The sequence below is a fragment of the Asterias amurensis genome, chromosome 22, assembly GCF_032118995.1.
Source record: "Asterias amurensis chromosome 22, ASM3211899v1".
NCBI lineage: Eukaryota > Metazoa > Echinodermata > Asteroidea > Forcipulatida > Asteriidae > Asterias > Asterias amurensis.
Genome location: NC_092669.1, coordinates 7,302,270 through 7,374,358, shown reverse-complemented (window position 1 = coordinate 7,374,358; position 72,089 = coordinate 7,302,270).

Below are 72,089 nucleotides of genomic sequence, written 5' to 3'. Positions count from 1 at the left end.
GAGTGTGCCGGTGCAAATTTGAACCCAATCAATGTTTTACTTTGGTGGTAATGGACGATTTTTGGTTAAATTATGACGTCACTTTTGCACCAAAAAGTTGTAATTCCCAAGGTTTTGCGAATTTTGCATGACTCCACACAGGAAAGTTGTTCAGGATGCTCAACTTGGTCGATTTGCACCGTCAAAACGCGATTTCCAGAGTTGACTATTAGAAAAACAAGATAGCCGCTCTTCCCTTTTCCCTGCCCGGGGAATAAACTTTTTAATTTTCGAGCTCCCGAAAAGCCGAATTAGCGTGATTACTTCTTGCGGATACCCCACCCGAGTGTGCCGGTGCAAATTTGAACCCAATCAATGTTTTACTTTGATGGTAATCGACGATTTTCGGTTAAATTATGACGTCACTTTTGCACAAAAAAGTTGTAATTCCCAAGGTTTTGCGAATTTTGCATGACTCCACACAGGAAAGTTGTTCAGGATGCTCAACATGGTCGATTTGCACCGTCAAAACGCGATTTCCAGAGTTGACTATTAGAAAAACAAGATGGCCGCTCTTCCCTTTTCCCTGCCAGGGGAATAACCTTTTTAATTTTCGAGACACCCCGAAAAGCCGAATTAGCGTGATTACTTCTTGCGGATACCCCACCCGAGTGTGCCGGTGCAAATTTGAACCCAGTCAATGTTTTACTTTGGCGGTAATCGACGATTTTCGGTTAAATTATGACGTCACTTTTGCACCAAAAAGTTGTAATTCCCTAGGTTTTGCGAATTTTGCATGACTCCACACAGGAAAGTTGTTCAGGATGCTCAACTTGGTCGATTTGCACCGTCAAAACGCGATTTCCAGAGTTGACTATTAGAAAAACAAGATGGCCGCTCTTCCCTATTCCCTGCCCGGGGAATACCCTTTTTAATTTTCGAGTCACCCCGAAAAGCCGAGTTAGCGTGATTACTTCTTGCGGATACCCCACCCGAGTGTGCCGGTGCAAACTTGAACCCAATCAATGTTTTACTTTGGTGGTAATCGACGATTTTTGGTTAAATTATGACGTCACTTTTGCACCAAAAAGTTGTAATTCCCAAGGTTTTGCGAATTTTGCATGACTCCACACAGGAAAGTTGTTCAGAATGCTCAACTTGGTCGATTTGCACCGTCAAAACGCGATTTCCAGAGTTGACTATTAGAAAAACAAGATGGCCGCTCTTCCCTTTTCCCTGCCCGGGGAATAACCTTTTTAATTTTCGAGACACCCCGAAAAGCCGAATTAGCGTGATTACTTCTTGCGGATACCCCACCCGAGTGTGCCGGTGCAAATTTGAACCCAGTCAATGTTTTACTTTGGCGGTAATCGACGATTTTCGGTTAAATTATGACGTCACTTTTGCACCAAAAAGTTGTAATTCCCTAGGTTTTGCGAATTTTGCATGACTCCACACAGGAAAGTTGTTCAGGATGCTCAACTTGGTCGATTTGCACCGTCAAAACGCGATTTCCAGAGTTGACTATTAGAAAAACAAGATGGCCGCTCTTCCCTTTTCCCTGCCCGGGGAATAAACTTTTTAATTTTCAAGCTCCCGAAAAGCCGAATTAGCGTGATTACTTCTTGCGTATACCCCACCCGAGTGTGCCGGTGCAAATTTGAACCCCGTCAATGTTTTACTTTGGCGGTAATCGACGATTTTTTGTCAAATTATGACGTCACTTTTGCACAAAAAAGTTGTAATTCCCAAGGTTTTGCGAATTTTGCATGACTCCACACAGGAAAGTTGTTCAGGATGCTCAACTTGGTCGATTTGCACCGTCAAAACGCGATTTCCAGAGTTGAATATTAAAAAAACAAGATGGCCGCTTTTCCATTTTCCCTGACCAGAGAATAACTTTTTAATTTTCGAGCCACCCCGAAAAGCCGAATTAGCGTGATTACTTCTTGCGGATACCCCACCCGAGTGTGCCGGTGCAAATTTGAACCCAATCAATGTTTTACTTTGGTGGTAATCGACGATTTTTGGTTAAATTATGACGTCACTTTTGCACCAAAAAGTTGTAATTCCCAAGGTTTTGCGAATTTTGCATGACTCCACACAGGAAAGTTGTTCAGGATGCTCAACTTGGTCGATTTGCACCGTCAAAACGCGATTTCCAGAGTTGACTATTAGAAAAACAAGATGGCCGCTCTTCCCTTTTCCCTGGCCGGGGAATACCCTTTTTAATTTTCGAGTCACCCCGAAAAGCCGAATTAGCGTGATTACTTCTTGCGGATACCCCACCCGAGTGTGCCGGTGCAAATTTGAACCCAATCAATGTTTTACTTTGGTGGTAATCGACGATTTTTGGTTAAATTATGACGTCACTTTTGCACCAAAAAGTTGTAATTCCCAAGGTTTTGCGAATTTTGCATGACTCCACACAGGAAAGTTGTTCAGGATGCTCAACTTGGTCGATTTGCACCGTCAAAACGCGATTTCCAGAGTTGAATATTAAAAAAACAAGATGGCCGCTTTTCCATTTTCCCTGACCAGAGAATAACTTTTTAATTTTCGAGCCACCCCGAAAAGCCGAATTAGCGTGATTACTTCTTGCGGATACCCCACCCGAGTGTGCCGGTGCAAATTTGAACCCAATCAATGTTTTACTTTGGTGGTAATCGACGATTTTTGGTTAAATTATGACGTCACTTTTGCACCAAAAAGTTGTAATTCCCAAGGTTTTGCGAATTTTGCATGACTCCACACAGGAAAGTTGTTCAGGATGCTCAACTTGGTCGATTTGCACCGTCAAAACGCGATTTCCAGAGTTGACTATTAGAAAAACAAGATGGCCGCTCTTCCCTTTTCCCTGGCCGGGGAATACCCTTTTTAATTTTCGAGTCACCCCGAAAAGCCGAATTAGCGTGATTACTTCTTGCGGATACCCCACCCGAGTGTGCCGGTGCAAATTTGAACCCAATCAATGTTTTACTTTGGTGGTAATCGACGATTTTTGGTTAAATTAGACGTCACTTTTGCACCAAAAAGTTGTAATTCCCAAGGTTTTGCGAATTTTGCATGACTCCACACAGGAAAGTTGTTCAGGATGCTCAACTTGGTCGATTTGCACCGTCAAAACGCGATTTCCAGAGTTGACTATTAGAAAAACAAGATGGCCGCTCTTCCCTTTTCCCTGCCCGGGGAATAAACTTTTTAATTTTCGAGCTCCCGAAAAGCCGAATTAGCGTGATTACTTCTTGCGGATACCCCACCCGAGTGTGCCGGTGCAAATTTGAACCCAATCAATGTTTTACTTTGGTGGTAATCGACGATTTTTGGTTAAATTATGACGTCACTTTTGCACCAAAAAGTTGTAATTTCCAAGGTTTTGCGACTTTTGCATGACTCCACACAGGAAAGTTGTTCAGGATGCTCAACTTGGTCGATTTGCACCGTCAAAACGCGATTTCCAGAGTTGACTATTAGAAAAACAAGATGGCCGCTCTTCCCTTTTCCCTGCCCGGGGAATACCCTTTTTAATTTTCGAGTCACCCCGAAAAGCCGAATTAGCGTGATTACTTCTTGCGGATACCCCACCCGAGTGTGCCGGTGCAAATTTGAACCCAATCAATGTTTTACTTTGGTGGTAATCGACGATTTTTGGTTAAATTATGACGTCACTTTTGCACCCAAAAGTTGTAATTCCCAAGGTTTTGCGAATTTTGCATGACTCCACACAGGAAAGTTGTTCAGGATGCTCAACTTGGTCGATTTGCACCGTCAAAACGCGATTTCCAGAGTTGACTATTAGAAAAACAAGATGGCCGCTCTTCCCTTTTCCCTGCCCGGGGAATAAACTTTTTAATTTTCGAGCTCCCGAAAAGCCGAATTAGCGTGATTACTTCTTGCGTATACCCCACCCGAGTGTGCCGGTGCAAATTTGAACCCAGTCAATGTTTTACTTTGGCGGTAATCGACGATTTTCGGTTAAATTATGACGTCACTTTTGCACCAAAAAGTTGTAATTCCCTAGGTTTTGCGAATTTTGCAAGACTCCACACAGGAAAGTTGTTCAGGATGCTCAACTTGGTCGATTTGCACCGTCAAAACGCGATTTCCAGAGTTGACTATTAGAAAAACAAGATGGCCGCTCTTCCCTTTTCCCTGCCCGGGGAATACCCTTTTTAATTTTCGAGTCACCCCGAAAAGCCGAATTAGCGTGATTACTTCTTGCGGATACCCCACCCGAGTGTGCCGGTGCAGAATTGAACCCAATCAATGTTTTACTTTGGTGGTAATCGACGATTTTTGGTTAAATTATGACGTCACTTTTGCACCAAAAAGTTGTAATTCCCAAGGTTTTGCGAATTTTGCATGACTCCACACAGGAAAGTTGTTCAGGATGCTCAACTTGGTCGATTTGCACCGTCAAAACGCGATTTCCAGAGTTGACTATTAGAAAAACAAGATGGCCGCTCTTCCCTTTTCCCTGCCCGGGGAATAAACTTTTTAATTTTCGAGCTCCCGAAAAGCCGAATTAGCTTGATTACTTCTTGCGGATACCCAACCCGAGTGTGCCGGTGCAAATTTGAACCCCGTCAATGTTTTACTTTGGCGGTAATCGACGATTTTTTGTCAAATTATGACGTCACTTTTGCACAAAAAAGTTGTAATTCCCAAGGTTTTGCGAATTTTGCATGACTCCACACAGGAAAGTTGTTCAGGATGCTCAACTTGGTCGATTTGCACCGTCAAAACGCGATTTCCAGAGTTGAATATTAAAAAAACAAGATGGCCGCTCTTCCATTTTCCCTGACCAGAGAATAACTTTTTAATTTTCGAGCCACCCCGAAAAGCCGAATTAGCGTGATTACTTCTTGCGGATACCCCACCCGAGTGTGCCGGTGCAGATTTGAACCCAATCAATGTTTTACTTTGGTGGTAATCGACGATTTTTGGTTAAATTATGACGTCACTTTTGCACCAAAAAGTTGTAATTCCCAAGGTTTTGCGAATTTTGCATGACTCCACACAGGAAAGTTGTTCAGGATGCTCAACTTGGTCGATTTGCACCGTCAAAACGCGATTTCCAGAGTTGACTATTAGAAAAACAAGATGGCCGCTCTTCCCTTTTCCCTGCCCGGGGAATACCCTTTTTAATTTTCGAGTCACCCCGAAAAGCCGAATTAGCGTGATTACTTCTTGCGGATACCCCACCCGAGTGTGCCGGTGCAAATTTGAACCCAATCAATGTTTTACTTTGGTGGTAATCGACGATTTTTGGTTAAATTATGACGTCACTTTTGCACCAAAAAGTTGTAATTCCCAAGGTTTTGCGAATTTTGCATGACTCCACACAGGAAAGTTGTTCAGGATGCTCAACTTGGTCGATTTGCACCGTCAAAACGCGATTTCCAGAGTTGACTATTAGAAAAACAAGATGGCCGCTCTTCCCTTTTCCCTGCCCGGGGAATAAACTTTTTAATTTTCGAGCTCCCGAAAAGCCGAATTAGCGTGATTACTTCTTGCGGATACCCCACCCGAGTGTGCCGGTGCAAATTTGAACCCCGTCAATGTTTTACTTTGGCGGTAATCGACGATTTTTTGTCAAATTATGACGTCACTTTTGCACAAAAAAGTTGTAATTCCCAAGGTTTTGCGAATTTTGCATGACTCCACACAGGAAAGTTGTTCAGGATGCTCAACTTGGTCGATTTGCACCGTCAAAACGCGATTTCCAGAGTTGAATATTAAAAAAGCAAGATGGCCGCTCTTCCATTTTCCCTGACCAGAGAATAACTTTTTAATTTTCGAGCCACCCCGAAAAGCCGAATTAGCGTGATTACTTCTTGCGGATACCCCACCCGAGTGTGCCGGTGCAGATTTGAACCCAATCAATGTTTTACTTTGGTGGTAATCGACGATTTTTGGTTAAATTATGACGTCACTTTTGCACCAAAAAGTTGTAATTCCAAGGTTTTGCGAATTTTGCATGACTCCACACAGGAAAGTTGTTCAGGATGCTCAACTTGGTCGATTTGCACCGTCAAAACGCGATTTCCAGAGTTGACTATTAGAAAAACAAGATGGCCGCTCTTCCCTTTTCCCTGCCCGGGGAATACCCTTTTTAATTTTCGAGTCACCCCGAAAAGCCGAATTAGCGTGATTACTTCTTGCGGATACCCCACCCGAGTGTGCCGGTGCAAATTTGAACCCAATCAATGTTTTACTTTGGTGGTAATCGACGATTTTTGGTTAAATTATGACGTCACTTTTGCACCAAAAAGTTGTAATTCCCAAGGTTTTGCGAATTTTGCATGACTCCACACAGGAAAGTTGTTCAGGATGCTCAACTTGGTCGATTTGCACCGTCAAAACGCGATTTCCAGAGTTGACTATTAGAAAAACAAGATGGCCGCTCTTCCCTTTTCCCTGCCCGGGGAATAAACTTTTTAATTTTCGAGCTCCCGAAAAGCCGAATTAGCTTGATTACTTCTTGCGGATACCCAACCCGAGTGTGCCGGTGCAAATTTGAACCCAATCAATGTTTTACTTTGGTGGTAATCGACGATTTTCGGTTAAATTATGACGTCACTTTTGCACCAAAAAGTTGTAATTCCCAAGGTTTTGCGAATTTTGCATGACTCCACACAGGAAAGTTGTTCAGGATGCTCAACTTGGTCGATTTGCACCGTCAAAACGCGATTTCCAGAGTTGACTATTAGAAAAACAAGATGGCCGCTCTTCCCTTTTCCCTGCCCGGGGAATAACCTTTTTAATTTTCGAGACACCCCGACAAGCCGAATTAGCGTGATTACTTCTTGCGGATACCCCACCCGAGTGTGCCGGTGCAAATTTGAACCCAGTCAATGTTTTACTTTGGCGGTAATCGACGTTTTTTTGTCAAATTATGACGTCACTTTTGCACAAAAAAGTTGTAATTCCCAAGGTTTTGCGAATTTTGCATGACTCCACACAGGAAAGTTGTTCAGGATGCTCAACTTGGTCGATTTGCACCGTCAAAACGCGATTTCCAGAGTTGACTATTAGAAAAACAAGATGGCCGCTCTTCCCTTTTCCCTGCCCGGGGAATAAACTTTTTAATTTTCGAGCTCCCGAAAAGCCGAATTAGCGTGATTACTTCTTGCGGATACCCCACCCGAGTGTGCCGGTGCAAATTTGAACCCCGTCAATGTTTTACTTTGGCGGTAATCGACGATTTTTTGTCAAATTATGACGTCACTTTTGCACCAAAAAGTTGTAATTCCCAAGGTTTTGCGAATTTTGCATGACTCCACACAGGAAAGTTGTTCAGGATGCTCAACTTGGTCGATTTGCACCGTCAAAACGCGATTTCCAGAGTTGACTATTAGAAAAACAAGATGGCCGCTCTTCCCTTTTCCCTGCCCGGGGAATAACCTTTTTAATTTTCGAGACACCCCGACAAGCCGAATTAGCGTGATTACTTCTTGCGGATACCCCACCCGAGTGTGCCGGTGCAAATTTGAACCCAGTCAATGTTTTACTTTGGCGGTAATCGACGTTTTTTTGTCAAATTATGACGTCACTTTTGCACAAAAAAGTTGTAATTCCCAAGGTTTTGCGAATTTTGCATGACTCCACACAGGAAAGTTGTTCAGGATGCTCAACTTGGTCGATTTGCACCGTCAAAACGCGATTTCCAGAGTTGACTATTAGAAAAACAAGATGGCCGCTCTTCCCTTTTCCCTGCCCGGGGAATAAACTTTTTAATTTTCGAGCTCCCGAAAAGCCGAATTAGCGTGATTACTTCTTGCGGATACCCCACCCGAGTGTGCCGGTGCAAATTTGAACCCCGTCAATGTTTTACTTTGGCGGTAATCGACGATTTTTTGTCAAATTATGACGTCACTTTTGCACCAAAAAGTTGTAATTCCCAAGGTTTTGCGAATTTTGCATGACTCCACACAGGAAAGTTGTTCAGGATGCTCAACTTGGTCGATTTGCACCGTCAAAACGCGATTTCCAGAGTTGAATATTAGAAAAACAAGATGGCCGCTCTTCCATTTTCCCTGACCGGAGAATAACTTTTTAATTTTCGAGCCACCCCGAAAAGCCGAATTAGCGTGATTACTTCTTGCGGGGATACCCCACCCGAGTGTGCCGGTGCAAATTTGAACCCAATCAATGTTTTACTTTGGTGGTAATCGACAATTTTTGGTTAAATTATGACGTCACTTTTGCACCAAAAAGTTGTAATTCCCAAGGTTTTGCGAATTTTGCATGACTCCACACAGGAAAGTTGTTCAGGATGCTCAACTTGGTCGATTTGCACCGTCAAAACGCGATTTCCAGAGTTGACTATTAGAAAAACAAGATGGCCGCTCTTCCCTTTTCCCTGCCCGGGGAATAAACTTTTTAATTTTCGAGCTCCCGAAAAGCCGAATTAGCGTGATTACTTCTTGCGGATACCCCACCCGAGTGTGCTGGTGCAAATTTGAACCCAATCAATGTTTTACTTATGTGGTAATCGACGATTTTCGGTTAAATTATGACGTCACTTTTGCACCAAAAAGTTGTAATTCCCAAGGTTTTGCGAATTTTGCATGACTCCACACAGGAAAGTTGTTCAGGATGCTCAACTTGGTCGATTTGCACCGTCAAAACGCGATTTCCAGAGTTGACTATTAGAAAAACAAGATGGCCGCTCTTCCCTTTTCCCTGCCCGGGGAATACCCTTTTTAATTTTCGAGTCACCCCGAAAAGCCGAATTAGCGTGATTACTTCTTGCGGATACCCCACCCGAGTGTGCCGGTGCAAATTTGAACCCAATCAATGTTTTACTTTGGTGGTAATCGACGATTTTTGGTTAAATTATGACGTCACTTTTGCACCAAAAAGTTATAATTCCCAAGGTTTTGCGAATTTTGCATGACTCCACACAGGAAAGTTGTTCAGGATGCTCAACTTGGTCGATTTGCACCGTCAAAACGCGATTTCCAGAGTTGACTATTAGAAAAACAAGATGGCCGCTCTTCCCTTTTCCCTGCCCGGGGAATACCCTTTTTAATTTTCGAGTCACCCCGAAAAGCCGAATTAGCGTGATTACTTCTTGCGGATACCCCACCCGAGTGTGCCGGTGCAAATTTGAACCCAATCAATGTTTTACTTTGGTGGTAATCGACGATTTTTGGTTAAATTATGACGTCACTTTTGCACCAAAAAGTTGTAATTGCCTAGGTTTTGCGAATTTTGCATGACTCCACACAGGAAAGTTGTTCAGGATGCTCAACTTGGTCGATTTGCACCGTCAAAACGCGATTTCCAGAGTTGACTATTAGAAAAACAAGATGGCCGCTCTTCCCTTTTCCCTGCCAGGGGAATAACCTTTTTAATTTTCGAGACACCCCGAAAAGCCGAATTAGCGTGATTACTTCTTGCGGATACCCCACCCGAGTGTGCCGGTGCAAATTTGAACCCAGTCAATGTTTTACTTTGGCGGTAATCGACTATTTTCGGTTAAATTATGACGTCACTTTTGCACCAAAAAGTTGTAATTCCCTAGGTTTTGCGAATTTTGCATGACTCCACACAGGAAAGTTGTTCAGGATGCTCAACTTGGTCGATTTGCACCGTCAAAACGCGATTTCCAGAGTTGACTATTAGAAAAACAAGATGGCCGCTCTTCCCTTTTCCCTGCCCGGGGAATAAACTTTTTAATTTTCGAGCTCCCGAAAAGCCGAATTAGCGTGATTACTTCTTGCGGATACCCCACCCGAGTGTGCCGGTGCAAATTTGAACCCCGTCAATGTTTTACTTTGGCGGTAATCGACTATTTTTTGTCAAATTATGACGTCACTTTTGCACAAAAAAGTTGTAATTCCCAAGGTTTTGCGAATTTTGCATGACTCCACACAGGAAAGTTGTTCAGGATGCTCAACTTGGTCGATTTGCACCGTCAAAACGCGATTTCCAGAGTTGAATATTAGAAAAACAAGATGGCAGCTCTTCCATTTTCCCTGACCGGAGAATAACTTTTTAATTTTCGAGCCACCCCGAAAAGCCGAATTAGCGTGATTACTTCTTGCGGATACCCCACCCGAGTGTGCCGGTGCAAATTTGAACCCAATCAATGTTTTACTTTGGTGGTAATCGACGATTTTTGGTTAAATTATGACGTCACTTTTGCACCAAAAAGTTGTAAATCCCAAGGTTTTGCGAATTTTGCATGACTCCACACAGGAAAGTTGTTCAGGATGCTCAACTTGGTCGATTTGCACCGTCAAAACGCGATTTCCAGAGTTGACTATTAGAAAAACAAGATGGCCGCTCTTCCCTTTTCCCTGCCCGGGGAATACCCTTTTTAATTTTCGAGACACCCCGAAAAGCCGAATTAGCGTGATTACTTCTTGCGGATACCCCACCCGAGTGTGCCGGTGCAAATTTGAACCCAATCAATGTTTTACTTTGGTGGTAATCGACGATTTTTGGTTAAATTATGACGTCACTTTTGCACCAAAAAGTTGTAATTCCCAAGGTTTTGCGAATTTTGCATGACTCCACACAGGAAAGTTGTTCAGGATGCTCAACTTGGTCGATTTGCAACGTCAAAACGCGATTTCCAGAGTTGACTATTAGAAAAACAAGATAGCCGCTCTTCCCTTTTCCCTGCCCGAGGAATAAACTTTTAATTTTCGAGCTCCCGAAAAGCCGAATTAGCGTGATTACTTCTTGCGGATACCCCACCCGAGTGTGCCGGTGCAAATTTGAACCCCGTCAATGTTTTACTTTGGCGGTAATCGACGATTTTTTGTCAAATTATGACGTCACTTTTGCACAAAAAAGTTGTAATTCCCAAGGTTTTGCGAATTTTGCATGACTCCACACAGGAAAGTTGTTCAGGATGCTCAACTTGGTCGATTTGCACCGTCAAAACGCGATTTCCAGAGTTGAATATTAAAAAAGCAAGATGGCCGCTCTTCCATTTTCCCTGACCAGAGAATAACTTTTTAATTTTCGAGCCACCCCGAAAAGCCGAATTAGCGTGATTACTTCTTGCGGATACCCCACCCGAGTGTGCCGGTGCAGATTTGAACCCAATCAATGTTTTACTTTGGTGGTAATCGACGATTTTTGGTTAAATTATGACGTCACTTTTGCACCAAAAAGTTGTAATTCCCAAGGTTTTGCGAATTTTGCATGACTCCACACAGGAAAGTTGTTCAGGATGCTCAACTTGGTCGATTTGCACCGTCAAAACGCGATTTCCAGAGTTGACTATTAGAAAAACAAGATGGCCGCTCTTCCCTTTTCCCTGCCCGGGGAATACCCTTTTTAATTTTCGAGTCACCCCGAAAAGCCGAATTAGCGTGATTACTTCTTGCGGATACCCCACCCGAGTGTGCCGGTGCAAATTTGAACCCAATCAATGTTTTACTTTGGTGGTAATCGACGATTTTTGGTTAAATTATGACGTCACTTTTGCACCAAAAAGTTGTAATTCCCAAGGTTTTGCGAATTTTGCATGACTCCACACAGGAAAGTTGTTCAGGATGCTCAACTTGGTCGATTTGCACCGTCAAAACGCGATTTCCAGAGTTGACTATTAGAAAAACAAGATGGCCGCTCTTCCCTTTTCCCTGCCCGGGGAATAAACTTTTTAATTTTCGAGCTCCCGAAAAGCCGAATTAGCGTGATTACTTCTTGCGTATACCCCACCCGAGTGTGCCGGTGCAAATTTGAACCCAGTCAATGTTTTACTTTGGCGGTAATCGACGATTTTCGGTTAAATTATGACGTCACTTTTGCACCAAAAAGTTGTAATTCCCTAGGTTTTGCGAATTTTGCATGACTCCACACAGGAAAGTTGTTCAGGATGCTCAACTTGGTCGATTTGCACCGTCAAAACGCGATTTCCAGAGTTGACTATTAGAAAAACAAGATGGCCGCTCTTCCCTTTTCCCTGCCCGGGGAATAAACTTTTTAATTTTCGAGCTCCCGAAAAGCCGAATTAGCTTGATTACTTCTTGCGGATACCCAACCCGAGTGTGCCGGTGCAAATTTGAACCCAATCAATGTTTTACTTTGGTGGTAATCGACGATTTTCGGTTAAATTATGACGTCACTTTTGCACCAAAAAGTTGTAATTCCCAAGGTTTTGCGAATTTTGCATGACTCCACACAGGAAAGTTGTTCAGGATGCTCAACTTGGTCGATTTGCACCGTCAAAACGCGATTTCCAGAGTTGACTATTAGAAAAACAAGATGGCCGCTCTTCCCTTTTCCCTGCCCGGGGAATAACCTTTTTAATTTTCGAGACACCCCGACAAGCCGAATTAGCGTGATTACTTCTTGCGGATACCCCACCCGAGTGTGCCGGTGCAAATTTGAACCCAGTCAATGTTTTACTTTGGCGGTAATCGACGTTTTTTTGTCAAATTATGACGTCACTTTTGCACAAAAAAGTTGTAATTCCCAAGGTTTTGCGAATTTTGCATGACTCCACACAGGAAAGTTGTTCAGGATGCTCAACTTGGTCGATTTGCACCGTCAAAACGCGATTTCCAGAGTTGACTATTAGAAAAACAAGATGGCCGCTCTTCCCTTTTCCCTGCCCGGGGAATAAACTTTTTAATTTTCGAGCTCCCGAAAAGCCGAATTAGCGTGATTACTTCTTGCGGATACCCCACCCGAGTGTGCCGGTGCAAATTTGAACCCCGTCAATGTTTTACTTTGGCGGTAATCGACGATTTTTTGTCAAATTATGACGTCACTTTTGCACCAAAAAGTTGTAATTCCCAAGGTTTTGCGAATTTTGCATGACTCCACACAGGAAAGTTGTTCAGGATGCTCAACTTGGTCGATTTGCACCGTCAAAACGCGATTTCCAGAGTTGACTATTAGAAAAACAAGATGGCCGCTCTTCCCTTTTCCCTGCCCGGGGAATAACCTTTTTAATTTTCGAGACACCCCGACAAGCCGAATTAGCGTGATTACTTCTTGCGGATACCCCACCCGAGTGTGCCGGTGCAAATTTGAACCCAGTCAATGTTTTACTTTGGCGGTAATCGACGTTTTTTTGTCAAATTATGACGTCACTTTTGCACAAAAAAGTTGTAATTCCCAAGGTTTTGCGAATTTTGCATGACTCCACACAGGAAAGTTGTTCAGGATGCTCAACTTGGTCGATTTGCACCGTCAAAACGCGATTTCCAGAGTTGACTATTAGAAAAACAAGATGGCCGCTCTTCCCTTTTCCCTGCCCGGGGAATAAACTTTTTAATTTTCGAGCTCCCGAAAAGCCGAATTAGCGTGATTACTTCTTGCGGATACCCCACCCGAGTGTGCCGGTGCAAATTTGAACCCCGTCAATGTTTTACTTTGGCGGTAATCGACGATTTTTTGTCAAATTATGACGTCACTTTTGCACCAAAAAGTTGTAATTCCCAAGGTTTTGCGAATTTTGCATGACTCCACACAGGAAAGTTGTTCAGGATGCTCAACTTGGTCGATTTGCACCGTCAAAACGCGATTTCCAGAGTTGAATATTAGAAAAACAAGATGGCCGCTCTTCCATTTTCCCTGACCGGAGAATAACTTTTTAATTTTCGAGCCACCCCGAAAAGCCGAATTAGTGTGATTACTTCTTGCGGGGATACCCCACCCGAGTGTGCCGGTGCAAATTTGAACCCAATCAATGTTTTACTTTGGTGGTAATCGACGATTTTTGGTTAAATTATGACGTCACTTTTGCACCAAAAAGTTGTAATTCCCAAGGTTTTGCGAATTTTGCATGACTCCACACAGGAAAGTTGTTCAGGATGCTCAACTTGGTCGATTTGCACCGTCAAAACGCGATTTCCAGAGTTGACTATTAGAAAAACAAGATGGCCGCTCTTCCCTTTTCCCTGCCCGGGGAATAAACTTTTTAATTTTCGAGCTCCCGAAAAGCCGAATTAGCGTGATTACTTCTTGCGGATACCCCACCCGAGTGTGCCGGTGCAAATTTGAACCCCGTCAATGTTTTACTTTGGCGGTAATCGACGATTTTTTGTCAAATTATGACGTCACTTTTGCACCAAAAAGTTGTAATTCCCAAGGTTTTGCGAATTTTGCATGACTCCACACAGGAAAGTTGTTCAGGATGCTCAACTTGGTCGATTTGCACCGTCAAAACGCGATTTCCAGAGTTGACTATTAGAAAAACAAGATGGCCGCTCTTCCCTTTTCCCTGCCCGGGGAATAAACTTTTTAATTTTCGAGCTCCCGAAAAGCCGAATTAGCTTGATTACTTCTTGCGGATACCCAACCCGAGTGTGCCGGTGCAAATTTGAACCCAATCAATGTTTTACTTTGGTGGTAATCGACGATTTTCGGTTAAATTATGACGTCACTTTTGCACCAAAAAGTTGTAATTCCCAAGGTTTTGCGAATTTTGCATGACTCCACACAGGAAAGTTGTTCAGGATGCTCAACTTGGTCGATTTGCACCGTCAAAACGCGATTTCCAGAGTTGACTATTAGAAAAACAAGATGGCCGCTCTTCCCTTTTCCCTGCCCGGGGAATAACCTTTTTAATTTTCGAGACACCCCGACAAGCCGAATTAGCGTGATTACTTCTTGCGGATACCCCACCCGAGTGTGCCGGTGCAAATTTGAACCCAGTCAATGTTTTACTTTGGCGGTAATCGACGTTTTTTTGTCAAATTATGACGTCACTTTTGCACAAAAAAGTTGTAATTCCCAAGGTTTTGCGAATTTTGCATGACTCCACACAGGAAAGTTGTTCAGGATGCTCAACTTGGTCGATTTGCACCGTCAAAACGCGATTTCCAGAGTTGACTATTAGAAAAACAAGATGGCCGCTCTTCCCTTTTCCCTGCCCGGGGAATAAACTTTTTAATTTTCGAGCTCCCGAAAAGCCGAATTAGCGTGATTACTTCTTGCGGATACCCCACCCGAGTGTGCCGGTGCAAATTTGAACCCCGTCAATGTTTTACTTTGGCGGTAATCGACGATTTTTTGTCAAATTATGACGTCACTTTTGCACCAAAAAGTTGTAATTCCCAAGGTTTTGCGAATTTTGCATGACTCCACACAGGAAAGTTGTTCAGGATGCTCAACTTGGTCGATTTGCACCGTCAAAACGCGATTTCCAGAGTTGACTATTAGAAAAACAAGATGGCCGCTCTTCCCTTTTCCCTGCCCGGGGAATAACCTTTTTAATTTTCGAGACACCCCGACAAGCCGAATTAGCGTGATTACTTCTTGCGGATACCCCACCCGAGTGTGCCGGTGCAAATTTGAACCCAGTCAATGTTTTACTTTGGCGGTAATCGACGTTTTTTTGTCAAATTATGACGTCACTTTTGCACAAAAAAGTTGTAATTCCCAAGGTTTTGCGAATTTTGCATGACTCCACACAGGAAAGTTGTTCAGGATGCTCAACTTGGTCGATTTGCACCGTCAAAACGCGATTTCCAGAGTTGACTATTAGAAAAACAAGATGGCCGCTCTTCCCTTTTCCCTGCCCGGGGAATAAACTTTTTAATTTTCGAGCTCCCGAAAAGCCGAATTAGCGTGATTACTTCTTGCGGATACCCCACCCGAGTGTGCCGGTGCAAATTTGAACCCCGTCAATGTTTTACTTTGGCGGTAATCGACGATTTTTTGTCAAATTATGACGTCACTTTTGCACCAAAAAGTTGTAATTCCCAAGGTTTTGCGAATTTTGCATGACTCCACACAGGAAAGTTGTTCAGGATGCTCAACTTGGTCGATTTGCACCGTCAAAACGCGATTTCCAGAGTTGAATATTAGAAAAACAAGATGGCCGCTCTTCCATTTTCCCTGACCGGAGAATAACTTTTTAATTTTCGAGCCACCCCGAAAAGCCGAATTAGCGTGATTACTTCTTGCGGGGATACCCCACCCGAGTGTGCCGGTGCAAATTTGAACCCAATCAATGTTTTACTTTGGTGGTAATCGACGATTTTTGGTTAAATTATGACGTCACTTTTGCACCAAAAAGTTGTAATTCCCAAGGTTTTGCGAATTTTGCATGACTCCACACAGGAAAGTTGTTCAGGATGCTCAACTTGGTCGATTTGCACCGTCAAAACGCGATTTCCAGAGTTGACTATTAGAAAAACAAGATGGCCGCTCTTCCCTTTTCCCTGCCCGGGGAATAAACTTTTTAATTTTCGAGCTCCCGAAAAGCCGAATTAGCGTGATTACTTCTTGCGGATACCCCACCCGAGTGTGCTGGTGCAAATTTGAACCCAATCAATGTTTTACTTATGTGGTAATCGACGATTTTCGGTTAAATTATGACGTCACTTTTGCACCAAAAAGTTGTAATTCCCAAGGTTTTGCGAATTTTGCATGACTCCACACAGGAAAGTTGTTCAGGATGCTCAACTTGGTCGATTTGCACCGTCAAAACGCGATTTCCAGAGTTGACTATTAGAAAAACAAGATGGCCGCTCTTCCCTTTTCCCTGCCCGGGGAATACCCTTTTTAATTTTCGAGTCACCCCGAAAAGCCGAATTAGCGTGATTACTTCTTGCGGATACCCCACCCGAGTGTGCCGGTGCAAATTTGAACCCAATCAATGTTTTACTTTGGTGGTAATCGACGATTTTTGGTTAAATTATGACGTCACTTTTGCACCAAAAAGTTATAATTCCCAAGGTTTTGCGAATTTTGCATGACTCCACACAGGAAAGTTGTTCAGGATGCTCAACTTGGTCGATTTGCACCGTCAAAACGCGATTTCCAGAGTTGACTATTAGAAAAACAAGATGGCCGCTCTTCCCTTTTCCCTGCCCGGGGAATACCCTTTTTAATTTTCGAGTCACCCCGAAAAGCCGAATTAGCGTGATTACTTCTTGCGGATACCCCACCCGAGTGTGCCGGTGCAAATTTGAACCCAATCAATGTTTTACTTTGGTGGTAATCGACGATTTTTGGTTAAATTATGACGTCACTTTTGCACCAAAAAGTTGTAATTGCCTAGGTTTTGCGAATTTTGCATGACTCCACACAGGAAAGTTGTTCAGGATGCTCAACTTGGTCGATTTGCACCGTCAAAACGCGATTTCCAGAGTTGACTATTAGAAAAACAAGATGGCCGCTCTTCCCTTTTCCCTGCCAGGGGAATAACCTTTTTAATTTTCGAGACACCCCGAAAAGCCGAATTAGCGTGATTACTTCTTGCGGATACCCCACCCGAGTGTGCCGGTGCAAATTTGAACCCAGTCAATGTTTTACTTTGGCGGTAATCGACTATTTTCGGTTAAATTATGACGTCACTTTTGCACCAAAAAGTTGTAATTCCCTAGGTTTTGCGAATTTTGCATGACTCCACACAGGAAAGTTGTTCAGGATGCTCAACTTGGTCGATTTGCACCGTCAAAACGCGATTTCCAGAGTTGACTATTAGAAAAACAAGATGGCCGCTCTTCCCTTTTCCCTGCCCGGGGAATAAACTTTTTAATTTTCGAGCTCCCGAAAAGCCGAATTAGCGTGATTACTTCTTGCGGATACACCACCCGAGTGTGCCGGTGCAAATTTGAACCCCGTCAATGTTTTACTTTGGCGGTAATCGACTATTTTTTGTCAAATTATGACGTCACTTTTGCACAAAAAAGTTGTAATTCCCAAGGTTTTGCGAATTTTGCATGACTCCACACAGGAAAGTTGTTCAGGATGCTCAACTTGGTCGATTTGCACCGTCAAAACGCGATTTCCAGAGTTGAATATTAGAAAAACAAGATGGCCGCTCTTCCATTTTCCCTGACCGGAGAATAACTTTTTAATTTTCGAGCCACCCCGAAAAGCCGAATTAGCGTGATTACTTCTTGCGGATACCCCACCCGAGTGTGCCGGTGCAAATTTGAACCCAATCAATGTTTTACTTTGGTGGTAATCGACGATTTTTGGTTAAATTATGACGTCACTTTTGCACCAAAAAGTTGTAAATCCCAAGGTTTTGCGAATTTTGCATGACTCCACACAGGAAAGTTGTTCAGGATGCTCAACTTGGTCGATTTGCACCGTCAAAACGCGATTTCCAGAGTTGACTATTAGAAAAACAAGATGGCCGCTCTTCCCTTTTCCCTGCCCGGGGAATACCCTTTTTAATTTTCGAGACACCCCGAAAAGCCGAATTAGCGTGATTACTTCTTGCGGATACCCCACCCGAGTGTGCCGGTGCAAATTTGAACCCCGTCAATGTTTTACTTTGGCGGTAATCGACTATTTTTTGTCAAATTATGACGTCACTTTTGCACAAAAAAGTTGTAATTCCCAAGGTTTTGCGAATTTTGCATGACTCCACACAGGAAAGTTGTTCAGGATGCTCAACTTGGTCGATTTGCACCGTCAAAACGCGATTTCCAGAGTTGACTATTAGAAAAACAAGATGGCCGCTCTTCCCTTTTCCCTGCCCGGGGAATAAACTTTTTAATTTTCGAGCTCCCGAAAAGCCGAATTAGCGTGATTACTTCTTGCGGATACCCCACCCGAGTGTGCTGGTGCAAATTTGAACCCAATCAATGTTTTACTTATGTGGTAATCGACGATTTTCGGTTAAATTATGACGTCACTTTTGCACCAAAAAGTTGTAATTCCCAAGGTTTTGCGAATTTTGCATGACTCCACACAGGAAAGTTGTTCAGGATGCTCAACTTGGTCGATTTGCACCGTCAAAACGCGATTTCCAGAGTTGACTATTAGAAAAACAAGATGGCCGCTCTTCCCTTTTCCCTGCCCGGGGAATACCCTTTTTAATTTTCGAGTCACCCCGAAAAGCCGAATTAGCGTGATTACTTCTTGCGGATACCCCACCCGAGTGTGCCGGTGCAAATTTGAACCCAATCAATGTTTTACTTTGGTGGTAATCGACGATTTTTGGTTAAATTATGACGTCACTTTTGCACCAAAAAGTTATAATTCCCAAGGTTTTGCGAATTTTGCATGACTCCACACAGGAAAGTTGTTCAGGATGCTCAACTTGGTCGATTTGCACCGTCAAAACGCGATTTCCAGAGTTGACTATTAGAAAAACAAGATGGCCGCTCTTCCCTTTTCCCTGCCCGGGGAATACCCTTTTTAATTTTCGAGTCACCCCGAAAAGCCGAATTAGCGTGATTACTTCTTGCGGATACCCCACCCGAGTGTGCCGGTGCAAATTTGAACCCAATCAATGTTTTACTTTGGTGGTAATCGACGATTTTTGGTTAAATTATGACGTCACTTTTGCACCAAAAAGTTGTAATTGCCTAGGTTTTGCGAATTTTGCATGACTCCACACAGGAAAGTTGTTCAGGATGCTCAACTTGGTCGATTTGCACCGTCAAAACGCGATTTCCAGAGTTGACTATTAGAAAAACAAGATGGCCGCTCTTCCCTTTTCCCTGCCAGGGGAATAACCTTTTTAATTTTCGAGACACCCCGAAAAGCCGAATTAGCGTGATTACTTCTTGCGGATACCCCACCCGAGTGTGCCGGTGCAAATTTGAACCCAGTCAATGTTTTACTTTGGCGGTAATCGACTATTTTCGGTTAAATTATGACGTCACTTTTGCACCAAAAAGTTGTAATTCCCTAGGTTTTGCGAATTTTGCATGACTCCACACAGGAAAGTTGTTCAGGATGCTCAACTTGGTCGATTTGCACCGTCAAAACGCGATTTCCAGAGTTGACTATTAGAAAAACAAGATGGCCGCTCTTCCCTTTTCCCTGCCCGGGGAATAAACTTTTTAATTTTCGAGCTCCCGAAAAGCCGAATTAGCGTGATTACTTCTTGCGGATACCCCACCCGAGTGTGCCGGTGCAAATTTGAACCCCGTCAATGTTTTACTTTGGCGGTAATCGACTATTTTTTGTCAAATTATGACGTCACTTTTGCACAAAAAAGTTGTAATTCCCAAGGTTTTGCGAATTTTGCATGACTCCACACAGGAAAGTTGTTCAGGATGCTCAACTTGGTCGATTTGCACCGTCAAAACGCGATTTCCAGAGTTGAATATTAGAAAAACAAGATGGCCGCTCTTCCATTTTCCCTGACCGGAGAATAACTTTTTAATTTTCGAGCCACCCCGAAAAGCCGAATTAGCGTGATTACTTCTTGCGGATACCCCACCCGAGTGTGCCGGTGCAAATTTGAACCCAATCAATGTTTTACTTTGGTGGTAATCGACGATTTTTGGTTAAATTATGACGTCACTTTTGCACCAAAAAGTTGTAAATCCCAAGGTTTTGCGAATTTTGCATGACTCCACACAGGAAAGTTGTTCAGGATGCTCAACTTGGTCGATTTGCACCGTCAAAACGCGATTTCCAGAGTTGACTATTAGAAAAACAAGATGGCCGCTCTTCCCTTTTCCCTGCCCGGGGAATACCCTTTTTAATTTTCGAGACACCCCGAAAAGCCGAATTAGCGTGATTACTTCTTGCGGATACCCCACCCGAGTGTGCCGGTGCAAATTTGAACCCAATCAATGTTTTACTTTGGTGGTAATCGACGATTTTTGGTTAAATTATGACGTCACTTTTGCACCAAAAAGTTGTAATTCCCAAGGTTTTGCGAATTTTGCATGACTCCACACAGGAAAGTTGTTCAGGATGCTCAACTTGGTCGATTTGCAACGTCAAAACGCGATTTCCAGAGTTGACTATTAGAAAAACAAGATAGCCGCTCTTCCCTTTTCCCTGCCCGAGGAATAAACTTTTAATTTTCGAGCTCCCGAAAAGCCGAATTAGCGTGATTACTTCTTGCGGATACCCCACCCGAGTGTGCCGGTGCAAATTTGAACCCAATCAATGTTTTACTTTGGTGGTAATCGACGATTTTCGGTTAAATTATGACGTCACTTTTGCACAAAAAAGTTGTAATTCCCAAGGTTTTGCGAAATGTGCATGACTCCACACAGGAAAGTTGTTCAGGATGCTCAACTTGGTCGATTTGCACCGTCAAAACGCGATTTCCAGAGTTGACTATTAGAAAAACAAGATGGCCGCTCTTCCCTTTTCCCTGCCAGGGGAATAACCTTTTTAATTTTCGAGACACGCCGAAAAGCCGAATTAGCGTGATTACTTCTTGCGGATACCCCACCCGAGTGTGCCGGTGCAAATTTGAACCCAGTCACTGTTTTACTTTGGCGGTAATCGACGATTTTCGGTTAAATTATGACGTCACTTTTGCACCAAAAAGTTGTAATTCCCTAGGTTTTGCGAATTTTGCATGACTCCACACAGGAAAGTTGTTCAGGATGCTCAACTTGGTCGATTTGCACCGTCAAAACGCGATTTCCAGAGTTGACTATTAGAAAAACAAGATGGCCGCTCTTCCCTTTTCCCTGCCCGGGGAATAAACTTTTAAATTTTCGAGCTCCCGAAAAGCCGAATTAGCGTGATTACTTCTTGCGGATACCCCACCCGAGTGTGCCGGTGCAAATTTGAACCCCGTCAATGTTTTACTTTGGCGGTAATCGACGATTTTTTGTCAAATTATGACGTCACTTTTGCACAAAAAAGTTGTAATTCCCAAGGTTTTGCGAATTTTGCATGACTCCACACAGGAAAGTTGTTCAGGATGCTCAACTTGGTCGATTTGCACCGTCAAAACGCGATTTCCAGAGTTGAATATTAGAAAAACAAGATGGCCGCTCTTCCATTTTCCCTCACCGGAGAATAACTTTTTAATTTTCGAGCCACCCCGAAAAGCCGAATTAGCGTGATTACTTCTTGCGGATACCCCACCCGAGTGTGCCGGTGCAAATTTGAACCCAATCAATGTTTTACTTTGGTGGTAATCGACGATTTTTGGTTAAATTATGACGTCACTTTTGCACCAAAAAGTTGTAATTCCCAAGGTTTTGCGAATTTTGCATGACTCCACACAGGAAAGTTGTTCAGGATGCTCAACTTGGTCGATTTGCACCGTCAAAACGCGATTTCCAGAGTTGACTATTAGAAAAACAAGATGGCCGCCCTTCCCTTTTCCCTGCCCGGGGAATACCCTTTTTAATTTTCGAGTCACCCCGAAAAGCCGAATTAGCGTGATTACTTCTTGCGGATACCCCACCCGAGTGTGCCGGTGCAAATTTGAACCCAGTCAATGTTTTACTTTGGCGGTAATCGACGATTTTCGGTTAAATTATGACGTCACTTTTGCACCAAAAAGTTGTAATTCCCTAGGTTTTGCGAATTTTGCATGACTCCACACAGGAAAGTTGTTCAGGATGCTCAACTTGGTCGATTTGCACCGTCAAAACGCGATTTCCAGAGTTGACTATTAGAAAAACAAGATGGCCGCTCTTCCCTTTTCCCTGCCCGGGGAATAAACTTTTTAATTTTCAAGCTCCCGAAAAGCCGAATTAGCGTGATTACTTCTTGCGTATACCCCACCCGAGTGTGCCGGTGCAAATTTGAACCCCGTCAATGTTTTACTTTGGCGGTAATCGACGATTTTTTGTCAAATTATGACGTCACTTTTGCACAAAAAAGTTGTAATTCCCAAGGTTTTGCGAATTTTGCATGACTCCACACAGGAAAGTTGTTCAGGATGCTCAACTTGGTCGATTTGCACCGTCAAAACGCGATTTCCAGAGTTGAATATTAAAAAAACAAGATGGCCGCTCTTCCATTTTCCCTGACCAGAGAATAACTTTTTAATTTTCGAGCCACCCCGAAAAGCCGAATTAGCGTGATTACTTCTTGCGGATACCCCACCCGAGTGTGCCGGTGCAAATTTGAACCCAATCAATGTTTTACTTTGGTGGTAATCGACGATTTTTGGTTAAATTATGACGTCACTTTTGCACCAAAAAGTTGTAATTCCCAAGGTTTTGCGAATTTTGCATGACTCCACACAGGAAAGTTGTTCAGGATGCTCAACTTGGTCGATTTGCACCGTCAAAACGCGATTTCCAGAGTTGACTATTAGAAAAACAAGATGGCCGCTCTTCCCTTTTCCCTGCCCGGGGAATACCCTTTTTAATTTTCGAGTCACCCCGAAAAGCCGAATTAGCGTGATTACTTCTTGCGGATACCCAACCCGAGTGTGCCGGTGCAAATTTGAACCCAATCAATGTTTTACTCTGGTGGTAATCGACGATTTTTGGTTAAATTATGACGTCACTTTTGCACCAAAAAGTTGTAATTCCCAAGGTTTTGCGAATTTTGCATGACTCCACACAGGAAAGTTGTTCAGGATGCTCAATTTGGTCGATTTGCACCGTCAAAACGCGATTTCCAGAGTTGACTATTAGAAAAACAAGATGGCCGCTCTTCCCTTTTCCCTGCCCGGGGAATAAACTTTTTAATTTTCGAGCTCCCGAAAAGCCGAATTAGCGTGATTACTTCTTGCGGATACCCCACCCGAGTGTGCCGGTGCAAATTTGAACCCAATCAATGTTTTACTTTGGTGGTAATCGACGATTTTTGGTTAAATTATGACGTCACTTTTGCACCAAAAAGTTGTAATTTCCAAGGTTTTGCGAATTTTGCATGACTCCACACAGGAAAGTTGTTCAGGATGCTCAACTTGGTCGATTTGCACCGTCAAAACGCGATTTCCAGAGTTGACTATTAGAAAAACAAGATGGCCGCTCTTCCCTTTTCCCTGCCCGGGGAATACCCTTTTTAATTTTCGAGTCACCCCGAAATGCCGAATTAGCGTGATTACTTCTTGCGGATACCCCACCCGAGTGTGCCGGTGCAAATTTGAACCCAATCAATGTTTTACTTTGGTGGTAATCGACGATTTTTGGTTAAATTATGACGTCACTTTTGCACCAAAAAGTTGTAATTCCCAAGGTTTTGCGAATTTTGCATGACTCCACACAGGAAAGTTGTTCAGGATGCTCAACTTGGTCGATTTGCACCGTCAAAACGCGATTTCCAGAGTTGACTATTAGAAAAACAAGATGGCCGCTCTTCCCTTTTCCCTGCCCGGGGAATAAACTTTTTAATTTTCGAGCTCCCGAAAAGCCGAATTAGCGTGATTACTTCTTGCGTATACCCCACCCGAGTGTGCCGGTGCAAATTTGAACCCAGTCAATGTTTTACTTTGGCGGTAATCGACGATTTTCGGTTAAATTATGACGTCACTTTTGCACCAAAAAGTTGTAATTCCCTAGGTTTTGCGAATTTTGCATGACTCCACACAGGAAAGTTGTTCAGGATGCTCAACTTGGTCGATTTGCACCGTCAAAACGCGATTTCCAGAGTTGACTATTAGAAAAACAAGATGGCCGCTCTTCCCTTTTCCCTGCCCGGGGAATAAACTTTTTAATTTTCGAGCTCCCGAAAAGCCGAATTAGCGTGATTACTTCTTGCGGATACCCAACCCGAGTGTGCCGGTGCAAATTTGAACCCCGTCAATGTTTTACTTTGGCGGTAATCGACGATTTTTTGTCAAATTATGACGTCACTTTTGCACCAAAAAGTTGTAATTCCCAAGGTTTTGCGAATTTTGCATGACTCCACACAGGAAAGTTGTTCAGGATGCTCAACTTGGTCGATTTGCACCGTCAAAACGCGATTTCCAGAGTTGAATATTAGAAAAACAAGATGGCCGCTCTTCCATTTTCCCTGACCGGAGAATAACTTTTTAAATTTCGAGCCACCCCGAAAAGCCGAATTAGCGTGATTACTTCTTGCGGATACCCCACCCGAGTGTGCCGGTGCAAATTTGAACCCAATCAATGTTTTACTTTGGTGGTAATCGACGATTTTCGGTTAAATTATGACGTCACTTTTGCACCAAAAAGTTGTAATTCCCTAGGTTTTGCGAATTTTGCATGACTCCACACAGGAAAGTTGTTCAGGATGCTCAACTTGGTCGATTTGCACCGTCAAAACGCGATTTCCAGAGTTGACTATTAGAAAAACAAGATGGCCGCTCTTCCCTTTTCCCTGCCCGGGGAATAAACTTTTTAATTTTCGAGCTCCCGAAAAGCCGAATTAGCTTGATTACTTCTTGCGGATACCCAACCCGAGTGTGCCGGTGCAAATTTGAACCCAATCAATGTTTTACTTTGGTGGTAATCGACGATTTTCGGTTAAATTATGACGTCACTTTTGCACCAAAAAGTTGTAATTCCCAAGGTTTTGCGAATTTTGCATGACTCCACACAGGAAAGTTGTTCAGGATGCTCAACTTGGTCGATTTGCACCGTCAAAACGCGATTTCCAGAGTTGACTATTAGAAAAACAAGATGGCCGCTCTTCCCTTTTCCCTGCCCGGGGAATAACCTTTTTAATTTTCGAGACACCCCGACAAGCCGAATTAGCGTGATTACTTCTTGCGGATACCCCACCCGAGTGTGCCGGTGCAAATTTGAACCCAGTCAATGTTTTACTTTGGCGGTAATCGACGTTTTTTTGTCAAATTATGACGTCACTTTTGCACAAAAAAGTTGTAATTCCCAAGGTTTTGCGAATTTTGCATGACTCCACACAGGAAAGTTGTTCAGGATGCTCAACTTGGTCGATTTGCACCGTCAAAACGCGATTTCCAGAGTTGACTATTAGAAAAACAAGATGGCCGCTCTTCCCTTTTCCCTGCCCGGGGAATAAACTTTTTAATTTTCGAGCTCCCGAAAAGCCGAATTAGCGTGATTACTTCTTGCGGATACCCCACCCGAGTGTGCCGGTGCAAATTTGAACCCCGTCAATGTTTTACTTTGGCGGTAATCGACGATTTTTTGTCAAATTATGACGTCACTTTTGCACCAAAAAGTTGTAATTCCCAAGGTTTTGCGAATTTTGCATGACTCCACACAGGAAAGTTGTTCAGGATGCTCAACTTGGTCGATTTGCACCGTCAAAACGCGATTTCCAGAGTTGACTATTAGAAAAACAAGATGGCCGCTCTTCCCTTTTCCCTGCCCGGGGAATAACCTTTTTAATTTTCGAGACACCCCGAAAAGCCGAATTAGCGTGATTACTTCTTGCGGATACCCCACCCGAGTGTGCCGGTGCAAATTTGAACCCAGTCAATGTTTTACTTTGGCGGTAATCGACGTTTTTTTGTCAAATTATGACGTCACTTTTGCACAAAAAAGTTGTAATTCCCAAGGTTTTGCGAATTTTGCATGACTCCACACAGGAAAGTTGTTCAGGATGCTCAACTTGGTCGATTTGCACCGTCAAAACGCGATTTCCAGAGTTGACTATTAGAAAAACAAGATGGCCGCTCTTCCCTTTTCCCTGCCCGGGGAATAAACTTTTTAATTTTCGAGCTCCCGAAAAGCCGAATTAGCGTGATTACTTCTTGCGGATACCCCACCCGAGTGTGCCGGTGCAAATTTGAACCCCGTCAATGTTTTACTTTGGCGGTAATCGACGATTTTTTGTCAAATTATGACGTCACTTTTGCACCAAAAAGTTGTAATTCCCAAGGTTTTGCGAATTTTGCATGACTCCACACAGGAAAGTTGTTCAGGATGCTCAACTTGGTCGATTTGCACCGTCAAAACGCGATTTCCAGAGTTGAATATTAGAAAAACAAGATGGCCGCTCTTCCATTTTCCCTGACCGGAGAATAACTTTTTAATTTTCGAGCCACCCCGAAAAGCCGAATTAGCGTGATTACTTCTTGCGGGGATACCCCACCCGAGTGTGCCGGTGCAAATTTGAACCCAATCAATGTTTTACTTTGGTGGTAATCGACGATTTTTGGTTAAATTATGACGTCACTTTTGCACCAAAAAGTTGTAATTCCCAAGGTTTTGCGAATTTTGCATGACTCCACACAGGAAAGTTGTTCAGGATGCTCAACTTGGTCGATTTGCACCGTCAAAACGCGATTTCCAGAGTTGACTATTAGAAAAACAAGATGGCCGCTCTTCCCTTTTCCCTGCCCGGGGAATAAACTTTTTAATTTTCGAGCTCCCGAAAAGCCGAATTAGCGTGATTACTTCTTGCGGATACCCCACCCGAGTGTGCTGGTGCAAATTTGAACCCAATCAATGTTTTACTTATGTGGTAATCGACGATTTTCGGTTAAATTATGACGTCACTTTTGCACCAAAAAGTTGTAATTCCCAAGGTTTTGCGAATTTTGCATGACTCCACACAGGAAAGTTGTTCAGGATGCTCAACTTGGTCGATTTGCACCGTCAAAACGCGATTTCCAGAGTTGACTATTAGAAAAACAAGATGGCCGCTCTTCCCTTTTCCCTGCCCGGGGAATACCCTTTTTAATTTTCGAGTCACCCCGAAAAGCCGAATTAGCGTGATTACTTCTTGCGGATACCCCACCCGAGTGTGCCGGTGCAAATTTGAACCCAATCAATGTTTTACTTTGGTGGTAATCGACGATTTTTGGTTAAATTATGACGTCACTTTTGCACCAAAAAGTTATAATTCCCAAGGTTTTGCGAATTTTGCATGACTCCACACAGGAAAGTTGTTCAGGATGCTCAACTTGGTCGATTTGCACCGTCAAAACGCGATTTCCAGAGTTGACTATTAGAAAAACAAGATGGCCGCTCTTCCCTTTTCCCTGCCCGGGGAATACCCTTTTTAATTTTCGAGTCACCCCGAAAAGCCGAATTAGCGTGATTACTTCTTGCGGATACCCCACCCGAGTGTGCCGGTGCAAATTTGAACCCAATCAATGTTTTACTTTGGTGGTAATCGACGATTTTTGGTTAAATTATGACGTCACTTTTGCACCAAAAAGTTGTAATTGCCTAGGTTTTGCGAATTTTGCATGACTCCACACAGGAAAGTTGTTCAGGATGCTCAACTTGGTCGATTTGCACCGTCAAAACGCGATTTCCAGAGTTGACTATTAGAAAAACAAGATGGCCGCTCTTCCCTTTTCCCTGCCAGGGGAATAACCTTTTTAATTTTCGAGACACCCCGAAAAGCCGAATTAGCGTGATTACTTCTTGCGGATACCCCACCCGAGTGTGCCGGTGCAAATTTGAACCCAGTCAATGTTTTACTTTGGCGGTAATCGACTATTTTCGGTTAAATTATGACGTCACTTTTGCACCAAAAAGTTGTAATTCCCTAGGTTTTGCGAATTTTGCATGACTCCACACAGGAAAGTTGTTCAGGATGCTCAACTTGGTCGATTTGCACCGTCAAAACGCGATTTCCAGAGTTGACTATTAGAAAAACAAGATGGCCGCTCTTCCCTTTTCCCTGCCCGGGGAATAAACTTTTTAATTTTCGAGCTCCCGAAAAGCCGAATTAGCGTGATTACTTCTTGCGGATACCCCACCCGAGTGTGCCGGTGCAAATTTGAACCCCGTCAATGTTTTACTTTGGCGGTAATCGACGATTTTCGGTTAAATTATGACGTCACTTTTGCACCAAAAAGTTGTAATTCCCTAGGTTTTGCGAATTTTGCATGACTCCACACAGGAAAGTTGTTCAGGATGCTCAACTTGGTCGATTTGCACCGTCAAAACGCGATTTCCAGAGTTGACAATTAGAAAAACAAGATGGCCGCTCTTCCCTTTTCCCTGCCCGGGGAATAAACTTTTTAATTTTCGAGCTCCCGAAAAGCCGAATTAGCGTGATTACTTCTTGCGGATACCCCACCCGAGTGTGCCGGTGCAAATTTGAACCCCGTCAATGTTTTACTTTGGCGGTAATCGACTATTTTTTGTCAAATTATGACGTCACTTTTGCACAAAAAAGTTGTAATTCCCAAGGTTTTGCGAATTTTGCATGACTCCACACAGGAAAGTTGTTCAGGATGCTCAACTTGGTCGATTTGCACCGTCAAAACGCGATTTCCAGAGTTGAATATTAGAAAAACAAGATGGCCGCTCTTCCATTTTCCCTGACCGGAGAATAACTTTTTAATTTTCGAGCCACCCCGAAAAGCCGAATTAGCGTGATTACTTCTTGCGGATACCCCACCCGAGTGTGCCGGTGCAAATTTGAACCCAATCAATGTTTTACTTTGGTGGTAATCGACGATTTTTGGTTAAATTATGACGTCACTTTTGCACCAAAAAGTTGTAAATCCCAAGGTTTTGCGAATTTTGCATGACTCCACACAGGAAAGTTGTTCAGGATGCTCAACTTGGTCGATTTGCACCGTCAAAACGCGATTTCCAGAGTTGACTATTAGAAAAACAAGATGGCCGCTCTTCCCTTTTCCCTGCCCGGGGAATACCCTTTTTAATTTTCGAGACACCCCGAAAAGCCGAATTAGCGTGATTACTTCTTGCGGATACCCCACCCGAGTGTGCCGGTGCAAATTTGAACCCAATCAATGTTTTACTTTGGTGGTAATCGACGATTTTTGGTTAAATTATGACGTCACTTTTGCACCAAAAAGTTGTAATTCCCAAGGTTTTGCGAATTTTGCATGACTCCACACAGGAAAGTTGTTCAGGATGCTCAACTTGGTCGATTTGCAACGTCAAAACGCGATTTCCAGAGTTGACTATTAGAAAAACAAGATAGCCGCTCTTCCCTTTTCCCTGCCCGAGGAATAAACTTTTAATTTTCGAGCTCCCGAAAAGCCGAATTAGCGTGATTACTTCTTGCGGATACCCCACCCGAGTGTGCCGGTGCAAATTTGAACCCCGTCAATGTTTTACTTTGGCGGTAATCGACGATTTTCGGTTAAATTATGACGTCACTTTTGCACCAAAAAGTTGTAATTCCCTAGGTTTTGCGAATTTTGCATGACTCCACACAGGAAAGTTGTTCAGGATGCTCAACTTGGTCGATTTGCACCGTCAAAACGCGATTTCCAGAGTTGACTATTAGAAAAACAAGATGGCCGCTCTTCCCTTTTCCCTGCCCGGGGAATAAACTTTTTAATTTTCGAGCTCCCGAAAAGCCGAATTAGCGTGATTACTTCTTGCGGATACCCCACCCGAGTGTGCCGGTGCAAATTTGAACCCCGTCAATGTTTTACTTTGGCGGTAATCGACTATTTTTTGTCAAATTATGACGTCACTTTTGCACAAAAAAGTTGTAATTCCCAAGGTTTTGCGAATTTTGCATGACTCCACACAGGAAAGTTGTTCAGGATGCTCAACTTGGTCGATTTGCACCGTCAAAACGCGATTTCCAGAGTTGAATATTAGAAAAACAAGATGGCCGCTCTTCCATTTTCCCTGACCGGAGAATAACTTTTTAATTTTCGAGCCACCCCGAAAAGCCGAATTAGCGTGATTACTTCTTGCGGATACCCCACCCGAGTGTGCCGGTGCAAATTTGAACCCAATCAATGTTTTACTTTGGTGGTAATCGACGATTTTTGGTTAAATTATGACGTCACTTTTGCACCAAAAAGTTGTAAATCCCAAGGTTTTGCGAATTTTGCATGACTCCACACAGGAAAGTTGTTCAGGATGCTCAACTTGGTCGATTTGCACCGTCAAAACGCGATTTCCAGAGCTGACTATTAGAAAAACAAGATGGCCGCTCTTCCCTTTTCCCTGCCCGGGGAATACCCTTTTTAATTTTCGAGACACCCCGAAAAGCCGAATTAGCGTGATTACTTCTTGCGGATACCCCACCCGAGTGTGCCGGTGCAAATTTGAACCCAATCAATGTTTTACTTTGGTGGTAATCGACGATTTTTGGTTAAATTATGACGTCACTTTTGCACCAAAAAGTTGTAATTCCCAAGGTTTTGCGAATTTTGCATGACTCCACACAGGAAAGTTGTTCAGGATGCTCAACTTGGTCGATTTGCAACGTCAAAACGCGATTTCCAGAGTTGACTATTAGAAAAACAAGATAGCCGCTCTTCCCTTTTCCCTGCCCGAGGAATAAACTTTTAATTTTCGAGCTCCCGAAAAGCCGAATTAGCGTGATTACTTCTTGCGGATACCCCACCCGAGTGTGCCGGTGCAAATTTGAACCCAATCAATGTTTTACTTTGGTGGTAATCGACGATTTTCGGTTAAATTATGACGTCACTTTTGCACAAAAAAGTTGTAATTCCCAAGGTTTTGCGAAATTTGCATGACTCCACACAGGAAAGTTGTTCAGGATGCTCAACTTGGTCGATTTGCACCGTCAAAACGCGATTTCCAGAGTTGACTATTAGAAAAACAAGATGGCCGCTCTTCCCTTTTCCCTGCCAGGGGAATAACCTTTTTAATTTTCGAGACACCCCGAAAAGCCGAATTAGCGTGATTACTTCTTGCGGATACCCCACCCGAGTGTGCCGGTGCAAATTTGAACCCAGTCACTGTTTTACTTTGGCGGTAATCGACGATTTTCGGTTAAATTATGACGTCACTTTTGCACCAAAAAGTTGTAATTCCCTAGGTTTTGCGAATTTTGCATGACTCCACACAGGAAAGTTGTTCAGGATGCTCAACTTGGTCGATTTGCACCGTCAAAACGCGATTTCCAGAGTTGACTATTAGAAAAACAAGATGGCCGCTCTTCCCTTTTCCCTGCCCGGGGAATAAACTTTTAAATTTTCGAGCTCCCGAAAAGCCGAATTAGCGTGATTACTTCTTGCGGATACCCCACCCGAGTGTGCCGGTGCAAATTTGAACCCCGTCAATGTTTTACTTTGGCGGTAATCGACGATTTTTTGTCAAATTATGACGTCACTTTTGCACAAAAAAGTTGTAATTCCCAAGGTTTTGCGAATTTTGCATGACTCCACACAGGAAAGTTGTTCAGGATGCTCAACTTGGTCGATTTGCACCGTCAAAACGCGATTTCCAGAGTTGAATATTAGAAAAACAAGATGGCCGCTCTTCCATTTTCCCTCACCGGAGAATAACTTTTTAATTTTCGAGCCACCCCGAAAAGCCGAATTAGCGTGATTACTTCTTGCGGATACCCCACCCGAGTGTGCCGGTGCAAACTTGAACCCAATCAATGTTTTACTTTGGTGGTAATCGACGATTTTTGGTTAAATTATGACGTCACTTTTGCACCAAAAAGTTGTAATTCCCAAGGTTTTGCGAATTTTGCATGACTCCACACAGGAAAGTTGTTCAGGATGCTCAACTTGGTCGATTTGCACCGTCAAAACGCGATTTCCAGAGTTGACTATTAGAAAAACAAGATGGCCGCCCTTCCCTTTTCCCTGCCCGGGGAATACCCTTTTTAATTTTCGAGTCACCCCGAAAAGCCGAATTAGCGTGATTACTTCTTGCGGATACCCCACCCGAGTGTGCCGGTGCAAATTTGAACCCAGTCAATGTTTTACTTTGGCGGTAATCGACGATTTTCGGTTAAATTATGACGTCACTTTTGCACCAAAAAGTTGTAATTCCCTAGGTTTTGCGAATTTTGCATGACTCCACACAGGAAAGTTGTTCAGGATGCTCAACTTGGTCGATTTGCACCGTCAAAACGCGATTTCCAGAGTTGACTATTAGAAAAACAAGATGGCCGCTCTTCCCTTTTCCCTGCCCGGGGAATAAACTTTTAAATTTTCGAGCTCCCGAAAAGCCGAATTAGCGTGATTACTTCTTGCGGATACCCCACCCGAGTGTGCCGGTGCAAATTTGAACCCCGTCAATGTTTTACTTTGGCGGTAATCGACGATTTTTTGTCAAATTATGACGTCACTTTTGCACAAAAAAGTTGTAATTCCCAAGGTTTTGCGAATTTTGCATGACTCCACACAGGAAAGTTGTTCAGGATGCTCAACTTGGTCGATTTGCACCGTCAAAACGCGATTTCCAGAGTTGAATATTAGAAAAACAAGATGGCCGCTCTTCCATTTTCCCTCACCGGAGAATAACTTTTTAATTTTCGAGCCACCCCGAAAAGCCGAATTAGCGTGATTACTTCTTGCGGATACCCCACCCGAGTGTGCCGGTGCAAACTTGAACCCAATCAATGTTTTACTTTGGTGGTAATCGACGATTTTTGGTTAAATTATGACGTCACTTTTGCACCAAAAAGTTGTAATTCCCAAGGTTTTGCGAATTTTGCATGACTCCACACAGGAAAGTTGTTCAGGATGCTCAACTTGGTCGATTTGCACCGTCAAAACGCGATTTCCAGAGTTGACTATTAGAAAAACAAGATGGCCGCCCTTCCCTTTTCCCTGCCCGGGGAATACCCTTTTTAATTTTCGAGTCACCCCGAAAAGCCGAATTAGCGTGATTACTTCTTGCGGATACCCCACCCGAGTGTGCCGGTGCAAATTTGAACCCAGTCAATGTTTTACTTTGGCGGTAATCGACGATTTTCGGTTAAATTATGACGTCACTTTTGCACCAAAAAGTTGTAATTCCCTAGGTTTTGCGAATTTTGCATGACTCCACACAGGAAAGTTGTTCAGGATGCTCAACTTGGTCGATTTGCACCGTCAAAACGCGATTTCCAGAGTTGACTATTAGAAAAACAAGATGGCCGCTCTTCCCTTTTCCCTGCCCGGGGAATAAACTTTTTAATTTTCAAGCTCCCGAAAAGCCGAATTAGCGTGATTACTTCTTGCGTATACCCCACCCGAGTGTGCCGGTGCAAATTTGAACCCCGTCAATGTTTTACTTTGGCGGTAATCGACGATTTTTTGTCAAATTATGACGTCACTTTTGCACAAAAAAGTTGTAATTCCCAAGGTTTTGCGAATTTTGCATGACTCCACACAGGAAAGTTGTTCAGGATGCTCAACTTGGTCGATTTGCACCGTCAAAACGCGATTTCCAGAGTTGAATATTAAAAAAACAAGATGGCCGCTCTTCCATTTTCCCTGACCAGAGAATAACTTTTTAATTTTCGAGCCACCCCGAAAAGCCGAATTAGCGTGATTACTTCTTGCGGATACCCCACCCGAGTGTGCCGGTGCAAATTTGAACCCAATCAATGTTTTACTTTGGTGGTAATCGACGATTTTTGGTTAAATTATGACGTCACTTTTGCACCAAAAAGTTGTAATTCCCAAGGTTTTGCGAATTTTGCATGACTCCACACAGGAAAGTTGTTCAGGATGCTCAACTTGGTCGATTTGCACCGTCAAAACGCGATTTCCAGAGTTGACTATTAGAAAAACAAGATGGCCGCTCTTCCCTTTTCCCTGCCCGGGGAATACCCTTTTTAATTTTCGAGTCACCCCGAAAAGCCGAATTAGCGTGATTACTTCTTGCGGATACCCAACCCGAGTGTGCCGGTGCAAATTTGAACCCAATCAATGTTTTACTTTGGTGGTAATCGACGATTTTTGGTTAAATTATGACGTCACTTTTGCACCAAAAAGTTGTAATTCCCAAGGTTTTGCGAATTTTGCATGACTCCACACAGGAAAGTTGTTCAGGATGCTCAACTTGGTCGATTTGCACCGTCAAAACGCGATTTCCAGAGTTGACTATTAGAAAAACAAGATGGCCGCTCTTCCCTTTTCCCTGCCCGGGGAATAAACTTTTTAATTTTCGAGCTCCCGAAAAGCCGAATTAGCGTGATTACTTCTTGCGGATACCCCACCCGAGTGTGCCGGTGCAAATTTGAACCCAATCAATGTTTTACTTTGGTGGTAATCGACGATTTTTGGTTAAATTATGACGTCACTTTTGCACCAAAAAGTTGTAATTTCCAAGGTTTTGCGAATTTTGCATGACTCCACACAGGAAAGTTGTTCAGGATGCTCAACTTGGTCGATTTGTACCGTCAAAACGCGATTTCCAGAGTTGACTATTAGAAAAACAAGATGGCCGCTCTTCCCTTTTCCCTGCCCGGGGAATACCCTTTTTAATTTTCGAGTCACCCCGAAATGCCGAATTAGCGTGATTACTTCTTGCGGATACCCCACCCGAGTGTGCCGGTGCAAATTTGAACCCAATCAATGTTTTACTTTGGTGGTAATCGACGATTTTTGGTTAAATTATGACGTCACTTTTGCACCAAAAAGTTGTAATTCCCAAGGTTTTGCGAATTTTGCATGACTCCACACAGGAAAGTTGTTCAGGATGCTCAACTTGGTCGATTTGCACCGTCAAAACGCGATTTCCAGAGTTGACTATTAGAAAAACAAGATGGCCGCTCTTCCCTTTTCCCTGCCCGGGGAATAAACTTTTTAATTTTCGAGCTCCCGAAAAGCCGAATTAGCGTGATTACTTCTTGCGGATACCCAACCCGAGTGTGCCGGTGCAAATTTGAACCCCGTCAATGTTTTACTTTGGCGGTAATCGACGATTTTTTGTCAAATTATGACGTCACTTTTGCACCAAAAAGTTGTAATTCCCAAGGTTTTGCGAATTTTGCATGACTCCACACAGGAAAGTTGTTCAGGATGCTCAACTTGGTCGATTTGCACCGTCAAAACGCGATTTCCAGAGTTGACTATTAGAAAAACAAGATGGCCGCTCTTCCCTTTTCCCTGCCCGGGGAATACCCTTTTTAATTTTCGAGTCACCCCGAAAAGCCGAATTAGCGTGATTACTTCTTGCGGATACCCCACCCGAGTGTGCCGGTGCAAACTTGAACCCAATCAATGTTTTACTTTGGTGGTAATCGACGATTTTTGGTTAAATTATGACGTCACTTTTGCACCAAAAAGTTGTAATTCCCAAGGTTTTGCGAATTTTGCATGACTCCACACAGGAAAGTTGTTCAGGATGCTCAACTTGGTCGATTTGCACCGTCAAAACGCGATTTCCAGAGTTGACTATTAGAAAAACAAGATGGCCGCTCTTCCCTTTTCCCTGCCCGGGGAATAACCTTTTTAATTTTCGAGACACCCCGAAAAGCCGAATTAGCGTGATTACTTCTTGCGGATACCCCACCCGAGTGTGCCGGTGCAAATTTGAACCCAGTCAATGTTTTACTTTGGCGGTAATCGACGATTTTCGATTAAATTGTGACGTCACTTTTGCACCAAAAAGTTGTAATTCCCAAGGTTTTGCGAATTTTGCATGACTCCACACAGGAAAGTTGTTCAGGATGCTCAACTTGGTCGATTTGCACCGTCAAAACGCGATTTCCAGAGTTGACTATTAGAAAAACAAGATGGCCGCTCTTCCCTTTTCCCTGCCCGGGGAATAAACTTTTTAATTTTCGAGCTCCCGAAAAGCCGAATTAGCGTGATTACTTCTTGCGGATACCCCACCCGAGTGTGCCGGTGCAAATTTGAACCCAATCAATGTTTTACTTTGGTGGTAATCGACGATTTTTGGTTAAATTATGACGTCACTTTTGCACCAAAAAGTTGTAATTTCCAAGGTTTTGCGAATTTTGCATGACTCCACACAGGAAAGTTGTTCAGGATGCTCAACTTGGTCGATTTGCACCGTCAAAACGCGATTTCCAGAGTTGACTATTAGAAAAACAAGATGGCCGCTCTTCCCTTTTCCCTGCCCGGGGAATAACCTTTTTAATTTTCGAGACACCCCGAAAAGCCGAATTAGCGTGATTACTTCTTGCGGATACCCCACCCGAGTGTGCCGGTGCAAATTTGAACCCAATCAATGTTTTACTTTGGTGGTAATCGACGATTTTTGGTTAAATTATGACGTCACTTTTGCACCAAAAAGTTGTAATTCCCAAGGTTTTGCGAATTTTGCATGACTCCACACAGGAAAGTTGTTCAGGATGCTCAACTTGGTCGATTTGCACCGTCAAAACGCGATTTCCAGAGTTGACTATTAGAAAAACAAGATGGCCGCTCTTCCCTTTTCCCTGCCCGGGGAATAAACTTTTTAATTTTCGAGCTCCCGAAAAGCCGAATTAGCGTGATTACTTCTTGCGTATACCCCACCCGAGTGTGCCGGTGCAAATTTGAACCCAGTCAATGTTTTACTTTGGCGGTAATCGACGATTTTCGGTTAAATTATGACGTCACTTTTGCACCAAAAAGTTGTAATTCCCTAGGTTTTGCGAATTTTGCATGACTCCACACAGGAAAGTTGTTCAGGATGCTCAACTTGGTCGATTTGCACCGTCAAAACGCGATTTCCAGAGTTGACTATTAGAAAAACAAGATGGCCGCTCTTCCCTTTTCCCTGCCCGGGGAATAAACTTTTTAATTTTCGAGCTCCCGAAAAGCCGAATTAGCGTGATTACTTCTTGCGGATACCCAACCCGAGTGTGCCGGTGCAAATTTGAACCCCGTCAATGTTTTACTTTGGCGGTAATCGACGATTTTTTGTCAAATCATGACGTCACTTTTGCACCAAAAAGTTGTAATTCCCATGGTTTTGCGAATTTTGCATGACTCCACACAGGAAAGTTGTTCAGGATGCTCAACTTGGTCGATTTGCACCGTCAAAACGCGATTTCCAGAGTTGAATATTAGAAAAACAAGATGGCCGCTCTTCCATTTTCCCTGACCGGAGAATAACTTTTTAAATTTCGAGCCACCCCGAAAAGCCGAATTAGCGTGATTACTTTTTGCGGATACCCCACCCGAGTGTGCCGGTGCAAATTTGAACCCAATCAATGTTTTACTTTGGTGGTAATCGACGATTTTTGGTTAAATTATGACGTCACTTTTGCACCAAAAAGTTGTAATTCCCAAGGTTTTGCGAATTTTGCATGACTCCACACAGGAAAGTTGTTCAGGATGCTCAACTTGGTCGATTTGCACCGTCAAAACGCGATTTCCAGAGTTGACTATTAGAAAAACAAGATGGCCGCTCTTCCCTTTTCCCTGCCCGGGGAATACCCTTTTTAATTTTCGAGTCACCCCGAAAAGCCGAATTAGCGTGATTACTTCTTGCGGATACCCCACCCGAGTGTGCCGGTGCAAACTTGAACCCAATCAATGTTTTACTTTGGTGGTAATCGACGATTTTTGGTTAAATTATGACGTCACTTTTGCACCAAAAAGTTGTAATTCCCAAGGTTTTGCGAATTTTGCATGACTCCACACAGGAAAGTTGTTCAGGATGCTCAACTTGGTCGATTTGCACCGTCAAAACGCGATTTCCAGAGTTGACTATTAGAAAAACAAGATGGCCGCTCTTCCCTTTTCCCTGCCCGGGGAATAACCTTTTTAATTTTCGAGACACCCCGAAAAGCCGAATTAGCGTGATTACTTCTTGCGGATACCCCACCCGAGTGTGCCGGTGCAAATTTGAACCCAGTCAATGTTTTACTTTGGCGGTAATCGACGATTTTCGATTAAATTGTGACGTCACTTTTGCACCAAAAAGTTGTAATTCCCTAGGTTTTGCGAATTTTGCATGACTCCACACAGGAAAGTTGTTCAGGATGCTCAACTTTGTCGATTTGCACCGTCAAAACGCGATTTCCAGAAATGACTATTAGAAAAACAAGATGGCCGCTCTTCCCTTTTCCCTGCCCGGGGAATAAACTTTTTAATTTTCGAGCTCCCGAAAAGCCGAATTAGCGTGATTACTTCTTGCGGATACCCCACCCGAGTGTGCCGGTGCAAATTTGAACCCCGTCAATGTTTTACTTTGGCGGTAATCGACGATTTTTTGTCAAATTATGACGTCACTTTTGCACCAAAAAGTTGTAATTCCCAAGGTTTTGCGAACTTTGCATGACTCCACACAGGAAAGTTGTTCAGGATGCTCAACTTGGTCGATTTGCACCGTCAAAACGCGATTTCCAGAGTTGACTATTAGAAAAACAAGATGGCCGCTCTTCCCTTTTCCCTGCCCGGGGAATAACCTTTTTAATTTTCGAGACACCCCGAAAAGCCGAATTAGCGTGATTACTTCTTGCGGATACCCCACCCGAGTGTGCCGGTGCAAATTTGAACCCAGTCAATGTTTTACTTTGGCGGTAATCGACGATTTTCGATTAAATTATGACGTCACTTTTGCACCAAAAAGTTGTAATTCCCTAGGTTTTGCGAATTTTGCATGACTCCACACAGGAAAGTTGTTCAGGATGCTCAACTTGGTCGATTTGCACCGTCAAAACGCGATTTCCAGAAATGACTATTAGAAAAACAAGATGGCCGCTCTTCCCTTTTCCCTGCCCGGGGAATAAACTTTTTAATTTTCGAGCTCCCGAAAAGCCGAATTAGCGTGATTACTTCTTGCGGATACCCCACCCGAGTGTGCCGGTGCAAATTTGAACCCAATCAATGTTTTACTTTGGTGGTAATCGACGATTTTCGGTTAAATTATGACGTCACTTTTGCACCAAAAAGTTGTAATTCCCAAGGTTTTGCGAATTTTGCATGACTCCACACAGGAAAGTTGTTCAGGATGCTCAACTTGGTCGATTTGCACCGTCAAAACGCGATTTCCAGAGTTGACTATTAGAAAAACAAGATGGCCGCTCTTCCCTTTTCCCTGCCCGGGGAATAACCTTTTTAATTTTCGAGACACCCCGAAAAGCCGAATTAGCGTGATTACTTCTTGCGGATACCCCACCCGAGTGTGCCGGTGCAAATTTGAACCCAGTCAATGTTTTACTTTGGCGGTAATCGACGTTTTTTTGTCAAATTATGACGTCACTTTTGCACAAAAAAGTTGTAATTCCCAAGGTTTTGCGAATTTTGCATGACTCCACACAGGAAAGTTGTTCAGGATGCTCAACTTGGTCGATTTGCACCGTCAAAACGCGATTTCCAGAGTTGACTATTAGAAAAACAAGATGGCCGCTCTTCCCTTTTCCCTGCCCGGGGAATAAACTTTTTAATTTTCGAGCTCCCGAAAAGCCGAATTAGCGTGATTACTTCTTGCGGATACCCCAGCCGAGTGTGCCGGTGCAAATTTGAACCCCGTCAATGTTTTACTTTGGCGGTAATCGACGATTTTTTGTCAAATTATGACGTCACTTTTGCACCAAAAAGTTGTAATTCCCAAGGTTTTGCGAATTTTGCATGACTCCACACAGGAAAGTTGTTCAGGATGCTCAACTTGGTCGATTTGCACCGTCAAAACGCGATTTCCAGAGTTGAATATTAGAAAAACAAGATGGCCGCTCTTCCATTTTCCCTGACCGGAGAATAACTTTTTAATTTTCGAGCCACCCCGAAAAGCCGAATTAGCGTGATTACTTCTTGCGGGGATACCCCACCCGAGTGTGCCGGTGCAAATTTGAACCCAATCAATGTTTTACTTTGGTGGTAATCGACGATTTTTGGTTAAATTATGACGTCACTTTTGCACCAAAAAGTTGTAATTCCCAAGGTTTTGCGAATTTTGCATGACTCCACACAGGAAAGTTGTTCAGGATGCTCAACTTGGTCGATTTGCACCGTCAAAACACGATTTCCAGAGTTGACTATTAGAAAAACAAGATGGCCGCTCTTCCCTTTTCCCTTCCCGGGGAATAAACTTTTTAATTTTCGAGCTCCCGAAAAGCCGAATTAGCGTGATTACTTCTTGCGGATACCCCACCCGAGTGTGCCGGTGCAAATTTGAACCCCGTCAATGTTTTACTTTGGCGGTAATCGACGATTTTTTTGTCAAATTATGACGTCACTTTTGCACCAAAAGTTGTAATTCCCAAGGTTTTGCGAATTCTGCATGACTCCACACAGGAAAGTTGTTCAGGATGCTCAACTTGGTCGATTTGCACCGTCAAAACGCGATTTCCAGAGTTGAATATTAGAAAAACAAGATGGCCGCTCTTCCATTTTCCCTGACCGGAGAATAACTTTTTAATTTTCGAGCCACCCCGAAAAGCCGAATTAGCGTGATTATTTCTTGCGGGGATACCCCACCCGAGTGTGCCGGTGCAAATTTGAACCCAATCAATGTTTTACTTTGGTGGTAATCGACGATTTTTGGTTAAATTATGACGTCACTTTTGCACCAAAAAGTTGTAATTCCCAAGGTTTTGCGAATTTTGCATGACTCCACACAGGAAAGTTGTTCAGGATGCTCAACTTGGTCGATTTGCACCGTCAAAACGCGATTTCCAGAGTTGACTATTAGAAAAACAAGAGGGCCGCTCTTCCCTTTTCCCTGCCCGGGGAATACCCTTTTTAATTTTCGAGTCACCCCGAAAACCCGAATTAGCGTGATTACTTCTTGCGGATACCCCACCCGAGTGTGCCGGTGCAAATTTGAACCCAATCAATGTTTTACTTTGGTGGTAATCGACGATTTTTGGTTAAATTATGACGTCACTTTTGCACCAAAAAGTTGTAATTCCCAAGGTTTTGCGAATTTTGCATGACTCCACACAGGAAAGTTGTTCAGGATGCTCAACTTGGTCGATTTGCACCGTCAAAACGCGATTTCCAGAGTTGACTATTAGAAAAACAAGATGGCCGCTCTTCCCTTTTCCCTGCCCGGGGAATAAACTTTTTAATTTTCGAGCCACCCCGAAAAGCCGAATTAGCGTGATTACTTCTTGCGGATACCCCACCCGAGTGTGCTGGTGCAAATTTGAACCCAATCAATGTTTTACTTTGGTGGTAATCGACGATTTTCGGTTAAATTATGACGTCACTTTTGCACCAAAAAGTTGTAATTCCCAAGGTTTTGCGAATTTTGCATGACTCCACACAGGAAAGTTGTTCAGGATGCTCAACTTGGTCGATTTGCACCGTCAAAACGCGATTTCCAGAGTTGACTATTTGAAAAACAAGATGGCCGCTCTTCCCTTTTCCCTGCCCGGGGAATACCCTTTTTAATTTTCGAGTCACCCCGAAAAGCCGAATTAGCGTGATTACTTCTTGCGGATACCCCACCCGAGTGTGCCGGTGCAAATTTGAACCCAATCAATGTTTTACTTTGGTGGTAATCGACGATTTTTGGTTAAATTATGACGTCACTTTTGCACCAAAAAGTTATAATTCCCAAGGTTTTGCGAATTTTGCATGACTCCACACAGGAAAGTTGTTCAGGATGCTCAACTTGGTCGATTTGCACCGTCAAAACGCGATTTCCAGAGTTGACTATTAGAAAAACAAGATGGCCGCTCTTCCCTTTTCCCTGCCCGGGGAATACCCTTTTTAATTTTCGAGTCACCCCGAAAAGCCGAATTAGCGTGATTACTTCTTGCGGATACCCCACCCGAGTGTGCCGGTGCAAATTTGAACCCAATCAATGTTTTACTTTGGTGGTAATCGACGATTTTTGGTTAAATTATGACGTCACTTTTGCACCAAAAAGTTGTAATTCCCTAGGTTTTGCGAATTTTGCATGACTCCACACAGGAAAGTTGTTCAGGATGCTCAACTTGGTCGATTTGCACCGTCAAAACGCGATTTCCAGAGTTGACTATTAGAAAAACAAGATGGCCGCTCTTCCCTTTTCCCTGCCAGGGGAATAACCTTTTTAATTTTCGAGACACCCCGAAAAGCCGAATTAGCGTGATTACTTCTTGCGGATACCCCACCCGAGTGTGCCGGTGCAAATTTGAACCCAGTCAATGTTTTACTTTGGCGGTAATCGACTATTTTCGGTTAAATTATGACGTCACTTTTGCACCAAAAAGTTGTAATTCCCTAGGTTTTGCGAATTTTGCATGACTCCACACAGGAAAGTTGTTCAGGATGCTCAACTTGGTCGATTTGCACCGTCAAAACGCGATTTCCAGAGTTGACTATTAGAAAAACAAGATGGCCGCTCTTCCCTTTTCCCTGCCCGGGGAATAAACTTTTTAATTTTCGAGCTCCCGAAAAGCCGAATTAGCGTGATTACTTCTTGCGGATACCCCACCCGAGTGTGCCGGTGCAAATTTGAACCCCGTCAATGTTTTACTTTGGCGGTAGTCGACGATTTTTTGTCAAATTATGACGTCACTTTTGCACCAAAAAGTTGTAATTCCCAAGGTTTTGCGAATTTTGCATGACTCCACACAGGAAAGTTGTTCAGGATGCTCAACTTGGTCGATTTGCACCGTCAAAACGCGATTTCCAGAGTTGAATATTAGAAAAACAAGATGGCCGCTCTTCCATTTTCCCTGACCGGAGAATAACTTTTTAATTTTCGAGCCACCCCGAAAAGCCGAATTAGCGTGATTACTTCTTGCGGATACCCCACCCGAGTGTGCCGGTGCAAATTTGAACCCAATCAATGTTTTACTTTGGTGGTAATCGACGATTTTTGGTTAAATTATGACGTCACTTTTGCACCAAAAAGTTGTAAATCCCAAGGTTTTGCGAATTTTGCATGACTCCACACAGGAAAGTTGTTCAGGATGCTCAACTTGGTCGATTTGCACCGTCAAAACGCGATTTCCAGAGTTGACTATTAGAAAAACAAGATGGCCGCTCTTCCCTTTTCCCTGCCAGGGGAATAACCTTTTTATATTTCGAGACACCCCGAAAAGCCGAATTAGCGTGATTACTTCTTGCGGATACCCCACCCGAGTGTGCAGGTGCAAATTTGAACCCAATCAATGTTTTACTTTGGCGGTAATCGACGATTTTTTGTCAATTTATGACGTCACTTTTGCACCAAAAAGTTGTAATTCCCAAGGTTTTGCGAACTTTGCATGACTCCACACAGGAAAGTTGTTCAGGATGCTCAACTTGGTCGATTTGCACCGTCAAAACGCGATTTCCAGAGTTGACTATTAGAAAAACAAGATGGCCGCTCTTCCCTTTTCCCTGCCCGGGGAATAACCTTTTTAATTTTCGAGACACCCCGAAAAGCCGAATTAGCGTGATTACTTCTTGCGGATACCCCACCCGAGTGTGCCGGTGCAAATTTGAACCCAGTCAATGTTTTACTTTGGCGGTAATCGACGATTTTCGATTAAATTATGACGTCACTTTTGCACCAAAAAGTTGTAATTCCCTAGGTTTTGCGAATTTTGCATGACTCCACACAGGAAAGTTGTTCAGGATGCTCAACTTGGTCGATTTGCACCGTCAAAACGCGATTTCCAGAAATGACTATAGAAAAACAAGATGGCCGCTCTTCCCTTTTCCCTGCCCGGGGAATAAACTTTTTAATTTTCGAGCTCCCGAAAAGCCGAATTAGCGTGATTACTTCTTGCGGATACCCCACCCGAGTGTGCCGGTGCAAATTTGAACCCCGTCAATGTTTTACTTTGGCGGTAGTCGACGATTTTTTGTCAAATTATGACGTCACTTTTGCACCAAAAAGTTGTAATTCCCAAGGTTTTGCGAATTTTGCATGACTCCACACAGGAAAGATGTTCAGGATGCTCAACTTGGTCGATTTGCACCGTCAAAACGCGATTTCCAGAGTTGAATATTAGAAAAACAAGATGGCCGCTCTTCCATTTTCCCTGACCGGAGAATAACTTTTTAATTTTCGAGCCACCCCGAAAAGCCGAATTAGCGTGATTACTTCTTGCGGATACCCCACCCGAGTGTGCCGGTGCAAATTTGAACCCAATCAATGTTTTACTTTGGTGGTAATCGACGATTTTTGGTTAAATTATGACGTCACTTTTGCACCAAAAAGTTGTAAATCCCAAGGTTTTGCGAATTTTGCATGACTCCACACAGGAAAGTTGTTCAGGATGCTCAACTTGGTCGATTTGCACCGTCAAAACGCGATTTCCAGAGTTGACTATTAGAAAAACAAGATGGCCGCTCTTCCCTTTTCCCTGCCAGGGGAATAACCTTTTTAATTTTCGAGACACCCCGAAAAGCCGAATTAGCGTGATTACTTCTTGCGGATACCCCACCCGAGTGTGCAGGTGCAAATTTGAACCCAATCAATGTTTTACTTTGGCGGTAATCGACGATTTTTTGTCAATTTATGACGTCACTTTTGCACCAAAAAGTTGTAATTCCCAAGGTTTTGCGAACTTTGCATGACTCCACACAGGAAAGTTGTTCAGGATGCTCAACTTGGTCGATTTGCACCGTCAAAACGCGATTTCCAGAGTTGACTATTAGAAAAACAAGATGGCCGCTCTTCCCTTTTCCCTGCCCGGGGAATAACCTTTTTAATTTTCGAGACACCCCGAAAAGCCGAATTAGCGTGATTACTTCTTGCGGATACCCCACCCGAGTGTGCCGGTGCAAATTTGAACCCAGTCAATGTTTTACTTTGGCGGTAATCGACGATTTTCGATTAAATTATGACGTCACTTTTGCACCAAAAAGTTGTAATTCCCTAGGTTTTGCGAATTTTGCATGACTCCACACAGGAAAGTTGTTCAGGATGCTCAACTTGGTCGATTTGCACCGTCAAAACGCGATTTCCAGAAATGACTATTAGAAAAACAAGATGGCCGCTCTTCCCTTTTCCCTGCCCGGGGAATAAACTTTTTAATTTTCGAGCTCCCGAAAAGCCGAATTAGCGTGATTACTTCTTGCGGATACCCCACCCGAGTGTGCCGGTGCAAATTTGAACCCAATCAATGTTTTACTTTGGTGGTAATCGACGATTTTCGGTTAAATTATGACGTCACTTTTGCACCAAAAAGTTGTAATTCCCAAGGTTTTGCGAATTTTGCATGACTCCACACAGGAAAGTTGTTCAGGATGCTCAACTTGGTCGATTTGCACCGTCAAAACGCGATTTCCAGAGTTGACTATTAGAAAAACAAGATGGCCGCTCTTCCCTTTTCCCTGCCCGGGGAATAACCTTTTTAATTTTCGAGACACCCCGAAAAGCCGAATTAGCGTGATTACTTCTTGCGGATACCCCACCCGAGTGTGCCGGTGCAAATTTGAACCCAGTCAATGTTTTACTTTGGCGGTAATCGACGTTTTTTTGTCAAATTATGACGTCACTTTTGCACAAAAAAGTTGTAATTCCCAAGGTTTTGCGAATTTTGCATGACTCCACACAGGAAAGTTGTTCAGGATGCTCAACTTGGTCGATTTGCACCGTCAAAACGCGATTTCCAGAGTTGACTATTAGAAAAACAAGATGGCCGCTCTTCCCTTTTCCCTGCCCGGGGAATAAACTTTTTAATTTTCGAGCTCCCGAAAAGCCGAATTAGCGTGATTACTTCTTGCGGATACCCCACCCGAGTGTGCCGGTGCAAATTTGAACCCCGTCAATGTTTTACTTTGGCGGTAATCGACGATTTTTTGTCAAATTATGACGTCACTTTTGCACCAAAAAGTTGTAATTCCCAAGGTTTTGCGAATTTTGCATGACTCCACACAGGAAAGTTGTTCAGGATGCTCAACTTGGTCGATTTGCACCGTCAAAACGCGATTTCCAGAGTTGAATATTAGAAAAACAAGATGGCCGCTCTTCCATTTTCCCTGACCGGAGAATAACTTTTTAATTTTCGAGCCACCCCGAAAAGCCGAATTAGCTTGATTACTTCTTGCGGGGATACCCCACCCGAGTGTGCCGGTGCAAATTTGAACCCAATCAATGTTTTACTTTGGTGGTAATCGACGATTTTTGGTTAAATTATGACGTCACTTTTGCACCAAAAAGTTGTAATTCCCAAGGTTTTGCGAATTTTGCATGACTCCACACAGGAAAGTTGTTCAGGATGCTCAACTTGGTCGATTTGCACCGTCAAAACGCGATTTCCAGAGTTGACTATTAGAAAAACAAGATGGCCGCTCTTCCCTTTTCCCTGCCCGGGGAATACCCTTTTTAATTTTCGAGCTCCCGAAAAGCCGAATTAGCGTGATTACTTCTTGCGGATACCCCACCCGAGTGTGCTGGTGCAAATTTGAACCCAATCAATGTTTTACTTTGGTGGTAATCGACGATTTTCGGTTAAATTATGACGTCACTTTTGCACCAAAAAGTTGTAATTCCCAAGGTTTTGCGAATTTTGCATGACTCCACACAGGAAAGTTGTTCAGGATGCTCAACTTGGTCGATTTGCACCGTCAAAACGCGATTTCCAGAGTTGACTATTAGAAAAACAAGATGGCCGCTCTTCCCTTTTCCCTGCCCGGGGAATACCCTTTTTAATTTTCGAGTCACCCCGAAAAGCCGAATTAGCGTGATTACTTCTTGCGGATACCCCACCCGAGTGTGCCGGTGCAAATTTGAACCCAATCAATGTTTTACTTTGGTGGTAATCGACGATTTTTGGTTAAATTATGACGTCACTTTTGCACCAAAAAGTTGTAATTCCCTAGGTTTTGCGAATTTTGCATGACTCCACACAGGAAAGTTGTTCAGGATGCTCAACTTGGTCGATTTGCACCGTCAAAACGCGATTTCCAGAGTTGACTATTAGAAAAACAAGATGGCCGCTCTTCCCTTTTCCCTGCCAGGGGAATAACCTTTTTAATTTTCGAGACACCCCGAAAAGCCGAATTAGCGTGATTACTTCTTGCGGATACCCCACCCGAGTGTGCCGGTGCAAATTTGAACCCAGTCAATGTTTTACTTTGGCGGTAATCGACTATTTTCGGTTAAATTATGACGTCACTTTTGCACCAAAAAGTTGTAATTCCCTAGGTTTTGCGAATTTTGCATGACTCCACACAGGAAAGTTGTTCAGGATGCTCAACTTGGTCGATTTGCACCGTCAAAACGCGATTTCCAGAGTTGACTATTAGAAAAACAAGATGGCCGCTCTTCCCTTTTCCCTGCCCGGGGAATAAACTTTTTAATTTTCGAGCTCCCGAAAAGCCGAATTAGCGTGATTACTTCTTGCGGATACCCCACCCGAGTGTGCCGGTGCAAATTTGAACCCCGTCAATGTTTTACTTTGGCGGTAATCGACGATTTTTTGTCAAATTATGACGTCACTTTTGCACAAAAAAGTTGTAATTCCCAAGGTTTTGCGAATTTTGCATGACTCCACACAGGAAAGTTGTTCAGGATGCTCAACTTGGTCGATTTGCACCGTCAAAACGCGATTTCCAGAGTTGAATATTAGAAAAACAAGATGGCCGCTCTTCCATTTTCCCTGACCGGAGAATAACTTTTTAATTTTCGAGCCACCCCGAAAAGCCGAATTAGCGTGATTACTTCTTGCGGATACCCCACCCGAGTGTGCCGGTGCAAATTTGAACCCAATCAATGTTTTACTTTGGTGGTAATCGACGATTTTTGGTTAAATTATGACGTCACTTTTGCACCAAAAAGTTGTAAATCCCAAGGTTTTGCGAATTTTGCATGACTCCACACAGGAAAGTTGTTCAGGATGCTCAACTTGGTCGATTTGCACCGTCAAAACGCGATTTCCAGAGTTGACTATTAGAAAAACAAGATGGCCGCTCTTCCCTTTTCCCTGCCAGGGGAATAACCTTTTTAATTTTCGAGACACCCCGAAAAGCCGAATTAGCGTGATTACTTCTTGCGGATACCCCACCCGAGTGTGCAGGTGCAAATTTGAACCCAATCAATGTTTTACTTTGGTGGTAATCGACGAATTTCGGTTAAATTATGACGTCACTTTTGCACCAAAAAGTTGTAATTCCCAAGGTTTTGCGAATTTTGCATGACTCCACACAGGAAAGTTGTTCAGGATGCTCAACTTGGTCGATTTGCACCGTCAAAACGCGATTTCCAGAGTTGACTATTAGAAAAACAAGTTGGCCGCTCTTCCCTTTTCCCTGCCAGGGGAATAACCGTTTTAATTTTCGAGACACCCCGAAAAGCCGAATTAGCGTGATTACTTCTTGCGTATACCCCACCCGAGTGTGCCGGTGCAAATTTGAACCCAGTCAATGTTTTACTTTGGCGGTAATCGACGAATTTCGGTTAAATTATGACGTCACTTTTGCACCAAAAAGTTGTAATTCCCTAGGTTTTGCGAATTTTGCATGACTCCACACAGGAAAGTTGTTCAGGATGCTCAACTTGGTCGATTTGCACCGTCAAAACGCGATTTCCAGAGTTGACTATTAGAAAAACAAGATGGCCGCTCTTCCCTTTTCCCTGCCCGGGGAATAAACTTTTTAATTTTCGAGCTCCCGAAAAGCCGAATTAGCGTGATTACTTCTTGCGGATACCCAACCCGAGTGTGCCGGTGCAAATTTGAACCCCGTCAATGTTTTACTTTGGCGGTAATCGACGATTTTTTGTCAAATTATGACGTCACTTTTGCACCAAAAAGTTGTAATTCCCAAGGTTTTGCGAATTTTGCATGACTCCACACAGGAAAGTTGTTCAGGATGCTCAACTTGGTCGATTTGCACCGTCAAAACGCGATTTCCAGAGTTGAATATTAGAAAAACAAGATGGCCGCTCTTCCATTTTCCCTGACCGGAGAATAACTTTTTAATTTTCGAGCCACCCCGAAAAGCCGAATTAGCGTGATTACTTCTTGCGGATACCCCACCCGAGTGTGCCGGTGCAAATTTGAACCCAATCAATGTTTTACTTTGGTGGTAATCGACGATTTTTGGTTAAATTACGACGTCACTTTTGCACCAAAAAGTTGTAATTCCCAAGGTTTTGCGAATTTTGCATGACTCCACACAGGAAAGTTGTTCAGGATGCTCAACTTGGTCGATTTGCACCGTCAAAACGCGATTTCCAGAGTTGACTATTAGAAAAACAAGATGGCCGCTCTTCCCTTTTCCCTGCCCGGGGAATACCCTTTTTAATTTTCGAGTCACCCCGAAAAGCCGAATTAGCGTGATTACTTCTTGCGGATACCCCACCCGAGTGTGCCGGTGCAAATTTGAACCCAATCAATGTTTTACTTTGGTGGTAATCGACGATTTTTGGTTAAATTATGACGTCACTTTTGCACCAAAAAGTTATAATTCCCAAGGTTTTGCGAATTTTGCATGACTCCACACAGGAAAGTTGTTCAGGATGCTCAACTTGGTCGATTTGCACCGTCAAAACGCGATTTCCAGAGTTGACTATTAGAAAAACAAGATGGCCGCTCTTCCCTTTTCCCTGCCCGGGGAATACCCTTTTTAATTTTCGAGTCACCCCGAAAAGCCGAATTAGCGTGATTACTTCTTGCGGATACCCCACCCGAGTGTGCCGGTGCAAATTTGAACCCAATCAATGTTTTACTTTGGTGGTAATCGACGATTTTTGGTTAAATTATGACGTCACTTTTGCACCAAAAAGTTGTAATTCCCTAGGTTTTGCGAATTTTGCATGACTCCACACAGGAAAGTTGTTCAGGATGCTCAACTTGGTCGATTTGCACCGTCAAAACGCGATTTCCAGAGTTGACTATTAGAAAAACAAGATGGCCGCTCTTCCCTTTTCCCTGCCAGGGGAATAACCTTTTTAATTTTCGAGACACCCCGAAAAGCCGAATTAGCGTGATTACTTCTTGCGGATACCCCACCCGAGTGTGCCGGTGCAAATTTGAACCCAGTCAATGTTTTACTTTGGCGGTAATCGACTATTTTCGGTTAAATTATGACGTCACTTTTGCACCAAAAAGTTGTAATTCCCTAGGTTTTGCGAATTTTGCATGACTCCACACAGGAAAGTTGTTCAGGATGCTCAACTTGGTCGATTTGCACCGTCAAAACGCGATTTCCAGAGTTGACTATTAGAAAAACAAGATGGCCGCTCTTCCCTTTTCCCTGCCCGGGGAATAAACTTTTTAATTTTCGAGCTCCCGAAAAGCCGAATTAGCGTGATTACTTCTTGCGGATACCCCACCCGAGTGTGCCGGTGCAAATTTGAACCCCGTCAATGTTTTACTTTGGCGGTAATCGACGATTTTTTGTCAAATTATGACGTCACTTTTGCACAAAAAAGTTGTAATTCCCAAGGTTTTGCGAATTTTGCATGACTCCACACAGGAAAGTTGTTCAGGATGCTCAACTTGGTCGATTTGCACCGTCAAAACGCGATTTCCAGAGTTGAATATTAGAAAAACAAGATGGCCGCTCTTCCATTTTCCCTGACCGGAGAATAACTTTTTAATTTTCGAGCCACCCCGAAAAGCCGAATTAGCGTGATTACTTCTTGCGGATACCCCACCCGAGTGTGCCGGTGCAAATTTGAACCCAATCAATGTTTTACTTTGGTGGTTATCGACGATTTTTGGTTAAATTATGACGTCACTTTTGCACCAAAAAGTTGTAAATCCCAAGGTTTTGCGAATTTTGCATGACTCCACACAGGAAAGTTGTTCAGGATGCTCAACTTGGTCGATTTGCACCGTCAAAACGCGATTTCCAGAGTTGACTATTAGAAAAACAAGATGGCCGCTCTTCCCTTTTCCCTGCCAGGGGAATAACCTTTTTAATTTTCGAGACACCCCGAAAAGCCGAATTAGCGTGATTACTTCTTGCGGATACCCCACCCGAGTGTGCAGGTGCAAATTTGAACCCAATCAATGTTTTACTTTGGTGGTAATCGACGAATTTCGGTTAAATTATGACGTCACTTTTGCACCAAAAAGTTGTAATTCCCAAGGTTTTGCGAATTTTGCATGACTCCACACAGGAAAGTTGTTCAGGATGCTCAACTTGGTCGATTTGCACCGTCAAAACGCGATTTCCAGAGTTGACTATTAGAAAAACAAGATGGCCGCTCTTCCCTTTTCCCTGCCCGGGGAATACCCTTTTTAATTTTCGAGTCACCCCGAAAAGCCGAATTAGCGTGATTACTTCTTGCGGATACCCCACCCGAGTGTGCCGGTGCAAATTTGAACCCAATCAATGTTTTACTTTGGTGGTAATCGACGATTTTCGGTTAAATTATGACGTCACTTTTGCACAAAAAAGTTGTAATTCCCAAGGTTTTGCGAATTTTGCATGACTCCACACAGGAAAGTTGTTCAGGATGCTCAACTTGGTCGATTTGCACCGTCAAAACGCGATTTCCAGAGTTGACTATTAGAAAAACAAGATGGCCGCTCTTCCCTTTTCCCTGCCAGGGGAATAACCTTTTTAATTTTCGAGACACCCCGAAAAGCCGAATTAGCGTGATTACTTCTTGCGGATACCCCACCCGAGTGTGCAGGTGCAAATTTGAACCCAATCAATGTTTTACTTTGGTGGTAATCGACGAATTTCGGTTAAATTATGACGTCACTTTTGCACCAAAAAGTTGTAATTCCCAAGGTTTTGCGAATTTTGCATGACTCCACACAGGAAAGTTGTTCAGGATGCTCAACTTGGTCGATTTGCACCGTCAAAACGCGATTTCCAGAGTTGACTATTAGAAAAACAAGATGGCCGCTCTTCCCTTTTCCCTGCCAGGGGAATAACCTTTTTAATTTTCGAGACACCCCGAAAAGCCGAATTAGCGTGATTACTTCTTGCGGATACCCCACCCGAGTGTGCCGGTGCAAATTTGAACCCCGTCAATGTTTTACTTTGGCGGTAATCGACGATTTTTTGTCAAATTATGACGTCACTTTTGCACCAAAAAGTTGTAATTCCCAAGGTTTTGCGAATTTTGCATGACTCCACACAGGAAAGTTGTTCAGGATGCTCAACTTGGTCGATTTGCACCGTCAAAACGCGATTTCCAGAGTTGACTATTAGAAAAACAAGATGGCCGCTCTTCCCTTTTCCCTGCCCGGGGAATACCCTTTTTAATTTTCGAGTCACCCCGAAAAGCCGAATTAGCGTGATTACTTCTTGCGGATACCCCACCCGAGTGTGCCGGTGCAAATTTGAACCCCGTCAATGTTTTACTTTGGCGGTAATCGACGATTTTTTGTCAAATTATGACGTCACTTTTGCACCAAAAAGTTGTAATTCCCAAGGTTTTGCGAATTTTGCATGACTCCACACAGGAAAGTTGTTCAGGATGCTCAACTTGGTCGATTTGCACCGTCAAAACGCGATTTCCAGAGTTGACTATTAGAAAAACAAGATGGCCGCTCTTCCCTTTTCCCTGCCCGGGGAATACCCTTTTTAATTTTCGAGTCACCCCGAAAAGCCGAATTAGCGTGATTACTTCTTGCGGATACCCCACCCGAGTGTGCCGGTGCAAATTTGAACCCAATCAATGTTTTACTTTGGTGGTAATCGACGATTTTTGGTTAAATTATGACGTCACTTTTGCACCAAAAAGTTGTAATTCCCAAGGTTTTGCGAATTTTGCATGACTCCACACAGGAAAGTTGTTCAGGATGCTCAACTTGGTCGATTTGCACCGTCAAAACGCGATTTCCAGAGTTGACTATTAGAAAAACAAGATGGCCGCTCTTCCCTTTTCCCTGCCAGGGGAATAACCTTTTTAATTTTCGAGACACCCCGAAAAGCCGAATTAGCGTGATTACTTCTTGCGTATACCCCACCCGAGTGTGCCGGTGCAAATTTGAACCCAGTCAATGTTTTACTTTGGCGGTAATCAACGATTTTCGGTTAAATTATGACGTCACTTTTGCACCAAAAAGTTGTAATTCCCTAGGTTTTGCGAATTTTGCATGACTCCACACAGGAAAGTTGTTCAGGATGCTCAACTTGGTCGATTTGCACCGTCAAAACGCGATTTCCAGAGTTGACTATTAGAAAAACAAGATGGCCGCTCTTCCCTTTTCCCTGCCCGGGGAATAAACTTTTTAATTTTCGAGCTCCCGAAAAGCCGAATTAGCGTGATTACTTCTTGCGGATACCCAACCCGAGTGTGCCGGTGCAAATTTGAACCCCGTCAATGTTTTACTTTGGCGGTAATCGACGATTTTTTGTCAAATTATGACGTCACTTTTGCACAAAAAAGTTGTAATTCCCAAGGTTTTGCGAATTTTGCATGACTCCACACAGGAAAGTTGTTCAGGATGCTCAACTTGGTCGATTTGCACCGTCAAAACGCGATTTCCAGAGTTGAATATTAGAAAAACAAGATGGCCGCTCTTCCATTTTCCCTGACCGGAGAATAACTTTTTAATTTTCGAGCCACCCCGAAAAGCCGAATTAGCGTGATTACTTCTTGCGGATACCCCACCCGAGTGTGCCGGTGCAAATTTGAACCCAATCAATGTTTTACTTTGGTGGTAATCGACGATTTTTGGTTAAATTATGACGTCACTTTTGCACCAAAAAGTTGTAATTCCCAAGGTTTTGCGAATTTTGCATGACTCCACACAGGAAAGTTGTTCAGGATGCTCAACTTGGTCGATTTGCACCGTCAAAACGCGATTTCCAGAGTTGACTATTAGAAAAACAAGATGGCCGCTCTTCCCTTTTCCCTGCCAGGGGAATACCCTTTTTAATTTTCGAGTCACCCCGAAAAGCCGAATTAGCGTGATTACTTCTTGCGGATACCCCACCCGAGTGTGCCGGTGCAAATTTGAACCCAATCAATGTTTTACTTTGGTGGTAATCGACGATTTTTGGTTAAATTATGACGTCACTTTTGCACCAAAAAGTTGTAATTCCCAAGGTTTTGCGAATTTTGCATGACTCCACACAGGAAAGTTGTTCAGGATGCTCAACTTGGTCGATTTGCACCGTCAAAACGCGATTTCCAGAGTTGACTATTAGAAAAACAAGATGGCCGCTCTTCCCTTTTCCCTGCCCGGGGAATAAACTTTTTAATTTTCGAGCTCCCGAAAAGCCGAATTAGCGTGATTACTTCTTGCGGATACCCCACCCGAGTGTGCCGGTGCAAATTTGAACCCCGTCAATGTTTTACTTTGGCGGTAATCGACGATTTTTTGTCAAATTATGACGTCACTTTTGCACAAAAAAGTTGTAATTCCCAAGGTTTTGCGAATTTTGCATGACTCCACACAGGAAAGTTGTTCAGGATGCTCAACTTGGTCGATTTGCACCGTCAAAACGCGATTTCCAGAGTTGAATATTAGAAAAACAAGATGCCGCTCTTCCATTTTCCCTGACCGGAGAATAATTTTTTAATTTTCGAGCCACCCCGAAAAGCCGAATTAGCGTGATTACTTCTTGCGGATACCCCACCCGAGTGTGCCGGTGCAAATTTGAACCCAATCAATGTTTTACTTTGGTGGTAATCGACGATTTTTGGTTAAATTATGACGTCACTTTTGCACCAAAAAGTTGTAATTCCCAAGGTTTTGCGAATTTTGCATGACTCCACACAGGAAAGTTGTTCAGGATGCTCAACTTGGTCGATTTGCACCGTCAAAACGCGATTTCCAGAGTTGACTATTAGAAAAACAAGATGGCCGCTCTTCCCTTTTCCCTGCCCGGGGAATACCCTTTTTAATTTTCGAGTCACCCCGAAAAGCCGAATTAGCGTGATTACTTCTTGCGGATACCCCACCCGAGTGTGCCGGTGCAAATTTGAACCCAATCAATGTTTTACTTTGGTGGTAATCGACGATTTTTGGTTAAATTATGACGTCACTTTTGCACCAAAAAGTTGTAATTCCCAAGGTTTTGCGAATTTTGCATGACTCCACACAGGAAAGTTGTTCAGGATGCTCAACTTGGTCGATTTGCACCGTCAAAACGCGATTTCCAGAGTTGACTATTAGAAAAAACAAGATGGCCGCTCTTCCCTTTTCCCTGCCCGGGGAATAAACTTTTTAATTTTCGAGCTCCCGAAAGGCCGAATTAGCGTGATTACTTCTTGCGGATACCCCACCCGAGTGTGCAGGTGCAAATTTGAACCCAATCAATGTTTTACTTTGGTGGTAATCGACGAATTTCGGTTAAATTATGACGTCACTTTTGCACCAAAAAGTTGTAATTCCCAAGGTTTTGCGAATTTTGCATGACTCCACACAGGAAAGTTGTTCAGGATGCTCAACTTGGTCGATTTGCACCGTCAAAACGCGATTTCCAGAGTTGACTATTAGAAAAACAAGATGGCCGCTCTTCCCTTTTCCCTGCCCGGGGAATAAACTTTTTAATTTTCGAGCTCCCGAAAAGCCGAATTAGCGTGATTACTTCTTGCGGATACCCCACCCGAGTGTGCCGGTGCAAATTTGAACCCCGTCAATGTTTTACTTTGGCGGTAATCGACGATTTTTTGTCAAATTATGACGTCACTTTTGCACAAAAAAGTTGTAATTCCCAAGGATTTGCGAATTTTGCATGACTCCACACAGGAAAGTTGTTCAGGATGCTCAACTTGGTCGATTTGCACCGTCAAAACGCGATTTCCAGAGTTGAATATTAGAAAAACAAGATGCCGCTCTTCCATTTTCCCTGACCGGAGAATAATTTTTTAATTTTCGAGCCACCCCGAAAAGCCGAATTAGCGTGATTACTTCTTGCGGATACCCAACCCGAGTGTGCCGGTGCAAATTTGAACCCAATCAATGTTTTACTTTGGTGGTAATCGACGATTTTTGGTTAAATTATGACGTCACTTTTGCACCAAAAAGTTGTAATTCCCAAGGTTTTGCGAATTTTGCATGACTCCACACAGGAAAGTTGTTCAGGATGCTCAACTTGGTCGATTTGCACCGTCAAAACGCGATTTCCAGAGTTGACTATTAGAAAAACAAGATGGCCGCTCTTCCCTTTTCCCTGCCCGGGGAATACCCTTTTTAATTTTCGAGTCACCCCGAAAAGCCGAATTAGCGTGATTACTTCTTGCGGATACCCCACCCGAGTGTGCCGGTGCAAATTTGAACCCAATCAATGTTTTACTTTGGTGGTAATCGACGATTTTTGGTTAAATTATGACGTCACTTTTGCACCAAAAAGTTGTAATTCCCAAGGTTTTGCGAATTTTGCATGACTCCACACAGGAAAGTTGTTCAGGATGCTCAACTTGGTCGATTTGCACCGTCAAAACGCGATTTCCAGAGTTGACTATTAGAAAAAACAAGATGGCCGCTCATCCCTTTTCCCTGCCCGGGGAATAAACTTTTTAATTTTCGAGCTCCCGAAAGGCCGAATTAGCGTGATTACTTCTTGCGGATACCCCACCCGAGTGTGCAGGTGCAAATTTGAACCCAATCAATGTTTTACTTTGGTGGTAATCGACGAATTTCGGTTAAATTATGACGTCACTTTTGCACCAAAAAGTTGTAATTCCCAAGGTTTTGCGAATTTTGCATGACTCCACACAGGAAAGTTGTTCAGGATGCTCAACTTGGTCGATTTGCACCGTCAAAACGCGATTTCCAGAGTTGACTATTAGAAAAACAAGATGGCCGCTCTTCCCTTTTCCCTGCCAGGGGAATAACCTTTTTAATTTTCGAGACACCCCGAAAAGCCGAATTAGCGTGATTACTTCTTGCGGATACCCCACCCGAGTGTGCCGGTGCAAATTTGAACCCCGTCAATGTTTTACTTTGGCGGTAATCGACGATTTTTTGTCAAATTATGACGTCACTTTTGCACCAAAAAGTTGTAATTCCCAAGGTTTTGCGAATTTTGCATGACTCCACACAGGAAAGTTGTTCAGGATGCTCAACTTGGTCGATTTGCACCGTCAAAACGCGATTTCCAGAGTTGACTATTAGAAAAACAAGATGGCCGCTCTTCCCTTTTCCCTGCCCGGGGAATACCCTTTTTAATTTTCGAGTCACCCCGAAAAGCCGAATTAGCGTGATTACTTCTTGCGGACACCCCACCCGAGTGTGCCGGTGCAAATTTGAACCCAATCAATGTTTTACTTTGGTGGTAATCGACGATTTTTGGTTAAATTATGACGTCACTTTTGCACCAAAAAGTTGTAATTCCCAAGGTTTTGCGAATTTTGCATGACTCCACACAGGAAAGTTGTTCAGGATGCTCAACTTGGTCGATTTGCACCGTCAAAACGCGATTTCCAGAGTTGACTATTAGAAAAACAAGATGGCCGCTCTTCCCTTTTCCCTGCCCGGGGAATAAACTTTTTAATTTTCGAGCTCCCGAAAAGCCGAATTAGCGTGATTACTTCTTGCGGATACCCCACCCGAGTGTGCCGGTGCAAATTTGAACCCAATCAATGTTTTACTTTGGTGGTAATCGACGATTTTTGGTTAAATTATGACGTCACTTTTGCACCAAAAAGTTGTAATTCCCAAGGTTTTGCGAATTTTGCATGACTCCACACAGGAAAGTTGTTCAGGATGCTCAACTTGGTCGATTTGCACCGTCAAAACGCGATTTCCAGAGTTGACTATTAGAAAAACAAGATGGCCGCTCTTCCCTTTTCCCTGCCCGGGGAATAAACTTTTTAATTTTCGAGCTCCCGAAAAGCCGAATTAGCGTGATTACTTCTTGCGGATACCCCACCCGAGTGTGCCGGTGCAAATTTGAACCCCGTCAATGTTTTACTTTGGCGGTAATCGACGATTTTTTGTCAAATTATGACGTCACTTTTGCACAAAAAAGTTGTAATTCCCAAGGTTTTGCGAATTTTGCATGACTCCACACAGGAAAGTTGTTCAGGATGCTCAACTTGGTCGATTTGCACCGTCAAAACGCGATTTCCAGAGTTGAATATTAGAAAAACAAGATGCCGCTCTTCCATTTTCCCTGACCGGAGAATAATTTTTTAATTTTCGAGCCACCCCGAAAAGCCGAATTAGCGTGATTACTTCTTGCGGATACCCCACCCGAGTGTGCCGGTGCAAATTTGAACCCAATCAATGTTTTACTTTGGTGGTAATCGACGATTTTTGGTTAAATTATGACGTCACTTTTGCACCAAAAAGTTGTAATTCCCAAGGTTTTGCGAATTTTGCATGACTCCACACAGGAAAGTTGTTCAGGATGCTCAACTTGGTCGATTTGCACCGTCAAAACGCGATTTCCAGAGTTGACTATTAGAAAAACAAGATGGCCGCTCTTCCCTTTTCCCTGCCCGGGGAATACCCTTTTTAATTTTCGAGTCACCCCGAAAAGCCGAATTAGCGTGATTACTTCTTGCGGATACCCCACCCGAGTGTGCCGGTGCAAATTTGAACCCAATCAATGTTTTACTTTGGTGGTAATCGACGATTTTTGGTTAAATTATGACGTCACTTTTGCACCAAAAAGTTGTAATTCCCAAGGTTTTGCGAATTTTGCATGACTCCACACAGGAAAGTTGTTCAGGATGCTCAACTTGGTCGATTTGCACCGTCAAAACGCGATTTCCAGAGTTGACTATTAGAAAAAACAAGATGGCCGCTCTTCCCTTTTCCCTGCCCGGGGAATAAACTTTTTAATTTTCGAGCTCCCGAAAGGCCGAATTAGCGTGATTACTTCTTGCGGATACCCCACCCGAGTGTGCCGGTGCAAATTTGAACCCAATCAATGTTTTACTTTGGTGGTAATCGACGAATTTCGGTTAAATTATGACGTCACTTTTGCACCAAAAAGTTGTAATTCCCAAGGTTTTGCGAATTTTGCATGACTCCACACAGGAAAGTTGTTCAGGATGCTCAACTTGGTCGATTTGCACCGTCAAAACGCGATTTCCAGAGTTGACTATTAGAAAAACAAGATGGCCGCTCTTCCCTTTTCCCTGCCCGGGGAATAAACTTTTTAATTTTCGAGCTCCCGAAAAGCCGAATTAGCGTGATTACTTCTTGCGGATACCCCACCCGAGTGTGCCGGTGCAAATTTGAACCCCGTCAATGTTTTACTTTGGCGGTAATCGACGATTTTTTGTCAAATTATGACGTCACTTTTGCACAAAAAAGTTGTAATTCCCAAGGTTTTGCAAATTTTGCATGACTCCACACAGGAAAGTTGTTCAGGATGCTCAACTTGGTCGATTTGCACCGTCAAAACGCGATTTCCAGAGTTGAATATTAGAAAAACAAGATGCCGCTCTTCCATTTTCCCTGACCGGAGAATAATTTTTTAATTTTCGAGCCACCCCGAAAAGCCGAATTAGCGTGATTACTTCTTGCGGATACCCCACCCGAGTGTGCCGGTGCAAATTTGAACCCAATCAATGTTTTACTTTGGTGGTAATCGACGATTTTTGGTTAAATTATGACGTCACTTTTGCACCAAAAAGTTGTAATTCCCAAGGTTTTGCGAATTTTGCATGACTCCACACAGGAAAGTTGTTCAGGATGCTCAACTTGGTCGATTTGCACCGTCAAAACGCGATTTCCAGAGTTGACTATTAGAAAAACAAGATGGCCGCTCTTCCCTTTTCCCTGCCCGGGGAATACCCTTTTTAATTTTCGAGTCACCCCGAAAAGCCGAATTAGCGTGATTACTTCTTGCGGATACCCCACCCGAGTGTGCCGGTGCAAATTTGAACCCAATCAATGTTTTACTTTGGTGGTAATCGACGATTTTTGGTTAAATTATGACGTCACTTTTGCACCAAAAAGTTGTAATTCCCAAGGTTTTGCGAATTTTGCATGACTCCACACAGGAAAGTTGTTCAGGATGCTCAACTTGGTCGATTTGCACCGTCAAAACGCGATTTCCAGAGTTGACTATTAGAAAAAACAAGATGGCCGCTCATCCCTTTTCCCTGCCCGGGGAATAAACTTTTTAATTTTCGAGCTCCCGAAAGGCCGAATTAGCGTGATTACTTCTTGCGGATACCCCACAAGAGTGTGCAGGTGCAAATTTGAACCCAATCAATGTTTTACTTTGGTGGTAATCGACGAATTTCGGTTAAATTATGACGTCACTTTTGCACCAAAAAGTTGTAATTCCCAAGGTTTTGCGAATTTTGCATGACTCCACACAGGAAAGTTGTTCAGGATGCTCAACTTGGTCGATTTGCACCGTCAAAACGCGATTTCCAGAGTTGACTATTAGAAAAACAAGATGGCCGCTCTTCCCTTTTCCCTGCCAGGGGAATAACCTTTTTAATTTTCGAGACACCCCGAAAAGCCGAATTAGCGTGATTACTTCTTGCGGATACCCCACCCGAGTGTACCGGTGCAAATTTGAACCCCGTCAATGTTTTACTTTGGCGGTAATCGACGATTTTTTGTCAAATTATGACGTCACTTTTGCACCAAAAAGTTGTAATTCCCAAGGTTTTGCGAATTTTGCATGACTCCACACAGGAAAGTTGTTCAGGATGCTCAACTTGGTCGATTTGCACCGTCAAAACGCGATTTCCAGAGTTGACTATTAGAAAAACAAGATGGCCGCTCTTCCCTTTTCCCTGCCCGGGGAATACCCTTTTTAATTTTCGAGTCACCCCGAAAAGACGAATTAGCGTGATTACTTCTTGCGGATACCCCACCCGAGTGTGCCGGTGCAAATTTGAACCCAATCAATGTTTTACTTTGGTGGTAATCGACGATTTTTGGTTAAATTATGACGTCACTTTTGCACCAAAAAGTTGTAATTCCAAAGGTTTTGCGAATTTTGCATGACTCCACACAGGAAAGTTGTTCAGGATGCTCAACTTGGTCGATTTGCACCGTCAAAACGCGATTTCCAGAGTTGACTATTAGAAAAACAAGATGGCCGCTCTTCCCTTTTCCCTGCCCGGGGAATAAACTTTTTAATTTTCGAGCTCCCGAAAAGCCGAATTAGCGTGATTCCTTCTTGCGGATACCCCACCCGAGTGTGCTGGTGCAAATTTGAACCCAATCAATGTTTTACTTTGGTGGTAATCGACGATTTTCGGTTAAATTATGACGTCACTTTTGCACCAAAAAGTTGTAATTCCCTAGGTTTTGCGAATTTTGCATGACTCCACACAGGAAAGTTGTTCAGGGTGCTCAACTTGGTCGATTTGCACCGTCAAAACGCGATTTCCAGAGTTGACTATTAGAAAAACAAGATGGCCGCTCTTCCCTTTTCCCTGCCCGGGGAATAAACTTTTTAATTTTCGAGCTCCCGAAAAGCCGAATTAGCGTGATTACTTCTTGCGGATACCCCACCCGAGTGTGCTTGTGCAAATTTGAACCCCGTCAATGTTTTACTTTGGTGGTAATCGACGATTTTCGGTTAAATTATGACGTCACTTTTGCACCAAAAAGTTGTAATTCCCAAGGTTTTGCGAATTTTGCATGACTCCACACAGGAAAGTTGTTCAGGATGCTCAACTTGGTCGATTTGCACCGTCAAAACGCGATTTCCAGAGTTGACTATTAGAAAAACAAGATGGCCGCTCTTCCCTTTTCCCTGCCAGGGGAATAACCTTTTTAATTTTCGAGACACCCCGAAAAGCCGAATTAGCGTGATTACTTCTTGCGTATACCCCACCCGAGTGTGCCGGTGCAAATTTGAACCCAGTCAATGTTTTACTTTGGCGGTAATCGACGATTTTTGGTTAAATTATGACGTCACTTTTGCACCAAAAAGTTGTAATTCCCAAGGTTTTGCGAATTTTGCATGACTCCACACAGGAAAGTTGTTCAGGATGCTCAACTTGGTCGATTTGCACCGTCAAAACGCGATTTCCAGAGTTGACTATTAGAAAAACAAGATGGCCGCTCTTCCCTTTTCCCTGCCCGGGGAATAAACTTTTTAATTTTCGAGCTCCCGAAAAGCCGAATTAGCGTGATTACTTCTTGCGGATACCCCACCCGAGTGTGCCGGTGCAAATTTGAACCCAATCAATGTTTTACTTTGGTGGTAATCGACGATTTTTGGTTAAATTATGACGTCACTTTTGCACCAAAAAGTTGTAATTCCCAAGGTTTTGCGAATTTTGCATGACTCCACACAGGAAAGTTGTTCAGGATGCTCAACTTGGTCGATTTGCACCGTCAAAACGCGATTTCCAGAGTTGACTATTAGAAAAACAAGATGGCCGCTCTTCCCTTTTCCCTGCCCGGGGAATAAACTTTTTAATTTTCGAGCTCCCGAAAAGCCGAATTAGCGTGATTACTTCTTGCGGATACCCCACCCGAGTGTGCCGGTGCAAATTTGAACCCCGTCAATGTTTTACTTTGGCGGTAATCGACGATTTTTTGTCAAATTATGACGTCACTTTTGCACAAAAAAGTTGTAATTCCCAAGGTTTTGCGAATTTTGCATGACTCCACACAGGAAAGTTGTTCAGGATGCTCAACTTGGTCGATTTGCACCGTCAAAACGCGATTTCCAGAGTTGAATATTAGAAAAACAAGATGCCGCTCTTCCATTTTCCCTGACCGGAGAATAATTTTTTAATTTTCGAGCCACCCCGAAAAGCCGAATTAGCGTGATTACTTCTTGCGGATACCCCACCCGAGTGTGCCGGTGCAAATTTGAACCCAATCAATGTTTTACTTTGGTGGTAATCGACGATTTTTGGTTAAATTATGACGTCACTTTTGCACCAAAAAGTTGTAATTCCCAAGGTTTTGCGAATTTTGCATGACTCCACACAGGAAAGTTGTTCAGGATGCTCAACTTGGTCGATTTGCACCGTCAAAACGCGATTTCCAGAGTTGACTATTAGAAAAACAAGATGGCCGCTCTTCCCTTTTCCCTGCCCGGGGAATACCCTTTTTAATTTTCGAGTCACCCCGAAAAGCCGAATTAGCGTGATTACTTCTTGCGGATACCCCACCCGAGTGTGCCGGTGCAAATTTGAACCCAATCAATGTTTTACTTTGGTGGTAATCGACGATTTTTGGTTAAATTATGACGTCACTTTTGCACCAAAAAGTTGTAATTCCCAAGGTTTTGCGAATTTTGCATGACTCCACACAGGAAAGTTGTTCAGGATGCTCAACTTGGTCGATTTGCACCGTCAAAACGCGATTTCCAGAGTTGACTATTAGAAAAAACAAGATGGCCGCTCTTCCCTTTTCCCTGCCCGGGGAATAAACTTTTTAATTTTCGAGCTCCCGAAAGGCCGAATTAGCGTGATTACTTCTTGCGGATACCCCACCCGAGTGTGCCGGTGCAAATTTGAACCCAATCAATGTTTTACTTTGGTGGTAATCGACGAATTTCGGTTAAATTATGACGTCACTTTTGCACCAAAAAGTTGTAATTCCCAAGGTTTTGCGAATTTTGCATGACTCCACACAGGAAAGTTGTTCAGGATGCTCAACTTGGTCGATTTGCACCGTCAAAACGCGATTTCCAGAGTTGACTATTAGAAAAACAAGATGGCCGCTCTTCCCTTTTCCCTGCCCGGGGAATAAACTTTTTAATTTTCGAGCTCCCGAAAAGCCGAATTAGCGTGATTACTTCTTGCGGATACCCCACCCGAGTGTGCCGGTGCAAATTTGAACCCCGTCAATGTTTTACTTTGGCGGTAATCGACGATTTTTTGTCAAATTATGACGTCACTTTTGCACAAAAAAGTTGTAATTCCCAAGGTTTTGCAAATTTTGCATGACTCCACACAGGAAAGTTGTTCAGGATGCTCAACTTGGTCGATTTGCACCGTCAAAACGCGATTTCCAGAGTTGAATATTAGAAAAACAAGATGCCGCTCTTCCATTTTCCCTGACCGGAGAATAATTTTTTAATTTTCGAGCCACCCCGAAAAGCCGAATTAGCGTGATTACTTCTTGCGGATACCCCACCCGAGTGTGCCGGTGCAAATTTGAACCCAATCAATGTTTTACTTTGGTGGTAATCGACGATTTTTGGTTAAATTATGACGTCACTTTTGCACCAAAAAGTTGTAATTCCCAAGGTTTTGCGAATTTTGCATGACTCCACACAGGAAAGTTGTTCAGGATGCTCAACTTGGTCGATTTGCACCGTCAAAACGCGATTTCCAGAGTTGACTATTAGAAAAACAAGATGGCCGCTCTTCCCTTTTCCCTGCCCGGGGAATACCCTTTTTAATTTTCGAGTCACCCCGAAAAGCCGAATTAGCGTGATTACTTCTTGCGGATACCCCACCCGAGTGTGCCGGTGCAAATTTGAACCCAATCAATGTTTTACTTTGGTGGTAATCGACGATTTTTGGTTAAATTATGACGTCACTTTTGCACCAAAAAGTTGTAATTCCCAAGGTTTTGCGAATTTTGCATGACTCCACACAGGAAAGTTGTTCAGGATGCTCAACTTGGTCGATTTGCACCGTCAAAACGCGATTTCCAGAGTTGACTATTAGAAAAAACAAGATGGCCGCTCATCCCTTTTCCCTGCCCGGGGAATAAACTTTTTAATTTTCGAGCTCCCGAAAGGCCGAATTAGCGTGATTACTTCTTGCGGATACCCCACAAGAGTGTGCAGGTGCAAATTTGAACCCAATCAATGTTTTACTTTGGTGGTAATCGACGAATTTCGGTTAAATTATGACGTCACTTTTGCACCAAAAAGTTGTAATTCCCAAGGTTTTGCGAATTTTGCATGACTCCACACAGGAAAGTTGTTCAGGATGCTCAACTTGGTCGATTTGCACCGTCAAAACGCGATTTCCAGAGTTGACTATTAGAAAAACAAGATGGCCGCTCTTCCCTTTTCCCTGCCAGGGGAATAACCTTTTTAATTTTCGAGACACCCCGAAAAGCCGAATTAGCGTGATTACTTCTTGCGGATACCCCACCCGAGTGTACCGGTGCAAATTTGAACCCCGTCAATGTTTTACTTTGGCGGTAATCGACGATTTTTTGTCAAATTATGACGTCACTTTTGCACCAAAAAGTTGTAATTCCCAAGGTTTTGCGAATTTTGCATGACTCCACACAGGAAAGTTGTTCAGGATGCTCAACTTGGTCGATTTGCACCGTCAAAACGCGATTTCCAGAGTTGACTATTAGAAAAACAAGATGGCCGCTCTTCCCTTTTCCCTGCCCGGGGAATACCCTTTTTAATTTTCGAGTCACCCCGAAAAGCCGAATTAGCGTGATTACTTCTTGCGGATACCCCACCCGAGTGTGCCGGTGCAAATTTGAACCCAATCAATGTTTTACTTTGGTGGTAATCGACGATTTTTGGTTAAATTATGACGTCACTTTTGCACCAAAAAGTTGTAATTCCCAAGGTTTTGCGAATTTTGCATGACTCCACACAGGAAAGTTGTTCAGGATGCTCAACTTGGTCGATTTGCACCGTCAAAACGCGATTTCCAGAGTTGACTATTAGAAAAACAAGATGGCCGCTCTTCCCTTTTCCCTGCCCGGGGAATAAACTTTTTAATTTTCGAGCTCCCGAAAAGCCGAATTAGCGTGATTCCTTCTTGCGGATACCCCACCCGAGTGTGCTGGTGCAAATTTGAACCCAATCAATGTTTTACTTTGGTGGTAATCGACGATTTTCGGTTAAATTATGACGTCACTTTTGCACCAAAAAGTTGTAATTCCCTAGGTTTTGCGAATTTTGCATGACTCCACACAGGAAAGTTGTTCAGGGTGCTCAACTTGGTCGATTTGCACCGTCAAAACGCGATTTCCAGAGTTGACTATTAGAAAAACAAGATGGCCGCTCTTCCCTTTTCCCTGCCCGGGGAATAAACTTTTTAATTTTCGAGCTCCCGAAAAGCCGAATTAGCGTGATTACTTCTTGCGGATACCCCACCCGAGTGTGCTTGTGCAAATTTGAACCCCGTCAATGTTTTACTTTGGTGGTAATCGACGATTTTCGGTTAAATTATGACGTCACTTTTGCACCAAAAAGTTGTAATTCCCAAGGTTTTGCGAATTTTGCATGACTCCACACAGGAAAGTTGTTCAGGATGCTCAACTTGGTCGATTTGCACCGTCAAAACGCGATTTCCAGAGTTGACTATTAGAAAAACAAGATGGCCGCTCTTCCCTTTTCCCTGCCAGGGGAATAACCTTTTTAATTTTCGAGACACCCCGAAAAGCCGAATTAGCGTGATTACTTCTTGCGTATACCCCACCCGAGTGTGCCGGTGCAAATTTGAACCCAGTCAATGTTTTACTTTGGCGGTAATCGACGATTTTCGGTTAAATTATGACGTCACTTTTGCACCAAAAAGTTGTAATTCCCTAGGTTTTGCGAATTTTGCATGACTCCACACAGGAAAGTTGTTCAGGATGCTCAACTTGGTCGATTTGCACCGTCAAAACGCGATTTCCAGAGTTGACTATTAGAAAAACAAGATGGCCGCTCTTCCCTTTTCCCTGCCAGGGGAATAACCTTTTTAATTTTCGAGACACCCCGAAAAGCCGAATTAGCGTGATTTAATACTTCTTGCGTATACCCCACCCGAGTGTGCCGGTGCAAATTTGAACCCAGTCAATGTTTTACTTTGGCGGTAATCGACGATTTTCGGTTAAATTATGACGTCACTTTTGCACCAAAAAGTTGTAATTCCCTAGGTTTTCCGAATTTTGCATGACTCCACACAGGAAAGTTGTTCAGGATGCTCAACTTGGTCGATTTGCACCGTCAAAACGCGATTTCCAGAGTTGACTATTAGAAAAACAAGATGGCCGCTCTTCCCTTTTCCCTGCCCGGGGAATAAACTTTTTAATTTTCGAGCTCCCGAAAAGCCGAATTAGCGTGATTACTTCTTGCGGATACCCCACCCGAGTGTGCTTGTGCAAATTTGAACCCAATCAATGTTTTACTTTGGTGGTAATCGACGATTTTCGGTTAAATTATGACGTCACTTTTGCACCAAAAAGTTGTAATTCCCAAGGTTTTGCGAATTTTGCATGACTCCACACAGGAAAGTTGTTCAGGATGCTCAACTTGGTCGATTTGCACCGTCAAAACGCGATTTCCAGAGTTGACTATTAGAAAAACAAGATGGCCGCTCTTCCCTTTTCCCTGCCAGGGGAATAACCTTTTTAATTTTCGAGACACCCCGAAAAGCCGAATTAGCGTGATTACTTCTTGCGTATACCCCACCCGAGTGTGCCGGTGCAAATTTGAACCCAGTCAATGTTTTACTTTGGCGGTAATCGACGATTTTCGGTTAAATTATGACGTCACTTTTGCACCAAAAAGTTGTAATTCCCTAGGTTTTGCGAATTTTGCATGACTCCACACAGGAAAGTTGTTCAGGATGCTCAACTTGGTCGATTTGCACCGTCAAAACGCGATTTCCAGAGTTGACTATTAGAAAAACAAGATGGCCGCTCTTCCCTTTTCCCTGCCAGGGGAATAACCTTTTTAATTTTCGAGACACCCCGAAAAGCCGAATTAGCGTGATTACTTCTTGCGTATACCCCACCCGAGTGTGCCGGTGCAAATTTGAACCCAGTCAATGTTTTACTTTGGCGGTAATCGACGATTTTCGGTTAAATTATGACGTCACTTTTGCACCAAAAAGTTGTAATTCCCTAGGTTTTGCGAATTTTGCATGACTCCACACAGGAAAGTTGTTCAGGATGCTCAACTTGGTCGATTTGCACCGTCAAAACGCGATTTCCAGAGTTGACTATTAGAAAAACAAGATGGCCGCTCTTCCCTTTTCCCTGCCAGGGGAATAACCTTTTTAATTTTCGAGACACCCCGAAAAGCCGAATTAGCGTGATTTAATACTTCTTGCGTATACCCCACCCGAGTGTGCCGGTGCAAATTTGAACCCAGTCAATGTTTTACTTTGGCGGTAATCGACGATTTTCGGTTAAATTATGACGTCACTTTTGCACCAAAAAGTTGTAATTCCCTAGGTTTTCCGAATTTTGCATGACTCCACACAGGAAAGTTGTTCAGGATGCTCAACTTGGTCGATTTGCACCGTCAAAACGCGATTTCCAGAGTTGACTATTAGAAAAACAAGATGGCCGCTCTTCCCTTTTCCCTGCCCGGGGAATAAACTTTTTAATTTTCGAGCTCCCGAAAAGCCGAATTAGCGTGATTACTTCTTGCGGATACCCCACCCGAGTGTGCTTGTGCAAATTTGAACCCAATCAATGTTTTACTTTGGTGGTAATCGACGATTTTCGGTTAAATTATGACGTCACTTTTGCACCAAAAAGTTGTAATTCCCAAGGTTTTGCGAATTTTGCATGACTCCACACAGGAAAGTTGTTCAGGATGCTCAACTTGGTCGATTTGCACCGTCAAAACGCGATTTCCAGAGTTGACTATTAGAAAAACAAGATGGCCGCTCTTCCCTTTTCCCTGCCAGGGGAATAACCTTTTTAATTTTCGAGACACCCCGAAAAGCCGAATTAGCGTGATTACTTCTTGCGTATACCCCACCCGAGTGTGCCGGTGCAAATTTGAACCCAGTCAATGTTTTACTTTGGCGGTAATCGACGATTTTCGGTTAAATTATGACGTCACTTTTGCACCAAAAAGTTGTAATTCCCTAGGTTTTGCGAATTTTGCATGACTCCACACAGGAAAGTTGTTCAGGATGCTCAACTTGGTCGATTTGCACCGTCAAAACGCGATTTCCAGAGTTGACTATTAGAAAAACAAGATGGCCGCTCTTCCCTTTTCCCTGCCCGGGGAATAAACTTTTTAATTTTCGAGCTCCCGAAAAGCCGAATTAGCGTGATTACTTCTTGCGGATACCCAACCCGAGTGTGCCGGTGCAAATTTGAACCCCGTCAATGTTTTACTTTGGTGGTAATCGACGATTTTTGGTTAAATTATGACGTCACTTTTGCACCAAAAAGTTGTAATTCCCAAGGTTTTGCGAATTTTGCATGACTCCACACAGGAAAGTTGTTCAGGATGCTCAACTTGGTCGATTTGCACCGTCAAAACGCGATTTCCAGAGTTGACTATTAGAAAAACAAGATGGCCGCTCTTCCCTTTTCCCTGCCCGGGGAATACCCTTTTTAATTTTCGAGTCACCCCGAAAAGCCGAATTAGCGTGATTACTTCTTGCGGATACCCCACCCGAGTGTGCCGGTGCAAACTTGAACCCAATCAATGTTTTACTTTGGTGGTAATCGACGATTTTTGGTCAAATTATGACGTCACTTTTGCACCAAAAAGTTGTAATTCCCAAGGTTTTGCGAATTTTGCATGACTCCACACAGGAAAGTTGTTCAGGATGCTCAACTTGGTCGATTTGCACCGTCAAAACGCGATTTCCAGAGTTGACTATTAGAAAAACAAGATGGCCGCTCTTCCCTTTTCCCTGCCCGGGGAATACCCTTTTTAATTTTCGAGTCACCCCGAAAAGCCGAATTAGCGTGATTACTTCTTGCGGATACCCCACCCGAGTGTGCCGGTGCAAATTTGAACCCAATCAATGTTTTACTTTGGTGGTAATCGACGATTTTTGGTTAAATTATGACGTCACTTTTGCACCAAAAAGTTGTAATTCCCAAGGTTTTGCGAATTTTGCATGACTCCACACAGGAAAGTTGTTCAGGATGCTCAACTTGGTCGATTTGCACCGTCAAAACGCGATTTCCAGAGTTGACTATTAGAAAAACAAGATGGCCGCTCTTCCCTTTTCCCTGCCCGGGGAATAAACTTTTTAATTTTCGAGCTCCCGAAAAGCCGAATTAGCGTGATTACTTCTTGCGGATACCCCACCCGAGTGTGCCGGTGCAAATTTGAACCCAATCAATGTTTTACTTTGGTGGTAATCGACGATTTTTGGTTAAATTATGACGTCACTTTTGCACCAAAAAGTTGTAATTCCCAAGGTTTTGCGAATTTTGCATGACTCCACACAGGAAAGTTGTTCAGGATGCTCAACTTGGTCGATTTGCACCGTCAAAACGCGATTTCCAGAGTTGACTATTAGAAAAACAAGATGGCCGCTCTTCCCTTTTCCCTGCCCGGGGAATAAACTTTTTAATTTTCGAGCTCCCGAAAAGCCGAATTAGCGTGATTACTTCTTGCGGATACCCCACCCGAGTGTGCCGGTGCAAATTTGAACCCCGTCAATGTTTTACTTTGGCGGTAATCGACGATTTTTTGTCAAATTATGACGTCACTTTTGCACCAAAAAGTTGTAATTCCCAAGGTTTTGCGAATTTTGCATGACTCCACACAGGAAAGTTGTTCAGGATGCTCAACTTGGTCGATTTGCACCGTCAAAACGCGATTTCCAGAGTTGAATATTAGAAAAACAAGATGCCGCTCTTCCATTTTCCCTGACCGGAGAATAATTTTTTAATTTTCGAGCCACCCCGAAAAGCCGAATTAGCGTGATTACTTCTTGCGGATACCCCACCCGAGTGTGCCGGTGCAAATTTGAACCCAATCAATGTTTTACTTTGGTGGTAATCGACGATTTTTGGTTAAATTATGACGTCACTTTTGCACCAAAAAGTTGTAATTCCCAAGGTTTTGCGAATTTTGCATGACTCCACACAGGAAAGTTGTTCAGGATGCTCAACTTGGTCGATTTGCACCGTCAAAACGCGATTTCCAGAGTTGACTATTAGAAAAACAAGATGGCCGCTCTTCCCTTTTCCCTGCCCGGGGAATACCCTTTTTAATTTTCGAGTCACCCCGAAAAGCCGAATTAGCGTGATTACTTCTTGCGGATACCCCACCCGAGTGTGCCGGTGCAAATTTGAACCCAATCAATGTTTTACTTTGGTGGTAATCGACGATTTTTGGTTAAATTATGACGTCACTTTTGCACCAAAAAGTTGTAATTCCCAAGGTTTTGCGAATTTTGCATGACTCCACACAGGAAAAATGTTCAGGATGCTCAACTTGGTCGATTTGCACCGTCAAAACGCGATTTCCAGAGTTGACAATTAGAAAAAACAAGATGGCCGCTCTTCCCTTTTCCCTGCCCGGGGAATAAACTTTTTAATTTTCGAGCTCCCGAAAGGCCGAATTAGCGTGATTACTTCTTGCGGATACCCCACCCGAGTGTGCAGGTGCAAATTTGAACCCAATCAATGTTTTACTTTGGTGGTAATCGACGAATTTCGGTTAAATTATGACGTCACTTTTGCACCAAAAAGTTGTAATTCCCAAGGTTTTGCGAATTTTGCATGACTCCACACAGGAAAGTTGTTCAGGATGCTCAACTTGGTCGATTTGCACCGTCAAAACGCGATTTCCAGAGTTGACTATTAGAAAAACAAGATGGCCGCTCTTCCCTTTTCCCTGCCCGGGGAATAAACTTTTTAATTTTCGAGCTCCCGAAAAGCCGAATTAGCGTGATTACTTCTTGCGGATACCCCACCCGAGTGTGCCGGTGCAAATTTGAACCCCGTCAATGTTTTACTTTGGCGGTAATCGACGATTTTTTGTCAAATTATGACGTCACTTTTGCACAAAAAAGTTGTAATTCCCAAGGTTTTGCGAATTTTGCATGACTCCACACAGGAAAGTTGTTCAGGATGCTCAACTTGGTCGATTTGCACCGTCAAAACGCGATTTCCAGAGTTGAATATTAGAAAAACAAGATGCCGCTCTTCCATTTTCCCTGACCGGAGAATAATTTTTTAATTTTCGAGCCACCCCGAAAAGCCGAATTAGCGTGATTACTTCTTGCGGATACCCCACCCGAGTGTGCCGGTGCAAATTTGAACCCAATCAATGTTTTACTTTAGTGGTAATCGACGATTTTTGGTTAAATTATGACGTCACTTTTGCACCAAAAAGTTGTAATTCCCAAGGTTTTGCGAATTTTGCATGACTCCACACAGGAAAGTTGTTCAGGATGCTCAACTTGGTCGATTTGCACCGTCAAAACGCGATTTCCAGAGTTGACTATTAGAAAAACAAGATGGCCGCTCTTCCCTTTTCCCTGCCCGGGGAATACCCTTTTTAATTTTCGAGTCACCCCGAAAAGCCGAATTAGCGTGATTACTTCTTGCGGATACCCCACCCGAGTGTGCCGGTGCAAATTTGAACCCAATCAATGTTTTACTTTGGTGGTAATCGACGATTTTTGGTTAAATTATGACGTCACTTTTGCACCAAAAAGTTGTAATTCCCAAGGTTTTGCGAATTTTGCATGACT